Genomic DNA, 72,089 nt, shown 5'->3' with positions numbered 1-72,089 from the left:
GAAGTCCGAGTTATATGGCTCAAGTTTCTCTGGTGCAAAGCTCCGGATTTCCGAAGCTGGTCGGACGTCCGGCCCTCGGACGTCCGGAGGGAGCCGGAAGTCCGAGTTATATGGCTCAAGTTTCTCTGGTGCAAAGCTCCGGATTTCCGAAGCTGGTCGGACGTCCGGCCCTCGGACGTCCGGAGGGAGCCGGAATTCCGAGTTATATGGCTCTGATTTCTCTCGTAAAGGATTCTAGATTTCCAAAGCAGGTCGGACGTCCGGCCCTCGGACGTCCAGAGGAGGCCGGATGTCCGAGGCACTGGTCCTGTTATCTGATAATAGCAGAGCAGTGGAGATGTGGTATGAGCAGAGCAGTGGAGATGTAGTTTGAGCAAGTTCATCGCAAAACCTGTGATCCCCTCTTAATAGTGCGGGATCCCTAAGGACTCAAGAATCATAAAAGGGTACTGATGATCCATATTTGAGTGTATACTTTTATTCGCTGATCATCACTCCGCACAACTAACGTCAAAGGAATTGATACCTTTGAGTTAGCCCTTTCACTTGAGCTTGATGTTGTTGTTCCTTCTTGGCTCAAGTTGAAAGCAAGACATGATGAAGTCTTCAAGTAGCTCTCCCATACACAATGTGGAAAGCCTAGCTTATGTATTCATCTTCATTTGTCCACCATGTGAACATCCACAAGAATCAAGCATGTAGTGCTCAGGAATGCTTATCTTGATCTTGTCATTGTTAGCACATGAGCTTGTCCTTATCAACACATGATCATTAACAATAGTTTCAATGATATATTCGTGTTGATCCACTTGAACTTGCACACCACAATCTTGATGACGATCACCACTTGACGTCATCCTTCATGGGTTGTATGAGATCTTCCTTTCGACGCAAGCCCATGGAAGCACACCTAACCCGCACATAGGACTCTCACAAAGACCATGGGTTAGTACACAAACACGTAATGGACAATGCTTACCATACCATGGGATCACTTGATCCCTCTTGGTACATCTTATACGCTTTGTGTGTTGATCATCTTGATTTACTCTTTGTCTGAGATCTTGATCAACCTAGTGTCTCTATGACCATTCTTTGGATAATACCTTGAATACCATCTTGGTCATCATATAAACTCCTTGAACCCAACAAATGGACTTCAAGAAGTGCCTATGGACAAATCCTATATATATAAATTAAGGCAACCATTAGCCCATAGGAATTGTCATCAATTACCAAAACCACATATGGAGATATATGCTCTAACGATCTCCCCCATTTTGGTAATTGAAGACAACCACTCCAAGAGATTTTATATAAGGAAATAAGCATAACCAAGCGCACACATACAAGGTAATAATGCATGCGTGCAAGATGTAAATGCTTACGCAATAAAAGCAAAACCCTCTAAACATATCCAAAGTAAACTCTCTAAACTTCTCCCCCATTGGCATCGATTGCCAAAATGGACGAAAAGTTTAGAAAGCCAATATAGTAGGTGGTCCTCCAAAAAGTGTGTACTTCTCACCACATGAGTGCAGAGAAATACACAAATACAATGATAAGTAGTTGGAGGAAAACAAACTATATTGAGGACCCAAAGATTGCAAATAAAAGGATCGTATGCCACAAAGACATACAAAAATAGAGGCAAGCAATCAAAAGATTCCAGATGGAACAAACAATCATATGGTCCTTCGAACCACATGAATAGAAGATATTATGATAAAGGCAACAGATTGTTTTATCAAAAACTAGAGAAGCTCCCCATGATTTGTGCACTAATATGAGATTTTTGTATTTGATACAGGTGCACAAAATAGGATCGTTGCTCCCCCAAAATGAATAAAAACACACAGACGAGTGCAAGAAGATAGATGAGACAATAAGCATATCAATTGCACAAAACAAATGGTTGAGCAACATGTAAAAGAAGCAACTTAAGAATAGGCTCAACCAAAGTAATGTGTGTGAGTCATGGCATAGGACTTGAGAAAACTAAGATAAGGATGAGCATTACTCATCAACATAGTCTTGATGAAATGTGATACAAAGTGCAAGACATATCATTCCCACACACACGTACTAGAAAATGGGTTCACAAGCTTACTAATAAACAAAATAAGAACCAACGCTTGTGACAACCCATTGTGAAGCTAGGAAGTAAGAACCTTGTCAAGAGGAGGGATACTAATTGAAATGGCAAAACCCTCATCAAGACAAGCATGAGGAAAAATAATCTTCACGGCCAAAGAGTGCATCAAGATGTAGGAAAATAAGATACGCACTCAAAACAAATCCTTTCACGAAGCCACCAAAAACTGAAAAAGGAAATGCAACGATGGACGTGAAAGAAAAGAGGATATCAATTAGAGATGTAACTTCTCTCATGTGTAAAAGATTCTAAGTAGAAGACAATCATGATGATATATATCCACAAAGAAGGATGTACACACGAAATGGTTACAAGAAGGAACAAACTAGATATCCAAAAGGAATTCATAAATATATCAATGAGATCTTTTGCTTGGAAGCATAGCACATGGCCTAATATTTTCTTATTGTACAATATGAACTTCCAACATACGAACATCAAAGACATCCCAACTAGTAGTAAGACGTCATCGTTCGGATGCTTTGAGAAAGCAAACAAGTACTACAAGAACGAATCAAGAGATTCATGCCATGATGCAACCTGGAAAAGAAAAGATAGGTTGGGGCCTTTGCAAGAAAAGAATGCATGAAGTGGATACTTGTTACCGAGACAACATTGGATTGATGTAGTAGATAGTTGTTCTTTGATCATCCTAACTTGGCTCCAATAATCACATGGTCTCAACACCTTCCTTATAGGTGAGCCGAGCATCCAATGCATCTTCAATTGTTCCTGGAACAGCAAAAACAAACAAAATGGTGCCCAAACTCATTGGGACCAAAGAGTTAGAAAAACCAGCAATACATAGGACAAACTCCACATACATATGTGCATATAGATATGAATTTGAATTTCATGCACACTTTAGACAATTTATGACAAGGTGGAGTTTCCCCTATATATTGGGTCAAAGAAGGAAAGCAAGCAAAAGAAGTTGTATATAGTAGATATGCATGCTCAAGACTCTCAAGAATCAACTCAACACAAAGTTGATAAGTCACCAAAAGACAAGGTATCAAGTGATAATAAGATCCTAAATAAAAAAGAACTATCACTTGAAGGATATCAATTAAAAGATACCTCAAGGAATGAGATATCCATTGACACATGCCAAATAAAAGGAAACAAGAAACCAATTGAAGGAAAACAAACACGAGGTATCTAATTTCCAAAAGTGAGCTAGGTTCCAACAAACCAAGCCCTCGACAAATTTTCATGATGGCACAAAGCATCATAAAGAGCAAGACTTTCCTCCCATCAACACACACTTGATGGGGATCAAAAGATTTTATGATGGGTGAATAAAGAGAGTGTTCTAAAGAAAATAGGATAGCTCCCCCAAGGGACGTGCATTATATAGAATTTGCATTTAAATACAAAATGCACACGGTGGGATCATCACTTTCTCTATATCTATAAAAATACTAGACATGTTAAAATAGATCCATAAGAGGCAAGGAAGAAAAACGAAACACAAAATCCAATGTAAAGACGATTAGCAATTCCTATCACATGATGGGAAAACCAATTGTCAAGGACAAGAAGTATTTTGGAAGTGATACTCATTGGTAGATCGCAAATATATCCAAGATCATATTTACCCATAAAACGCAAGCAAATGACACTTGTAGAGCTAACATGCCACCTAGGAACAAGATAATTTACAATATCAACACTAAGTGGCAACACCTCAAATGTACACATTTTCTAGGTTTGTAATATGCACATAGCATATTACTCCCCCATAATGTGATAAACCAACAATATTAACAAGTGCCAAATTAAAACCGACAAGAGATACTTAATGGACCATATAGAATTTGAATTTCTCATGAGTAAGACATACCACATAGAAACTAGATAATCTTGAAATATCAAAACTAAGTGGTATTCTCCATGTATACACATTTATATGATTGTGAGGTGTGCAAAGCACATCATTCCCCCACAATGGGATAATCCATTAATCTCTCACAAGAGCCAACAAAAATAGAAACAAGATGCAAAAAGGCTCAATACAAGACTCACATGTACATGATATGCAAACCAACATACACATACTCGATTACTCAAGATAAGAAAGTTGGAAGCACAACATATACAAACGCATGCAAGGTACAAAACCACAACATGCAAAGGGGCAAGCACCTAACAATGTAAACAGTTTAAGTATAAGTTACCGTAAGGAGGCACATTGGATATAAGATAGAAACTCGATAATCCAAATGACTTGGCTTGAGATAATATGAATGATGAAGACCCCTTAATTATTCATTATGTATCCAAGTCTCTAATGTCCTCCATAATCACCTATTGATCAAGTTTGAGCTTGTTGGTCCCCAACTACGTTGGGTCCTAAGAGGTTAATCACAATAGGCTTGGCAACCCAAATGGTTCTTTTCTTGACACCATTTTGAGTACCAACAGACTTGGCAAACACATTGCCAACCTTATCCTTCCCAAGGGAATAGATATCATCAATAGTGATTGGGTTGGATAAGTTACCTCTTGTGCAAGACGAAGCGACGTGACCCTTCTGACGACATAAGTAGCAACATCTACCCTTTGCTTTCTTCCCAGTAGATTTCTCACCTCGGAAAGTGTTGGCTTGGGTTTTATTGGGAAGAGGCCTTCCTTCAACATGTAGCTGAGTGTGTGATTGAGTTTGTGGCCGCTTCCCTTGTTGCTTGTGACTTTGAGACTTCGTCTTCAGAGGGCAAGATCTAACATGGTGCCCTTTAACTTTGCACTTGAAGCAAATGATTTTGGCCGAATTCTTAACTCGTTCTAGGCCACTCTTGTTCTTGTTTGAGTTTACTCCAACATCATTTTTGTCATTTGGAAATGTTTGCTCACACAGGGCGTTGTTGAGTGTGGAGATCCCTTCATGACACTGTTCCAAGTCTTTCTTCAAAGAAGTGACTTGGGCCTTGAGCTCTTCGATTTCCTCTGCACGGTTAGTGTCAATGCAAGTACTAGAGGAAGTGTAAGCTTCATTGTTAGAGCAACAAGGCAAGGAAAGTAATTCATCACACGAGGTAGCAACATTATGAGTAGACGAATTACGAGGACTAGCACATGGAAATATAGTACTTTGATTAGAAGTGGCGCCATTGTCCACATGAGGCTCACTTGATGTTACCTTGGTGATGATAGCCTCATGAGCTAACTTTTGCACATTATGGGATGTTAGAAGATCGGCATGGGAGCTTGTGAGCATTACATGGTTTTCTTCCAACTCCCCATAATTTCTAGTTAGTAAATCAAGTTGAGCACGTAGCTCAACATTCTCCTTCAATGTTGATGCTTTAAAAGAGATAGGGTTAGATGCACAAGTATCATCAACAATATGAGAGGAGTAAGTAGCGATTAGAGACTTCTCATGAGGAGATTGAAGCTCCTCATAGATCTTAGAGGTTTTGATGAGCTCTCCCTTGACATTCTTGCATTCAAGGAGAAGGACCTCAAAATCCTTTTTAAGTTTATCATGAGCAACTGCAATCTCTCCTTTTGAAGATCTTAAGTCTCTACATGCTTGATGACTCTTCTCAAGCTCATGTTCAAGTTGTTCACTTTTAACTTGTTCATGATTAAGTGAAACATTACAATTTTCAAAGTAAGCAAGAACATCTTGGAATCTTCGAAGAGCGTTATTTTCAGCTTTATGAAGAATTTTACTGATCACATAGATATTTTCAGTCAAGTCATCATCATCATCCTCATCGCAAATATCATCGTTATTGCACAGGGAAGATGATACCTCATTATTACCTCTTGCCATGAGGCACATGTGAACTGGAGGAGTTGATGATGATTCTTTTGGTGAATCAGATTCTTCATTAGTGAAAAGTACTTCATATTTCTTGGTTTCCCCTAAATGATTAGTCATAGAACAACTAGGGAGAAACAAGATATTTTGATCAAGAGGACATGGGAAAGCAGGCATATGACCACATACATTTGTCGAGGGATCTTTAGGTGAAATGCATGACCTATCAGCACAATAATTTACACTATGTGTGGTGCTCGATATGCTCGTGTCCATGGAGGCTATGAAATTTTCATCAACATGTATTTCTTCACTCACCATATCGTTACCTTGTGAGATTGAAGATGATGAGGTGTGCAAGCAATCGGATATGGAAGTAGTGGTGGACTCTTTATGATCGAAAAGAGTGAAGAGCTCATGCACCAACTTCTTCATCATAATATCGTCTTCATCAAGATTGGACCCACCATATATATCTTCAAGTTTAGTCCAAACTTCATGAGCTGACTTGCAAGTCGAGATAGACTTAAACACTTCAGGACTTATGGTTCGATGAATGGCAAGAAAAGCCTCACAATCAAGATACATTTCATTAGTAGATGAAGATGCATCATCCTTTTTGTCGACAATCCCTACAAGAACAATTCGTAAAGTATTTGGGGCCATGGCTCGAAAGTGATGAAGCATATGAATTCTCCATAGGGTATAATTTGTGCCATCAAAGTCAAAGGTGTCATTGTGCACTAATTCAATAGTCGACATCGATACTCTCTAGGTCGTGAAACCTAATTAAAGAGAGACCTTGCTCTGATATCAATTGAAAAGACCTCAATGACGCCTAGAGGGGGAGGTGAATAGGCTATTTAAAAACTTCTTCGGATTTGGCTTGAACCTAACGCGGAAATAAACTAAGAGGGTACTTGTCAAGCACAAATCCTAAATGCACTAGACACTTCAAACGTGTATCAACAACACGATCTACCAAGATGGACACAATACAGTTACTAACAAGCACAAGTAAGTTACACAAACTTACTTGAGCTATATCACACGACAAGTAGGTGAACGACACAAGATACTAGATCACACTATATCACACGATATATCAAAAGCTGCAAGTGTGAACGTGTGGATATAAAGGGTATGCTTGAATGATTAATCTTGTACAAGAAATAGCCAACACAATATAATGAGCACAAACAATATGCAATGTATGTATGCTCAAGTAACACAAGTAAACCACAAGTCAGGAATTAGGGTTAAGGATAACCAAGGTCACTGAGACAAAGATGTATCCCGATGTTCACTTCCTTGGAGGGAAGCTAGTCACCTTAGAGAGGTGGATGTTACCACGAAGGCACACCAACGCCACGAAGGCTCACCCTATTCTCCCTTTGAGATAACACCACGAAGGCGTTTCTCAACCACTAGTGGTAAGCCTTTGAGGTGGCTTCCAAACCCTCACAAACTTTTCCGGGGGAAATCACACGGATTGATTCCTCTCCGAAGAACTCCTACCGCTTAGGAGTCTCCAACCTCCAAGAGTAACAAGATCACGGGGACTGCTCAAAACTTGCTCAAATCTCAAATAGCTTGGGTTGAGAGGAGGAGAGGGAGACGATCCATCTTTTGATTGGAACAACTCTCAAAGGGGCTCAGAAATGCTCTTGGGATCTAAGATTTGGTGTGAGCAAATGTGTGTGAGGTAGAAATGTGTTCTTATGAGGATAAGGCTGTGTTGGGCACTCTCTCACGAAGTGGGAGGGGGGGTATTTATAGTGGGGAGAGAAAAACAGCCGTTGGGGACACTTTAAGTCATAGAGGGGTCGGACATCCAGCAGTTCACGGATGTCCTGGCGTCCACAAGGGGTCGGACGTCCGACAGGGGTCGGACGTCCGAGGGCTGTAAATATATCTGGAACCACTGTGGAGTTGAACGGGCACCGGACGTCCGGGAAGGCCGGAAGTCCGAGTTATTCGACTCAAACTTCTCTGGTGCAAGATTCCGGATTTCCGAAAGGGGACGGACGTCCGGCCCTCGGACGTCCGGAGAGAGCCGGAAGTCCGAGTTATATGGCTCAAGTTTCTCTGGTGCAAAGCTCCGAATTTCGGAAGCTGGTCGGACGTCCGGCCCTCGGACGTCCGGAGGGAGCCGGAAGTCCGAGTTATATGGCTCAAGTTTCTCTGGTGCAAAGCTCCGGATTTTCGAAGCTGGTCGGACGTCCGGCCCTCGGACGTCCGGAGGGAGCCGGAAGTTCGAGTTATATGGCTCTGATTTCTCTGGTAAAGGATTTCGGATTTCCGAAGCAGGTCGGACGTCCGGCCCTCGGACGTCCGGAGGAGGCCGGATGTCCGAGGCACTCGTCCTGTTATCTGATAACAGCAGAGCAGTGGAGATGTGGTATGAGCAGAGCAGTGGAGATGTAGTTTGAGCAAGTTCATCGCAAAACCTGTGATCCCCTCTTAATAGTGCAGGATCCCTAAGGACTCAAGAATCATAAAAGGGTACTGATGATCCATATTTGAGTGTATACTTTTATTCGCTGATCATCACTCCACACAACTAACGTCAAAGGAACTGATACCTTTGAGTTAGCCCTTTCACTTGAGCTTGATGTTGTTGTTCCTTCTTGGCTCAAGTTGAAAGCAAGACATGATGAAGTCTTCAAGTAGCTCTCCCATACACAATGTGGAAAGCCTAGCTTATGTATTCATCTTCATTTGTCCACCATGTGAACATCCACAAGAATCAAGCATGTAGTGCTCAGGAATGCTTATCTTGATCTTGTCCTTGTTAGCACATGAGCTTGTCCTTATCAACACATGATCATTAACAATAATTTCAATGATATATTCGTGTTGATCCATTTGAACTTGCACACCACAATCTTGATGACGATCACCACTTGACGTCATCCTTCATGAGTTGTATGATATCTTCCTTTTGACGCAAGCCCATGGAAGCACACCTAACCCCCACATAGGACTCTCACAAAGACCATGGGTTAGTACACAAACACGTAATGGACAATGCTTACCATACCATGGGATCTCTTGATCCCTCTCGGTACATCTTATACGCTTTGTGTGTTGATCATCTTGATTTACTATTTGTCTGAGATCTTGATCAACCTAGTGTCTCTATGACCATTCTTTGGATAATACCTTGAATACCATCTTGGTCATCATATAAACTCCTTGAACCCAATAGATGGACTTCAAGAAGTGCCTATGGACAAATCCTATAAATATAACTTAAGGCAACCATTAGCCCATAGGAATTGTCATCAATTACCTAAACCACATATGGAGATATATGCGCTAACAACGACGAAAAACCAAGCGTCGAAAACGGAGCGTCACAAATGAACAACAACGACGTTTTGAACAAAATCGTCGTAAATTTTACGATGATTCATGGATCATCATAACCTTTACGATGATCCTAAATCGTCTTTGACAATGCAACCCAGTCCTACGTGGCAAAATTATGACGAAATCAAAACGTCATAGTTGAAATCAGCCCAACCCATTTCAATTGATCACATGGGCTGGTTTTATTTTTTTGGGCCTTTTCTTATTGGGCTTATTTTTGGGCCTTAGCCCATTTATAGCCACTTCTAGTTTTTCTTTTTTGAATTTTTTTGGGCCCTGGCCTTTTAGTGCCCAAATACATTTGGTCTAGTTTCAGTTTTGGCCTTTTTTCATTTTTGAATTCAGCAACTTTTTTTTCCAGAATTTGGTTTCATTTCTATTTATTGGGCCTTTTCAACCAATTATTTGTCCAATATTAAATGCAGCACTATTTCATATTCAAATCAAGAAAACTCCAAGTCGAATTAAAATCATCCATCATATAACATCACACAATACATCTCCAGGTTTACATAATACAATAACTCATTTGATTCACTGTTGACAATCAGATACCAGTTTTCAGAGCTGAAGCATCAACCTAGAAGAATCTCAAAAGAAAATACAGAAATTAGCACTCGATGTGAAGAAGTCATCCTCCTCTTGCTTGCCCACTCCTAGTTTTGCATCCCTGATACTAGCTTTTATGGGCTCTAGTATACCTGCATCCAAACAAAGTAATGTATTGTTGAGGCGCATGAACTAGATGGTAATGCTAAATTTTAAAACGTCTTTCGAAGAACAAAATATCATCTCAGGTGTAACAATAACAGTGAGCGGCTAGATGAGGTGCAAGCTAGCTGAAACACCAAGTACCAAAACTACTCGCTTGGATAATAAGTGACCACCAGGAACTACCCATACATATATTCAGCAAGTTTGCATTAGGTAGGCTAGTGTTAGCTAGCATGGTAAACAGAGAAACGAGCAAACTTTAAAAACAAACAGTGGCATGATGATTATGAAAGGACTCTAGCAGCCTAACCAGACAGCCATGTTACGATGGCCATAGACCCATACCATGACCGTGGCTCGAAGGCCAGGAGGATCATCAGAGCAACCGGGGACAGGAGGCACGGAGCAGAGGAGAGAGAGGATCTCACCGTGCCGATGCCAAACAGCGTCGCCGGCAGTAGCGGGGCAGTCCAATGGAAGATGCCGAAGCTGAGCCTACCTCCATGCACCTTGCGTGTAAGAGATGGTAAAGTAGTTTCAGATATCACATTATTGAATTGCTTGCAGTGTGGCATGAGCTAGCCAAAAGTATGTAAGGGACTAAAAAGTTTTAGAAGTCTAGAATCATATATGCCCCTAGCATGCATCTCTCAAATAGTTAATTAATCAGACTTGCACTGTTGTACTAACAAGCATGAGTGTTTAATTTGTACTCAAAACTAAACCTAGAGGATATATATGATAAATCTCACTCACAGCTAGCCAAATCAACAACTAGAAATTGGTGGTGTGTTATTTAGAAGGTCAACAATGAAGACATGTTTGTGTCTTTCAAAAGAAACATGTGTGTGGTGTTTTTCCCAACAAGATATAATTAAGCGGTCCAAGTAAATATACTGAAGCAATAATTATCTGAAAAAATGATGTTTTCCTGCTACACTTAGCCTCATTGTACAAAAAACAAATGTGACTGAGAGAAGTAGGAGCAGTAGGCTGTGATCCTATATGAATGATCTCAACTTCAAATATGGCAGCACAGACCATCCATCCATCCATCATAAACACTAGAATGTGAAGGCAACATGAAACTAGTGATACGAAACCATGCAGAAAACTCTACAATGTAATACTGTTGTAACTAGTGATACTAGTGATCATAGGCTTCCGTTCGAACCGACAGTGAAGATGAAATGTTAATGAAATGGTACGAACACATTATATGACACCAAACCAGCAAGCCACACAAACATACCAATGGAACCGCAACATGTCCAAGGCAGCGACATCCATCCTCTTCTGGGACCTGTTGATGTTCTCCTAAATGTAGCTTCTTCTCATCTTAACCGGCGGCAGCACCCACTTCGTAATCCTGCACAGGCAGCTCAGCAGCAGTCAGAGGACACCAACAGCAGCAGGAAAATCTGCTACGGACGCGCCTCGGCGGCACCAAATCGCTCGCTCACCCCGTGACTTGTTCCAACATCTTGGGTGGGCGCTCGTGCCGGACTTTGTTGATGAACATGCCGTATAAATCCTCCGCCGGTCCATCTGCCAAGACAACAAACATGTACAAGAAATGGATAGCACTGCTCTTTTTTCAGTACAATTCAGTAGAATGCTTATCTTTTAAGAACAAAATCTAGCCAACCATATGGGAACATGAGAACTTCTGAATTATGATACCCATTTTTCAACGAAAAAACAGTTGGGAACATAGACAAGTTAACACTGGGAACCAGAGTATTTGAGCTATAGATCTGGAAATCACATTTCAGAAAGTAGCCAGTAACAGTTTCACTCCATAGTTGCTGATTTGATTGCTGATACTACGCGATACAGATTTACAAATTGGATGCACATTCAGTAAGGCCCTTAATTTTTTGTATGTAAGGAAATGTTGTAGTGGTGGCTCCAATAGTATAATCAATATGAACCAATTCAAGTAAATGATGATTTGAACCCAGGTAGTGGGCCCATGCAATATGTAAGTTAACTACATGAAAAGTGCAAGAACAGTAAAAGATTAATCCTGAAGTACATGAGTTGGATTGTTGGATAAAATTGTGGAAGTTTACAAGGTTGCAAGTTTCTGGATAATCTAAATGTAGGAGAGAACTGTGTACAAGTGAAAGGTACTGGAAGATACATGAACCAAAAACAGTTACTAGAAGATTAACAGAGAAGTCTGCAGCTACAGAAGGCAGGATTGTCAGAAACGCCAAATTCCATCATGCATGAACCTTGCAGCGAAACTGCCTACCTTCAGGAGAGGAACACCGGTAGAAAATAACACACATAGAAGTCACTCTTCAGGACAGAGCCAACCTACGTCTTTATCAGAAAAAATGGTACTCAACCGTCGAAGTGATTATTTGGTTTTCTACCCACCTTTACATCAATTAATCTGCTGGAAACCAACAACAAAGTTCAGATGGCCTTTACCCCTGTAAAGTCTCCATGATGAGACTCACTTATCCTTGTAGTACATTTTAGGGATCGGTCGGTCCCTATATTATATCCATCGATACCCCCATTCTAACTAGTCTCACAAATCTCGATCTTAGCTGAGATTAGTGGGAACAACCCAGTTCCCTCCAGGAAAACAAACAATCAAACCTTCAGTGTGCTACTCCATACACATTTTCATGGGTTGCTCCACACACATTACTATGTCCCAAGCAACGGAGTAAACAGAGTTAAGCAAGGTACATCGAATCGGACATCGACTAGAGAATACTACAAATTAAAGAATACGGACTTGCCATCGGTTAAAAAAGTTGTTGTATGCATTTTAATTTAGCAGCAACGACAACAAATTCGGGGGGAGAGAAAGAAAAATCCCACCATGGCAGGGGAGGAAGGGGCGTGTAGAAGAGGGGAGGGACCTGGCGGAGATGTAGGCGAGGAGGGCGTCGGTGACGAAGGTGTCGGCGCAGAAGGACTAGAGGGTGCCGGCGGAGCGGTTGACGGTGGCACGGGCCATGGCCTCGGTCTCCTCGTTCTCGAGGATGTCGCCGTGGTGGGTCATGTCGAGGTGGCGCCACAGCGCGGCGTCGCCGTCGGCGAGCCGGCGCCACGCGCGGCACGCCCGGCCGGCCCCCGCCAGGATGTCGGCCACCACTACAAGGAATATGCTAATACACGACGCTGTTTTTTCGTTGCTACATCGTCACGGTTTTTAATTTACGACGATCTCACGACGAAAAACCAAGCGTCGAAAACGGAGCATCACAAATGAACATCAGCGACGTTTTGATCAAAATCGTCGTAACTTTTACGATGATTCCTGGATCGTCGTAACCTTTACGACGATCCTAAATCGTCGTTGGCAATCAAACCCAGTCCTACGTGGCAGTCCTACGTGGCAAAATTCCGATGAAATCAAAACGTCATGGTTGAAATCAGCCCAACCCATTTCAATGGATCACATGGGCTAGTTTTATTTTTTGGGGCTTTTTCTTATTGGGCCTTAGCCTATTTACACCCACTTTAGTAAAAAAATTTGATTTTTTGTCATTATAATTTAGGCCCTGGCCTTTTAGTGCCCGAATACATTTGGTCCAGTTCAGTTTTGGCCTTTTTTTGGTTTCATTTTATTTGTTGGGACTTTTCAGCCCAATTATTTGTCCACTATTAAATCGAACAATATTTCATATTCAAATCAAGAAAATCCAAGTCAAATTAAAAGCATCCATCATATAACATCACATAATACATCTCCCAGGTTTACATAACACAATAAGTCATCTCTTGAATACATTTCCTTACACAGGAATATAGCAAGAACAAATGGAATTACATAATACAACAATGGCACATCTGCACAATAGAATGGCACATCAGCACCCAAGCCTTCTTCTTGTCGCTCAGGCACTGCTGCAACTTCTCCCAGGCGGAGCTGATCCAACCCAGCCCCAGCCCCGACGGTGCTGATCCAGCACATCACTAGCCCCAGCCCAAGGTGCACCAGCCCCAGCCCGAGGCAGTCGCATAGGCATGGCCCTTCTCCTACAAATGCAATTCAAAAGCACACTCTTAGGAACTTTTCCGAAAATAAGCAGTTAACTGAAAATAGCAGTAAAATACAGTAGCAGTAACCATGATCAATGTGGCATTGTCAATGTGTTACAATGCCACGAGGAGCAAAACATTAAGAATTATGAGTGCATAATATACTAGTTCTTTTTTCAAGTAGCAGGTTTATGGATTGCATTTCTGGGAAAAGCATGAAAGGTCAGTAGATGAGCTGCCAGGTTCAAGAACCTGGTGGTAATTCAGTTGTTGGTTTACTAAAGCTTATATATTTTCCAAGTAGAAGGGTCGCTCTTCTTCTGCAGTTTTGCTAATGCGTTCAGTTAGTTATGTGATTGTCACACGGGACAAGAGGAACCCACACCCAAAATTCTTAAATTATAGTTCCCAAAAATGAGAATAACATAGTATCTACTACATGTAGAATGAACCAAATAGTATTGACTCTATGACAATTCATGGCTGCCTTTGGAATGACCCAGATGGCACCCTAAGCCACTGTAGCTGTGAATCCAAGCACTGTAGGCCGCTGGATGGAAGCCAGTGAATGGCCGGATAGTATTTCAATGCCTGATTCAAACTGATACGCTATATAGTGATACGCTATATAGTAGTATAGAAAACATACTACTGTACAACAGAACAAAAAGGATGCTCGTAATCAGACAAGAAGCTCATCCCATAACTAACTGAATCAAGCTCTTCAGATTGGCTTTACTCTCATCTAATGGATGGATTTGTATACACCAACACCATGAGGTTTCCTCAATTATTCTACTCATTCGAATCACTGAAAAAATCATGAATTTGTACAACACTTACTAGAATATGGGATCTGTCATCAGCAAAAGAGAGAGATGCATATTCCGGGGAGGAGAAGAAAGACCTTGTCGCTCTCGAGGTGAGGGGGTGCAGCTAATGTGGGGTTGGAGGTCCATGGTGTATTGGACCATGGAGCCGAACAGCCGGTGGTCCTTATTCTCCACCTCGTCAGGTCTGCAAAATCATCAATTGGTTTCTATATTTTTGACATTTTGTAAAATGCAAAACTAAGTCTATTGAGTTTAGATGTTGACGGATGATTTTTTAAACAAATACCTGGCAGTAAGCACTCCAAAATTTCTCTTAAGCATACACTACTTGGACCTTATTATACGGTCCAGATTCAGTCAAATAATTAAATCATCATATGCTTGTTTGTTCTAGGGCCAGAAAACATATGCTGATATGCACAAGAAAGCACATGAAAACATACACCAACTGTTGTCTACAGTTTCATAACCAAATCAGAAAAGATAAATCAGATTTGGTCCATCATTTTTGTTTCAAGAGTTATGTGTTGGTTTTATAATTTTTCCTAGAACACGTGTAATGCCGAATTAAGGACTTACTGCACTACTACACCTAAGCCATATGAACTTCAGTATAGTGAACTTAAATGTATGTCTGTAGTCAAGCATAGCAGACTGTAAACTTTCCGTTCGCTTTCTATGATAACATTGATTGCATTCTGTGGGACAATCGACTTCATGGTCTTGGTTTCTTCGACTGGTAGGTAGCATGTGTAATGTCTCCCCTCATGGTCATTCATTGGTTCAGACTCCTGGCCATTCTCCTGCAGAAGAACAGTAAGTATCTTTCGTTAACAATTACAATTAGCTAGATGAAGTAGGTTTGTCGAACAGCAACCTCTGCAGCAAGGATTTTAGGTAAAAGAAAGACCCAAATTCAGGATTTCTAACGACAAGACAATGGCATGGGATACACATGACTTAGTAGAAACATGTGAATACAGTAACATATTCCCCCGTTTGAGAAACAGAGGATATGCAGTTCCTCTTGCCATTCCCCACTCTTTTGGGATCTTAGCTAGTTACATACATTTAACATGTCATGGACTGATTATTATTTCTTGGTAGTATATCATCTTATTTGGCTTGAATTCTTACTCGCTAAACCCAGGAGTTCAGAACTGAAGAAAACCAACCCATACCAAAATCACTGCTAATTGTTTTGTACTCAGAAAAGATTATTCAAAACTGTCACATCAAAACATGAGAAACTTAAGTCATGTGTTTCAAGGGAAAAGTTAAGCAGATACTATCATTAGTTCATGACTCTTATCACTATTATAATTAAAGTTTTACTATGCTAAGTGAGGAACACCACTGCATCCAGCACCACCCCACTAGAAAATATCACAGCTCCCAGATGGTTATACATCAGCAAAGTTGGCTACATTTACCAGTCCTCTAGTTCATGAAGTGACATGTGGGGTTGCCATGTGCAGTCAATAACTATGTTAATGTGTAGAACCATATAGGACAGTCAACAATTTCTGCAGATAAAATTACAAAACTCAAAAAACATCTACCATAAAGCAAATGTTACACTTTGCCATTTCTTCAGAAAATATAAACATCTCCCTACTAAGCACAAGGATGAATGAGTTTCAACATAAAGTAATCAAATAAGGCAACAATTCCTCAGTATCCGGATTGACGCAGTATAAACTCGCTGATGGAAAGTAGCATTGATACGGCCATGAGATACGCACCTTCATGAAGATGGCGTTGCCGGAGGGGATGGACTTGAACATGTCTCCACCAACGTGCTTAACTCCTGCATTTTTAAATTTGCACAATCAGGTTCATTTTTCTGAAGCCGAGATGGCAAGCAACACAAGTGTGCTGTGAACTGAAACCTCACTGTCAAACTCATCTACTGTTGATGTTGACACTCTGAACTCTCAATAGGTAAAACTTCTGAACCCAAGATAGTAAGGAATGCATTAATTAGTTTAGCACAAGTGCGCTGCAAATTCAACTATCATCTACTGTCATTTCAATTCTAGCATGTTAGGTAGGGACAAGAACTGCCCAGAAATCCAGCACGTCTGCCTGCTGCCCAAGTCCGATTTGAAGAGGTAAAAAATTCTCAAGCTAGGATGGGCAAGAGTGCATTATCAAACTCGTCTGCTGCTGATGTAGATGTTGTTGAAAACAACATCCATTTGCATTAGATTTACTCTGTGTGTGTGTGTGTGTGTGTGGTGGTGATGGATCCATCCATGGGTGCAGCTCGATCGTGTCCCACTCACTCCCCTATCTACTAGAAACACAATCTCGTGGCATTGTCACTGTCAGTTGTGGTGCTCTGCTCTATTCGTGGAGATTTGTTTGCTGGTTAATGAGTCAATTTCAAGTTTCAACCACTGGATCGATATCGGTGACAGAAATATCCTACGAGCAATCCGTACGTATGAGGTCGGTATCCCTGAGGGTAGATGGGATTGGGGGACATGGTCAATTGAAGGTCTCACCGGTGATGGGGGGCGCGGCGGCGACGACGTTGGGCAGGTGGAAGTTGACGCCTTCGCGGATGGTTGGCACAGGGCGCTGTTAGGATGTGCTTCAGGTAATGAAGAAGCCTTCGCGGATGGTTGGCACAGGGCACTGTCGACTAGGACTCAACAGTAACGCTGACCACTTGGATGTCCTGAAATAAAAAAACCTGCCACAATTGCAGCTGTTAGGATGTGCTTTAGGTAATGAAGAAGCAGGGAGCATGATGGGTTAACATGCATGAGTGGCAAACCTGAACATCCGACAGAAAACACCCATTCTAGCTTCCCTAGACCACATACAACTTGTCTTGAACCACCTCCGCCGCATGCTGCATGTGTATTTAGCACTTCAGTAGTCGTCACATAATAAACAACACGCATTGTAAGGCAATTGCACGGCACGACAAAGCACTGAAACCGCACATCCGGCCATAGGATCCTTAGCGTACATGCATTAATCAGTACAATGTTTTTGCATTAAAGTAGCAAAGCCCTTTTACACTAGCGACTAGCTTATTTTACACTTGATTATAAATAATCTCAAGCACAGTACAACATACACAGTAGCTGAATGTTATCAAAATCCTAGTTTATCTCTTTATAATACCTCCTAAATCCTAGTTTATCTAGTTTGTAATTGTCAATTATGACTAGTTCAATTACCAAGCATTATCTTGGACACCCACAGATCTCGTTGTCATATCACAATATGAAGAACGCAATGCCTGTCCGAAATGCTGCTGATTTACCAAGACTAGCTACGTACGAATATATGATGCCGCCTTCTCAAAACAAACACACATATGCTTAATTGCAGCCATGGCAAGACAAAAAGTAGCAAGATTCGTTAATTAATTAGCGCAAAGATGATTCTACCTCTACTTCCCATTAATTAGTGCAAAGATTCTTACATGTTAAATTTCAGCAAAACATGAAGTCTTGCTTTGAATTCTACAGCTCGAAACGCATGCATATAAGTCTTGAATGATAAGCTGAACGTCTAAACTCCATAGCAAAACAGGAAGTCTTGCTCTGAATTCCACAGCTGAAGTGCCATTCAAAAATTGCCACTCTACTGGAAACTCTTTGTGAACATTTTGCTTCCTTAACATGCTTGCAGTGGGTAAACCACCTACAGTTTTCTCAAAGGTGCAAAGTCCCCATCATTTTTATCCTTGTTTACTAAATGATACTTCAGGAGTATAGAAGAGCCATGGTGCAGCCGACAGGACTTTGTTCAGGCAGTAGAAGCAAAGAATGACTTCCTTTTTCATTTAGTTTGCAAAATCCTGCTAGTGCTACTACTCTTGCCCTGGCAATAATGTGGGACATGATTATTTGGATAATGTTTTAAACTCTTAAGCTTGGTCATGTACTCATGTGGTCAAAATTCAGAATGGTGATTGAACTTAACTGAATTTTTCAGTAAAGTTTCTGTGAAGACAATTTAACTGAATTTTCAACACATATCCAGATGAATTTTATACAACATGACCATTTTAACACTAGGAGTATTTAAAAATGAGCAACTGGTGCATCTGCAGTCAAGTTTCTTCAGTCTAGTGAAAAATAAGGTGGTGCAGGAGAATTTGTCAACACAATTTCTTCAGTCTAGTCACACAGTACCCTTTTAACTTACATCATAAAAGTTCTACTGGCTACCCAACACTACCAGAATCAATCTCAATATATCAACACTGGTATATGGTAGGAGTAGTACTCGTAGCGCTAACAAAGAACCAAAGGAACGTGTAATCGATCAATCGATAGTAGTAGTAGTATGTGCAATACAGCTACGAATCTAACTAGCATCAGTAGATGCGAAAATCTCTAGCAAGATCTACATACATAGTAATGGTGGTCAATCGAATCGAATCCAAGCGAGAGGAGAGGAGATAAGAGACCAGACCGGATCGGATCCCCAAACGAGCACCAAGGAATTGAATCCATGGCGGAATTAGAACCAGACCTTGCACGAGGTAGAAGACGCACACCTGTAGGAAGGGTCAAAATCAGCGGCCGTGAGTGCCTCAGGGATTCCAGGGATCGGAGGGGATCTCGGGTTGAAGGGGGGAAAGGGAGGAGAAGGAGCGCTTACGGCATTGCGGAGCTCGGGTCCGAGCGCGAAGCTGCAGGAGACCCGCTTGAGCATCTCGTAGGCGAAGGCCCAGTGCATCTCACGCGGGATCTGGCGCCTGATCGGCCCCGCCGCCACCTTGAGCCTGACCAGCGCCGCCACCTCCTCCGGCCGCGACAGCAACCCCATCGCCGCTCGGACCGAAAATCCAAAAATCACAAACCAAATCCCCCACCCCTCCCCTCCCCCTCCTCCACTCGGCGTGCTCTGAGCCGTGCATGAGCGCCATGAGCTCGTCGGTGTCGAGGCTGGCCCGCAACACTCCCTCCGCAGTGGCCACCATGCCACCGGCGTCGTTGCCCTCCTGGGCGACGGCCTCCACACAGACAAAGCGGTCACTCTACGGGGCGAGACTCCTGTCCGCGTCGCCATCGCGGCTACCCTGGGTCAGATCACGACGGCGGCTAGGGTTGGACGATCCGTATCGGGTAGGATCGGGGGAGAGAGGGAGGCGTCGGCTAGGGTTAGCGCAGAGAGAGGAAGAGGAGGGCACGATGGGTTGGGTGAGGTTTGCTGCAGGTGGATGGATGTACGGGTGGATGGATGGTCGGATGTTTGCCACGTCAGCGATCCATGTCAAAACTCATTCCACCAATCAGATTTAAGCTTGTGTAATTTTCTCTTTTCCTTTTGTTTCTGTTATATTTTCATCCTATTATTCGGGGTAAACATACATTTTTTCAAAATTAATCAATATTATGCATATGTGTCTACTTTGGGATGACAAACAATGTGATTTGGGATATTTTCATTTTCTTATAATTTGTGCGAAAACAGATTGTGTGAAAACAGAATTTGTATGAAAACAATGTGATTTGGGATATTTTCACAAACTAGGATGAGGTGGGATAGAATGGACCCACGAGTGACATGTCAACATAGTTAGAACATGTTACAATGTTTTTATAATCCTCGTAAAAGTTATGACGATCTCATCTTATGCGGTTATGACGTTTTTGACTCACATCGTCGTAATTTATATGTAGATGTGATCCCCTCAAATGGCTTACGACAATCTCGGATGAAATCGTCATAGATTTATGACGAATTCATCAACGACATTTTAAAAAACATCATGTATGAGCATATTTCTTGTAGTGTGTAAAGCACACCCGGGTCTGAAAAGTTCACACCCATTGACTAAAACATCTCTCACAAGCGAACATGATTAAACCCCAAAACTTATTGGGTGTGAATCACATAGTGATGTGAACTAGATTATTGACTCTAGTGCAAGTCAGAGACTATTGGAAATATGCCCTAGAGGCAATAATAAATTAATTATTATTATATTCCTTGTTCATGATAATCGTTTATTATCCATGCTAGAATTGTATTGATTGGAAACTCAAATACATGTGTGGATACATAGACAACACGCTGTCCCTAGTGAGCCTGTGAAGGACTAGCTCATTGATCAAAGATGGTCAAGGTTTCCTGGCCATAGACATGAGATGTCATTTGATAACGGGATCACATCATTAGGAGAATGATGCGATGGACAAGACCCAAACTATGAATGTAGAATAAGATCGTGTTAGTTTATTGCAACTGTTTTCTGCATGTCAAAGTATCTATTCCTATGACCATGAGATCATGCAACTCCCAAACACCGGAGGAATACCTTGTGTGTATCAAATGTCACAACATAAATTGGTGACTATAAAGGTGCTCTACAGGTATCTCCGAAGGTGTCTGTTGGGTTAGCATGGATCAAGACTGCGATTTGTCACTCCGTATGACGGAGGCGGAGAGGTATCTCTAGGGCCCACTCGGTAATACAACATCATAACAAGCCTTGCAAGCAATGTGACTAAAAACTTAGTCACGGGATTTTGTCTTACGGAACGAGTAAAGAGACTTGTCGATAGTGAGATTGAGCTAGGTATGGAGGTATACCGATGATCGAATCTCAAGCAAGTAACATACCGATGGACAAAGGGAATAGTATACAGGATAGACTAAATACTTGACATAGAGGTTCAGCCGATAAAGATCTTTTTAGAATATGTAGGAGCCACTATGGGAATCCAGGTCCCGCTATTGGTTAGTGACCGGAGAGTGTCTCAGGCCATGTCTACATAGTTCTCGAACCCGCAAGGTCTGCACACTTAAGCTTTGATGACGTTTCGGTATAGTTGAGTTATGTATGTTGGTGACCGAAGGTTGTTCGGAGTCCCAGATGATATCTTGGACGTCACGAGGTGTTCCTAAATGGTTTGGAGACGAAGATTGATGTATAGGAAAGAGGTATCCGGGTTCTGAAAAAGTTTTGGGCACTATCAATAAAGTACCGGGAGTGAAGAATGTGTTCTAGGGGTTCACTAGGATGGGCCACCCACCCCGGGGGGGCACATAGGCCTAAGAGGTGGCACACCAGCCCCTGGTGGGCTGACCGGCCAGCCCCTATGGGCTTATGCGCCCAAAGTGAGGAGGTCGAGAGGAGTTCAAATAGGAGAAGGACTCCTCCTAGCGTCGCTGATACGTCTCCAACGTATCTAGTTTTCCAAACTCTTTTGCCCTTGTTTTGGACTATAATTTGCATGATTTGAATGGAACTAACCTGGACTGACGCTGTTTTCAGCAGAATTGCCTTGGTGTTATTTTTGTGCAGAAATCAAAGTTCTCCAAACGTCCTGAAAATTTACGGGGAGCAGTTTTGGAAAATATCAAAAATACCTGCGCCAAGTTCCACCTCAGGGGGTGGGCCAGTGGGTCACAAGCCCCTGCTCCGCCATCACCCCCCTGGTGGCGGTGGGCAGGCTTGTGGGGCCCACAGGCACCTGCCGCCCCCAACTCCAACTCTATAAGTTGTCTTTCGTCCGAGAAAAAATAAAAAGAGAAGTTTTCGTCGCGTTTTCGATACGGAGGCGCCACCACCCCTTGTTCTTCATCTGGAGGGCAGATCTGGAGTCCGTCTTGGGCTCCGAAGAAGGGAAATCGTCGCCATCGTCATCATCAACCTTCTTCCCTCTCCAATTCCATCAAGCTCTTCGTCGTTCGTGAGTAATCTATTGGTAGGCTCGCTGGGCGGTGATGAGTAGGATAATATCTATCATGTAATCGAGTTAGTTTTGATGGGGATTGATCCCTAGTATGCACTATGTTCTGAGATTTGATGTTGCTACTACTTTGCCATGCTTAATGCTTGTCACTAGGGCCCGAGTGCCATGATTTCAGATCTAAAATTATTATGTTGTCACCAATATATGTGTGTTTTAGATCCGATCTTGCAAGTTGTAGTTACCTACTATGTGTTTTATCCGGCAACCCCGGAGTGAAAATAACCGGAACCACTCCCAATGATGATCATAGTTTGAGGAGTTCATGTGTTCACCAAGTGCTAATGCGTTGGTCCGGTTCTTTATTAAAATGAGAACCTTAATATCCCGTAGTTTCCTTTTGGACCTCGCTGCCACGGGAGGGATGGACAATAGATGTCATGCAAGTTCTTTTCCCTAAGCACGTATGACGACACACGGAATGCATGCCTACATCACATTGACGAACGGGAGCTAGCCACATATTTCTCCGTGTTATAGCTGTTGCTTGATGAATATCATCCAAACAAATCATCGACCAATTGCCTACGAGTTTGTCCTAGTGTTGCTACTGTTGTTACTTGTCTTGCTCTGCTGCTGCTGCTACTACTGTTGCTACTCTTATTACTTGTCTTGCTCTGCTGCTGCTGCTACTACTATTGCTACTGCTGTTACTTGTTTTGCTCTGCTGCTACTGTTGCTACTACTGTCGCTTGCTACTGTTGCTACTTGCTACTGCTGTCACTACTATTGTTCCTTGCCACTGCTATTGCTCTTTACACTGCTACTACCTGCTACACTGTTGATTCACCGGCCGTTGACGGGAACTGACAACTTCCGTCGACGCGGCAACGAAGGCGCCATTGATACAATCGTTAGGAATAGTCTGCCGTCAATAGATCGTTTCTAACACCATTGTTATCATACTACTTTGCTGTGACTATTGTGCTTGCACATACTAATCTTTTAGGTGTGGTTGAATCCGACAAATTCAGCTGCTAATACTTGAGAGTATACTCTCACCTCCTGACGTGCAAACCAACAAATTGGGTCGAATACTCTACCCTCGAAAACTGCTGCGAACCCACGCGCTGATGGGCCATCAACAACATTCTTCCAGTTTCATTGCCGGGGAGTGCTATCAGCATTCTTCTGGTGCTGTTGCAGGAGAAGGTTAGTTGTTATAAGCATTCGTCTAGCTAACGCCAGAGATTGCAGGATCAGCCCTTTTCTGGAGCTATTGCCACGGAAGCACAGCTGACGTCAGCATTTTTCTGGCGCCGTTGCCGGGGAGGTATTGCTATATTCTCTGAGTCACTTGGGATTTATATCTGCTGATCACTATGAAGAATCTGAAGGATCTGAAGACCAAAGTCTTGCCCTCAACTACGAGGGGAGGTAAGGAATTGCCATCTAGCTCTGCACTTGATTCACCTTCAGTTATGAGTAAGTTTGCGACTTCACCTCCTCCTAGAAATCTTGATATGTCGCCTGTGCTTGATGATGCTTTTGATACTACTGCTAGAGATGCTATGCTTGATACTATGCCTGATGATGCTATGCTTGATACTACTGCTAGAGATGCAATGCTTGATACTATGCCTGATGATGCTATGCTTGATACTGCTAGAGATGCTATGCTTGATACTGCTTTGCCTGATGATGCTAGAGATGCTATTTTGCCTGATGATGCTATGCTTGATACTGCTAGAGATACTCCTTTGCCTGATGTTCCACTAGGAGTGTTCCTTGATGCTCATATTGCTAGAGTTACTCCCAATGCTCGTGATGCTGCTGAAACTGCCAATACTATTGAGATAGAACCTGCTTTTGCTCCTGCTAGATCTAGCTCTCCTAGATATGAATTGCCTGATATACCTGAGGGTTACGTTATGAAGGGAGAGATAGCTGAGGATTTTCTTGCGTGTAAGGATGCCTATGACGCTGAGAAATTAATTCTCAAGTGGAAGGAAAAATCTCAGGAAGTTAGGATGAAAATGATCCAAAGTTTGCTACTTCGCCTATCTTTGTCACTGATAAGGATTATGAATTCTCTGTCAACCCTGAGATAATCTCTCTAGTCAAATCTGATCCTTTTCACGGTTATGAGTCTGAGACGGTCATAGCCCATCTTGCCAAACTATCCGAAATAGCCAACCTTTTCACTAATGAGGAGAAGATCCGCCACTACTATATCCTTAAGTTGTTTCCTTTCTCTCTAAAGGATGATGCTAAAGCCTGGTTCACCTCTCTTGCTACTGGATGTGTGCGTAGTCCCCAGGAGATGGTCTATTACTTCTGTGAGAAATATTTCCGTGCCCATAAGAAGCAAGTTGCCTTGCAGGAAATATACAACTTTGCTCAACTCCAAGAAGAGAGTCTTCCACAAGCTTGGGGGAGGCTCGTCCAGCTACAAAATGCTTTGCCTGATCACCCTCTTAAGAAGAACGAGATACTTGATATCCTCTATAACGAACTTACCGATGCCTCTAGAGACTACCTAGATAGTTGTGCCGGTTGTGTTTTTAGGGAACGAACTATAGAACAAGCTGAGACCCTACCGAATAACCTCTTGATCAACGATAATGCTTGGACTATTCCCGAACCACCTCCTAAGACAACTCCTAAGAAAAGAGGTATTCTATTCCTAAGTCGCGAAGATATGCAAGAAGCTAAGAAATCTATGCAAGAGAAAGGCATTAGATCTGAAGATGTAAAAAATCTACCACCTATCGAAGAGATCCACGGTCTCGATAACCTGATACAGGTAGTAGAAGTTAATTCTCTGCGTAGGTTTGACGAGAGTGATATTCCTTTTGATAAACCTGCTAGCCTATGCTTTGATGAATTTGACAACTTTGTTGCCAAACAACAGAGTTTCAATGATTATGTTAGCACACATTTGGAACAAAGTACTCGTATGCTTAGCCATTTAAGTGCTTGTGTAGACAGAAATGTAATGCTCTGAAGCTTCTGAGTAAACATGCCTCTATGATTACTACTCAGGTAGAACAAGTACTTAAAGCTCAGAATGACCTGCTCAATGAATTAAATGACAACTCTGTCAGAGTCATTACTAGAGGAGGCAAAATGACTCAGGAACCTTTGTATCCTGAAGGTCATCCTAAGAGAATTGATCAATATTCTCAAGGAATCAATGCTGATACACCTAGTCATCCTAACGAGAAGAAGAAGGATGATAGAAACCTACACGCCAGTTCACCAAATACTATCACACCTGAAGAACCTAATGATATTTCTGCGTCTGATGTAGAAACACAATCTGGTGATGAACATGAACTTGGTGACAATGTGGATAGTGATGTTCATAATAATGCTCAACCTAGCAATGATGAGGATGTGGAGATTGAACCTACGGTTAATCCTGATAATCCACAACCTAAGAGATACGACAAGAATGACTTTACTGCTAGGAAGCATGGTAAAGAAAGAGAGCCATGGGTTCAGAGACCTATGCCCTTTCCTCCTAAGCCATCCAAGAAAAAGGATGATGAGGATTTTGAGCGCTTCGTTGAGATGATAAGACCCGTCTTTCTGCAGATGCGGTCAACTGATATGCTCAAGATGTCTCCGTATGCCAAGTACATGAAAGATATCGTGACTAATAAATGGAAGATACCAGATCTTGAGATCTCCACCATGCTTGCCAACTACACTTTTAAAGGTGGAACTCCTAAGAAACTTGGTGATCCCAGAGTGGCCACTATACCTTGCTCCATTAAAGGAAACTACATAAGAACTGCCTTATGTGACCTTGGAGCCGGTGTTAGTGTTATGCCGCTCTCTCTTTATAGTAGACTTGAGTTGGATAAGTTGACACCCACTGAAATTTCTCTGCAAATGGCCGACAAATCAACTGCTTTCCCTATCGGCGTTTGCGAGGATGTGCCTGTTATGGTTGCTAATACCACTATCTTAACAGACTTTGTTATCTTGGATATTCCCGAGGACGATGCCATGGCTATCATCCTCGGAAGACCCTTTTTAAACACTGCAGGGGTTGTTATAGATTGCAACAAAGGCAATGTCACTTTCCATGTCAACGGTAATGAGCACACCGTGCACTTCCCGAAGAAACGATATCCAGTACATTGCATCAATGCTATTGAAAAGACTTCATCGATTCTCATTGGGAGCTTTGAATGCCCTATTCCTCGTGTCAATATGAAGTATGATTTGCTTGTCGGGGAGATCCATATCCCCATTGAGGTGACTTAGTGGCTATTCGAAAATTCTCTGTTCTCTCTTGCAATTCAAGAAGGTTTTGCCATAAGGACTTGATCAATCCCATTGACGGATTTCTTTCGATGACCATGAGACGGATGAATCGAAGAGTCACATACCTCTGTTTTGAGTTTTCCTTTTCTGTTTCTTAGAAGAAAAATGATGGAATTAGTTTAGCTTTTCCTGTTTCTGTTTTAGCGTCCCAGAGAAAAATACCTCGAAAATAAAAGTTCTCCGATGGTCCTGAAAATTTAGTATGATTTTTTCTGGAATTTTTGAAAATTTTTGGGCCTGAGAGCTGGTCAAGGGGGCTGACCAGTAGGCCACAAGCCCCCCACCGCCACCTACCCCCCTGGTGGCGGGGTGCAAGCTTGTGGGGCCCACAGGCACCCCCTCCACTCACTCCAGCTCTCAGCCTCTTCTTCCACCTCCAGAAAAAATTATTTTGCAGCTCAAACCTGTGTTCTTGCTCATTTGGCTGTGATTTTCGATCTCCTTGCTCAAAGCACCATTCTCCGAACTGTTTTGGGGAAATTACTCCTTGGTAAGTGACTCCTCCATTGGTCCAATTAGTTTTTGCTCTAGTGTTTTATCCTTCGCGAATTCTTGCTACCTTGGTGACCCTGTTCTTGAGCTAGAAAAGTTGATTTTAGCCGGTCCCAAGTAGTTTTAGCGCGTGATACGGTCTCTAGGCACTAAGTAGGAGTAGTTGCTACAAGTTGGGTTGATCCTTGTTCACTTTTCTTTCGAAGTCTCTAAAAATTTCAAAAAAAATCAGAGCTAGAAAAAGGAAGAGATGAGGAGGTTCTTGAGAGGCTCTTCAAGCCGTAACCCCAAGGAGGACGAGAAGAATCACCCCAAGTACGCAGTCCCTCGAGTCACAGAAGTTCGAGCGTGCGAATGGCCAAGTGATGAATTTTTGCGCGCCGCCGGACTTTATGAAGACTTTTATTACTTGATGGAGAACGCAGGTCTTACTGCATTCGTTGAAGATAAGTGCCCACAATATCTCCTCCTCACCAATATTTTCGTTCAAAGCTTCAACTTTTATCCAAGGAAGAATCCTCCCATGGTTGAGTTCATGATATACGATGTTCCCCAGTGCATGACGCTGCAGGACTTTTGCAATGTATGCAAATTACCTTATGTTGGGGATATCCGTGACCCTCGTCCACGGGACTTGGAGGATTTCATTAGTTCTATTGCTGTAGGAGAGGAGAGAGGAGTGTCTCGTGCTAGAATTGCTAGCATACATTTTCCTGTGCTTCGGTACTTCTCACTATTTGCGGGAAAATGTTTGATTGGCCGTGGGGAGGCTGGATCACTTAGTTCTCTAGACCTTGTGGTTTTGCGCGAAGGCCTTTATTACGATAAGACTTATAGCTTTGGCGCTATAGTAGCTCAATGGTTGAACCTGAACCATTCTAAGGATGTTGTCTATGGAGGTATCTATGCAACCCGTCTGGCCAGACACTTTGAGATACCCATTAGACTGGGAGAGGAAGGAGAGATGCTCCTCCCTGAGAGATATCTGGATTATGATAGCATGGTTCGCCATGATTTTCTAGATAGAGATGCTAGTAGACGGATGATTTATAACCTGGTGTTTAGTCAGGGTACTCGAGAGACTACTACTTTGCCTGCTCCTTCTTTGTTTGATCTTCATGCAGGCAGGTACACTATTATGCCCGCAGACATCTACGCATATTGGGGCTTGGCCCAACCATAGGCGGCCGTGCCCGAGCCGCCAGTCGAGTACCAGACGCCAGTCTATCAGTGGGAGCCAGAGGAGCTCGCACAACAGTGGCATCCACAGTCTGCTCCAGAGTATCCTGGAGCTGGTTATTTCCCACCATGGGAGTAGACCAAGCTAGGCCAAAAGCCTAAGCTTGGGGGAGTACGTCTTCTCACCGACTTTACATTCATGCTTATGCTTTCACTTTGTTAGCCGGTGTTTACACTTTGCCGCTGTATTATCCATGCTAGTTTCTTTTTGTTTTCTTGTTTTGTGTCCTTTTGAGAAAACCCAAAAAGATTTTTCTTTCTTCTTTTGCTTGTTGGGAGCTTTCCCGTGTAAATAGCTTTCTTTTTCTTTGTGTCAAGGTAGAAGATATTGGTTACAATGTTTATTGGTTCTTGCATGCTTACCTGTTTAGCTTTCAAAGAGCCATATTATTTTGTCTCCTCCTTAGTGTTTGCCTGCAGATTCAGCTTAGTCCAATGCGCTTATTATCGTTTTCATCGTTCGATCGTGCAAATGAAAGGCAACAATGATGATATATGATGAAGTGACTGAGACTAAAAAGCTGGTATGAACTCTATCTATTTTGTTTTTGTAAATATGACTAGCTTGTCGGCCCAGATTTAGCTTTGTTGTGAGAGAACCATGTTTGCAATGACAACTTAGAGATCATAGTTTCTGATGCCATGCTTATTTAGCTGAGAGCTTATAATGGTTTGTCTTGATTGCCAACATAGATATTGAGATGACTATGATGTAGTATGATAGGATGGTATTCTCCTTTGAATGTTTCAAGTGGCTTGACTTGGTGCATGTTCATGCATGTAGTTGAAACAAAATCAACATAGCCTCTATGATGTTTGTGTTCATGGTGATTTATATCCTGTTCATGCTTGCATTCAATGTTAGTCAAACTCATTGCATCTTGATGACTGTTGTCGCTCTCTAGTTGGTCGCTTCCCAGTTTTTTGCTAGCCTTCACTTGTACTAAGCGGGAATACTGCTTGTGCATCCACTTCCATAAACCCAAAAGTTTTTCCATGAGAGTCCACCATACCTACCTATTTGCGGTATCTACCTGCCGTTCCAAGTAAATTTGCATGTGCCATTCTCTAAACCTTCAAGAAATAAATCTGTTTTGCATGCCCGAACCGCTCATAAGGTGACAAAGGGCTATTGGTATCTTCCATGCTAGGAGTGTTATCCTCGACATGTGTTTATTCACAGTCCTTCACGAGAAAGGGGTCGGTATTTGGGATGCCCAGTTCCATGCTTAAATCGAAAACTTAACTGTAAAACAAGACTCCCCCCGGATTGATGTTAGTATGGACGGTACCCGAGGATTCGACTAGCCGTGGAGTGTGATTGATTGGTGGTGGGGGAGTTAAAACTTTACTTTTCTGTTTGGGAACCGCCTATAGCATGAGTAGCATGGAAGATATTGAGAACTCTTGGTCATTGCGTTGACAATGAAAGCATGCCACCCAAAATTATTACTCTGTTTTCAAAGCTTGAGCTCTGGCACCTCTGCAAATCAATGCTTCCCTCTTCGAAGGGCTTGTCTATTTATTTTCCTGTTGAGTCATCCTCCTCTTATATAAGCACCAATTAGAGAGCACCTCTGTCATTTCTATGCTTTGCTTTTGATTGATATTGAGTATGACTATGACTGGATCTTCGTTGCTATGAATTACAATGTTTAGTCAGCCCTTGATCTTTGAAAGTGCTCTGCATTTATGTTTTGCGGTCTCAGAAAGAGCTAGCGAGATACCACCTATTCATATTGCTTCATGCTTGCTTTGATTGAAGTGTTGGTATTTGAAACTCATTATTATTTGCTCGTTAACAGATTATGCCATTGATATTAGTTTACCGTGAGACCTTTGTGTCATTTGCTTATGTGGTTAACTTGTGATCTTGCTGAAATTCTGGTTATGAGTTAGACATAGTTGCAACAACAAGATCAAACAGAGTTTTTCAAAGTTTTTCTTTCTCTCTCTGTTTGTCAACTGAGTTGCTTGAGGACAAGCAAGGTTTTAAGCTTGGGGGAGTTGATACGTCTCCAACGTATCTACTTTTCCAAACTCTTTTGCCCTTGTTTTGGACTATAATTTGCATGATTTGAATGGAACTAACCTGGACTAACGGTGTTTTCAGCAGAATTGCCTTGGTGTTATTTTTGTGCAGAAATCAAAGTTCTCCAAACGTCTTGAAAACTTACGGGGAGCAGTTTTGGAAAATATCAAAAATACCTGCGCCAAGTTCCACCTCAGGGGGTGGGCCAATGGGCCACCAGCCCCTGCTCCACCACCACCCCCTGGTGGCGGTGGGCAGGCTTGTGGGGCCCACAGGCACCTGCCGCCCCCAACTCCAGCTCTATAAGTTGTCTTTCGTCCCAGAAAAAATAAAAAGAGAAGTTTTCATCACGTTTTCGATACGGAGGCGCCACCACCTCCTGTTCTTCATCTGGAGGGAAGATCTGGAGTCCGTCTTGGGCTCCGGAGAAGGGAAATCATCGCCATCGTCATCATCAACCTTCTCCCCTCTCCAATTCCAGGAAGCTCTTCGTCGTTCGTGAGTAATCTATTTGTAGGCTCGCTGTCGGTGATGAGTAGGATGAGATCTATCATGTAATCGAGTTAGTTTCGATGGGGATTGATCCCTAGTATCCACTATGTTCTGAGATTTGATGTTGCTACTACTTTGCCATGCTTAATGCTTGTCACTAGGGCCCGAGTGCCATGATTTCAGATCTGAAATTATTATGTTGTCACCAATATATGTGTGTTTTAGATCCGATCTTGCAAGTTGTAGTTACCTACTATGTGTTATGATCCGGCAACCCCGGAGTGACAATAACCGAAACCACTCCTGGTGATGATCATAGTTTGAGGAGTTCATGTGTTCACCAAGTGCTAATGCGTTGGTCCGGTTCTTTATTAAAAGGAGAACCTTAATATCCCGTAGTTTCCTTTTGGACCCCGCTGCCACGGGAGGGATGGACAATAGATGTCATGCAAGTTCTTTTCCCTAAGGACGTATGACGACACACGGAATGCATGCCTACATCACATTGACGAATGGGAGCTAGCCACATATCTCTCCGTGTTATAGCTGTTGCATGATGAATATCATCGAAACAAATCACCGACCCATTGCCTACGAGTTTGTCCTACTGTTGCTACTGTTGTTACTTGTCTTGCTCTGCTGCTGCTGCTACTACTGTTGCTACTCTTATTACTTGTCTTGCTCTGCTGCTGCTGCTACTACTATTGCTACTGCTGTTACTTGTTTTGCTCTGCTGCTACTGTTGCTACTACTGTCGCTTGCTACTGTGGCTACTTGCTACTGCTGTCACTACTATTGTTCCTTGCCACTGCTATTGCTCTTTACACTGCTACTACCTGCTACACTGTTGATTCACAGGCCATTGACGGGAACTAACAACTTCTGTCGACGCGGCAATGAAGGCGCCATTGATACAATCGTTAGGAATAGTCTGCCGTCAAGAGATCGTTTCTAACACCGTTGTTATCATACTACTTTGCTGTGACTATTGTGCTTGCAGATACTAATCTTTCAGGTGTGGTTGAATCCGACAAATTCAGCTGCTAATACTTGAGAGTATACTCTCACCTCCTGACGTGCAAACCAACAAATTGGGTCGAATACTCTACCCTCGAAAACTGCTGCGAACTCACGCGTTGGTGGTCCATCAACAACATTCTTCCAGTTTCATTGCCGGGGAGTGCTATTAGCATTCTTCTGGTGTCGTTGCAGGAGAAGGTTAGTTGTTATAAGCATTCGTCTAGTTAACGCCAGAGATTGCAGGATCAGCCCTTTTCTGGAGCCATTGCCAGGGAAGCACAGCTAACATCAGTCGCCGGCCCCAATTTTGTCATGGCGCGCTCCCTGACCCAAATTTGGTCATGGCGCGCGGCCAGGCGCCAATTAGGTCATGGAGCCACCCCTTCCCCCACTCCTATATATAGTGGAGAGGATATTAGCAGCCTTCCGTGAAAAGGTTATGGTGGGCAGCCGCCCCAATTAGGTCACGGCGCAGCTTTCTCTCCCTCCTCTAGTTCGTTCCACCTCTCGATCGGTTCGGGACTACATAGGCGAAGCCCTACCAGATCAGCTCCACCACCATCGCTGCCACGCCATTGTGTTGGCGGAGAACTCATCTATCTCTTCACCCTTGCTTGTTGGATCAAGGAGGTGGAGATCGTCATCGAGTTCTACATGTGCTGAACACGGAGGTGTCGTCCGTACGACACTAGATCAGGATGGATCGTGATGGGATCGCGAGACAGATTGTGATGAGATCGTGGGACGGACTGCGATTTGGATCGTGAAAATGTTCGACTACATCAGCCGCTTTATATACGCTTTCGCTTAGCGATCTACAAGGGTTGGTGGATTCGATCTCTCCTCTCGTAGATGGTCATCACCATGGATAGATCTTATGTGTGCATAGAAAAAATTTGTTTAACATTTCCAGCATCTGAGAAAACCACTTTTGAAGATATCAAGAGTGAGACATGTCGAGGACTTGGATATGTTAATGGCAGTGCTCAAACCAACTTGAATATTCAAGCTCGTTTTGATATTGGATCTCTTGGACCACATTATTTTGAGTTAATCCCAATATATGAGGAAAGAGGATGGAACATGATTCTTGAGAGGACCAAGTCTCGGACAACATGGTAAGTGATAGATTTATATGTTAATATCACGCCAAATAAAGACATGTTGACCCAAGTCAGCGGTGGAAGCAACATAGAAATAATTGAAAGGCAATCACAAAGGTATGAAAGTGCAATGCATTCATCATTGCATCAAACACTCATTAGTGGTTTTTCAAATTCTAGTTCACGTGGTCCTAATTTTGAGATGGCACATGCTCCATCTTATACTCATGGTATTGTGACAAATGATTTGACAACAAGTACTGTCAGTGACCCATATGATCAAGAAGACACAGAGCCAGAGGAGGATTTGATGGGAGATGATGATGACGATGAACATGATTCTCATGCTGCATCTAGCCAGAGTTCAGATGAAGATCCAGAACCAAGAGTTGTCCATCATGTTAATGCATTTCCATTCATGCGTACTTGTGGACAGAATGGCGTGAGAGCCTTTAGTGACATATCTATATTAACGGAGACGACAACGGATGAAAGTTTTTTTGGATGTAAGAATCACTTTCAAAGCCCATTATTAGAGGTGCAGATTGTTGATTCAAAAGGGCACCTCAAAATTGCAATTAGAGAATTTCACATAAACAAGAACCTGGAAGAGAAGTATAGCACAAGTCGTCAATCTAAACTTGTAGCACAGTGTATTGATGACAGTTGCATGTGGAGGTTGTATGCAACACCAACATAAATTGGTTCTGCATCTCTCATTGGTACACTAGCCATAAGGTATGTTATTAAACCTTTGACAGAGTATACATATGCATTCATTAAATACATAAGAGTTGCTCTCTTTTGGGGGGCTTGGTGGGTGCGCAATATAGGAAACCTCATCATCGGATGGAATATCTTCAATCTTCAGTGGTAACCTAGCCTCAGCGAGCATGCTTTGTAGCCTAGGCTCCAAGTTCAGATCTAACAAATTTCCTACACAGGACCTCAATACAGATTTCCCTATCTTTTTGCATCCACTAGTAATAGCACATTTGATCCCCCATGCAACATTATTTATCTCACGTAACCCCTACAAGTGACAAAACAAATATTTGATGACACTTTATTACTATATAATGCAAATAATACAATGAAAATGCATCACGCACTTACAATTCGAGCCAGTGGCGGACCACTAGGCATGTAGCCAATCCATTCGATGCTATCTCGAGGATATGTAATAGGTTTATCTAGGCCACCCGAGCACCGAGAATTGAAAAATACTGTGTACATACCATTTTGTTGGAACCAATTTCTGTAATCGGGTAAAGTACCTACATCGAAGGGAATATCCTCTAGCAACACGCTTGCTTAAACGCGATCATATTCTTGAACATAATTGGCATGGACTTCCTCCCAATTTTATGATTTTCCTGCAGAATGCTTAATTTTTCATAGTCTCCGAACCTCTACTTTGCAACGTGGAAGAGAAGTTGGAATGTCATGTCTTAATCCAAATTGCCGCATCACCCTATCTGTATAGTGGAACTCCACATTCCAAAAAAGCATAAGCGATACTCTATCAAACTACCAATCAGAATCATCATGGACTTCGATGGGCATGTGCTCGATCGAGAAGATCATCATACGGTTGCCAATTAACTGCACCTTCTTGAATAAAATCAATCTGATTCCGATAATATATATATATATATATATATATTTGATTTGCAAGTTAATAAAATTATTTGAGGTAGCACAAATGATGTGTAACAAATTTAGTAAGTAGAATAAAATACCAGCATTATGAGGGACATCAAACGCATGTGCTCCACACCACTTTGCTCCAAAAATAGGGTTATAATTCAAATGTACTTCTTGTTCATATTCCTATTCTTCCCGTTCATGTCCTTCTTTGGGCTTCTCAAAAATAACTTTAGGGCGACCAAGTGGCAAACGGGACCAAGACCATAATTGTAGCAGCAATAAAGGCCCTCAAATTTCTAGTCTCTCCTTCTCATCACACATGCTCAATTGTCTATACAACAGAGCAAGAGGAGCTGCTCCCCAATTATACTATGTTGGCTATCCTAAATTCTACATAAACTGGAGATACATAGCTGGCACTCCATCTCCATATGTATCAATAACGACTATAGAGGCAAGGATTTCAAGAACAATTGCTCGAGCATGCCAATTAATCTCCCTATCCATTGGATTGTGTGGCAACACATGGAAGCGTTCCCGCAGTTGACCGAAATTCACATAGTATTGTCCATCCCTAATAACAATATTATCATCACCTTTTCGCCTTTTCTTTTGTTTCATGTGTTGTTCATCCAGAGGAATCCCAAGCAACCTCTCAACTAATTCTGACCATGGTGCATCAACAATACCTGTTGGATATGCCCTAGAGGCAATGATAAATAGTTATTATTATATTTCCTGTTTAAAGATGATCGTTTATTATCCATGCTATAATTGTATTGAATGAAAACATAGATACATGTGTGGATACATAGACAAAACAATGTCCCTAGCAAGCCTCTAGTTGGCTAGCCAGTTGATCAATGATAGTCAAGGTTTTCTGGCTATGTGGCAGTGTTGTCACTTGATAACTGGATCACATCATTAGGAGAATCATGTGATGGACTAGACCCAAACTATGAACGTAGCATATTGATCGTGTCGTTTTATTGCTATTGTTTTCCGCGTGTCAAGTATTTGTTCCTATGACCATGAGATCATATAACTCACTGGCACCGGAGGAATGCCTTATGTGCATCAAATGTCACAACGTAACTGGGTGACTATAAAGGTGCTCTATAGGTATCTCCAAAGGTGTCTGTTGAGTTAGTATGGATCAAGACTGGGATTTATCACTCCGTGAGACGGAGAGGTATCTCGGGGCCCACTCGACAATACAACATCACACACAAGCCTTGCAAGCAATGTGACTAAGTGTAAGTCACAGGATCTTGTATTACAGAACGAGTAAAGAGACTTGCCGGTAACGAGATTGAAATAGGTATGCGGATACCGAAGATCAAATCTCGGGCAAGTAACATACCGAAGGACAAAGGGAATGACATACGGGATTATATGAATCCTTGACACTGAGGTTCAACCGATAAAATCTTCAGAAAATATGTAGGATCCAATATGGGCATCAAGGTCCCGCTATTGGATATTGACCGAGGAGTGCCTCGGGGCATGTCTACATAGTTCTCGAACCCGCAGGGTCAGTAGACTTAAGGTTCGATGATGTTTTAGTATAGTTGAGTTATATGTGTGGTTACCTAATGTTGTTCGGAGTCCCGAATGAGATCACGTACGTCACGAGGGTTTCCGGAATGGCCTAGAAACGAAGATTGGTATATAGAATGGTTTCATTCCGTTACCGGAAAGTTTTTGGGCATTACCGGCATTGTACCGGGAGTGACGAATGGGTCCCGAAAGTTCACCGGGAGGGGGGCAACCCACCTGGAGGGAGCCCAATGGCTTTAGGGTGGCGCACCAGCCCCTAGTGGTCTGGTGGGACAGCCCAAGAAGGCCTTGGCGCCAAGAGAAGAAAAACCAAAGAGAAAGGAAAAAAGGGGAGGTGGGAAGGAAGAGAAGGACTCCACTTTCCAATCCTAGTTGGAGTAGGATTCCTCCTCTCCTCCTGGCCGGCGCACCCTTGAGGGCTTGGCCCTCAAGGTAAGCCTCCTCCCCTCCCTCCTATATATAGTGGTGATTTAGGGCTGATTTGAGACAACTTTTGCCACGTGCAACTCAACCCTAGACCGCATAGTTTTACCTCTAGATCGGATTTCTGCGGAGCTCGGGCGGAGCGCTGCAGGAGTAGATCATCACCACCACCGGCGCGCCGTCATGTTGTCGGAGAACTCATCTACTTCTCCATCTTGCTTGCTGGATCAAGAAGGCCGAGATCATCGTCGAGTTGTATGTGTGCTGAACGCGGAGGTGCCGTCCGTTCGGCGGTAGATCGGAACGGATCGTGGGACAGATCGCGGGACGGTTCATGGGGTGGTTCGACGGAGATGAAGACGTTCCACTACATCAACCGCGTTTCTTAACGCTTCCGGTTTTGCGATCTACAAGGGTACGCAGATCCAAATCTCTTCTCGTAGATGGACATCACCATGATAGGTCTTCGTGTGCGTAGGAAATTTTTTGTTTCCCATGCAACATTCCCCAACAGTGGCATCATGAGCTAGGTTCATGCGTAGATGTTATCTCGAGTAGAACACAAAGGGTTTTGTGGATGGTGATGTTCGATTTTCTGCCCTCCTTAGTATTTTGTTGATTCGGCGGTATTGTTGGATTGAAGCGGCCCGGACTGACATTATTCGTACGCTTACAAAAGACTAGTTTCATCGATTGACATGCAACCTCGTTGCATAAAGATGACTGGCGGGTGTCGGTTTCTTCAACTTTAGTTGAATTGGTTTTGACCGAGGCGGTCCTTGGAGAGGTTAAATAGCAATTTGCACATCTCCGTTGTGGTTTTTGCATCAGTAAGATGCGATCATACTAGATACCCATAGCAGCCACGTAAAACATACAACAACAAATTAGAGGACGTCTAACTTGTTTTTGCAGGGTATGCTTGTGATATGATATGGCCAATGACGTGATGTGATATATTGGATGTATGAGATGATCATGTTGTAATAGTTAATATCGACTTGCACGTCGATGGTATGGCAACCGGCAGGAGCCATAGGGTTGTCTTTAAACTAACGTTTGTGTTTGCAGATGCGTTTACTATATTGCTAGGACGTAGCTTTAGTAGTAATAGCATAAGTAGCATGAAAAACTCGATGGCGACACGTTGATGGAGATCATGGTGTGGCGCCGGTGACAAGAAGATTGAGATGGTGCTTTGGTGATGGAGATCAAGAAGCACATGATGATGGCCATATTATGTCACTTATGAATTGCATGTGATGTCAATCCTTTTATGCACCTTATTTTGCTTAGAAGGATGGTAGAATTATAAGGTGATCTCTCACTAAAATTTCAAGACAAAATTGTGTACTCCCCGAATGTGCACCGTTGCTACAGTTCGTCGTTTCTAGACACCACGTGATGATCGGGTGTGATAGACTCAATGTTCACATACAAGAGGTGCAAAACAGTTGCACACACGGAACACTCGGGTTAAGCTTGACGAGCCTAGCATGTGGAGACATGGCCTTGGAACACATGAGACCGAAAGGTAGAGCATGAATCATATAGTTGATATGATTAGCATAGAGATAATTACCACTAAAACTATTCTCAACTCACGTGATGATCGGACTTGAGTTAGTGAATTTGGATCATGTACTACTCAAATGACTAGAGAGATGTACTTTTTGAGTGGGAGTTTAGCAAGTAATTTGATTATTAAACTCTAATTATCTTGAACATAGTCTAAGTCCACTTTGAAATATTTGTGTTGTAGATCAATGGCTCACGCGACAGTCACCCTGAATTTTAATACGTTCCTAGAGAAAGCTAAGTTGAAAGATGATGGAAGCAACTTTGTAGACTGGGCTCATAATCTTAAGTTGCTCCTGCAAGATGGGAAGAAGGATTATGTCCTTAATGCTGCGCTAGGAGATGAACCACCCGCTACGGCTGATCAAGATGTTAAGCACACTTGGTTAACACGTAAGGAGGATTACTTAGTAGTTCAATGTGCAGTCTTGTATGGCTTAGAGCCGGGACTTCAACGTCGCTTTGAGCGTCATGGAGCATTTGAGATGTTCCAGGAGATGAAGTTTATCTTTCAAAAGAACGCTCGGATCGAGAGGTATGAGACCTCCGATAAATTCTATGCTTGCAAGATGGAGGAGAATTCTTCTGTCGGTGAACATGTGCTCAAAATGTCTGGGTACTCAAATCGTCTAGCTAAGCTGGGGATTGAACTCCCACAAGAGTCTATCACTGACAGAATTCTTCAATCACTGCCACCAAGCTACAAGATCTTTGTGTTGAACTATAACATGCAAGGAGGGAACAAGTCACCCGACGAGTTATTCGCGATGCTGAAAGTCGCAGAGTCAGAACTCCGTAAAGAGCATCAAGTGTTGATGGTGAATAAGACCACTAGTTTCAAGAGAAACGACAAAGGAAAGAAGGGTAATTCCAAGAAGAGCGGCAAGCCTGTTGCCAATCCGACGAAGAAACCCAAAGCTGGACCTAAGCCTGAAACAGAGTGTTATTATTGCAAGGGTATGGGTCACTGGAAGCGCAACTGCCCCAAGTATTTGGCTGATAATAAGGCGGCCAAGGAAAAATTATGTATATTCGATATACATGTTATTGATGTGTACTTAACCAGCTGTCGTAGTAGTGCTTGGGTATTCGACACCGGTTCTGTTTCTCATATTTGCAACTCGAAACAGGAACTGCGGAATAAGCGAAGGCTGGCGAAGGATGAAGTGACGATGTGTGTGGGAAATGGTTCCAAGGTTGATGCAATCGCCGTCGGCACAGTTTCACTTCAGTTACCATCATGATTAGCTATGAACTTAAATAATTGTTACTTAGTGCCTTCGTTAAGCATGAACAATATATCTGGATTTTGTTTATTGTGAGACAGTTACTCGTTTAAGTCAGACAATAATGATTGTTCTATTTCTATGAGTAATATCTTTTACGGTCATGCACCCAATGTGAGAGGATTGTTCATATTGAATCTTGATAGAGATAATACACATATACATAACATTGAGACCAAAAGAGTTAGAGTTAACAATGATAGCGCCATGATTTTTTGGCACTGTCGCTTAGGTCATATTGGTGTAAAGCGCATGAAGAAACTCCATTCCGATGGACTTTTGGAGTCACTTGACATTGATTCACTTGACATGTGCGAACCATGCCTCATGGGCAAGATGACTAAGACTCCGTTCTCCGAAACAATGGAGCGTGCAAGTGACTTGTTGGAAATCATACATACCGATGTATGCGGTCCGATGAGTGTGGAGGCGCGCGGCGGATATCGTTATTTTCCCACCTTCACTAACGATTTGAGTAGATATGGTTATGTCTACTTGATGAAGCACAAGTCTGAAACGTTTGAGAAGTTCAAGCAATTTCAGAGTGAAGTTGAAAATCATCGTAACAAGAAGATCAAGTTCCTACGGTCTGATCGTGGGGGTGAATATCTGAGTTTCGAGTTTGGTGATCACTTAAGACAATGTGGAATTGTTTCATAGCTAACACCGCTTGGAACACCACAGCGTAATGGTGTGTCCGAACGTCGTAATCGTACTTTATTAGAGATGGTGCGATCTATGATGTCTCTTACCGATTTGTCGTTAGCGCTTTGGGGTTATGCATTAGAGACAGTTGCGTTCACTTTAAATAGGGCACCATCAAAATCCGTTGAGACAACACCATACGAACTATGGTATGGCAAAAGACCAAAATTGTCGTTTCTTAAAGTTTGGGGATGTGATGCTTATGTCAAAAAGCTTCAGCTTGAAAAGCTGGAACCCAAAGTGGAAAAGTGCGTCTTCATAGGTTACCCAAAAGAGACAGTTGGTTATACCTTCTATCTCAAATTCGAGGACAAAGTGTTTGTTGCTAAAAACGGAACTTTTCTTGAGAAGGAGTTTCTCTCGAAAGAATTGAGTGGGAGGAAGATAGAACTTGATGAGTTTGTCGAACCTCTAATCCCTCTAGATGGTGGCGCAGGGCAAGGGGAAACCCTTGTCATCGCGATGCCGGTTGAGGAGGAAGTTGATGATGATGATCATGAAACTTCGGATCAAGTTGCAATCGGACCTCGCAGGTCGACAAGATCACGTACTACTCCTGGGTGGTATGGTAATCCTGTCTTATCCATTATGTTGTTAGATAACAATGAACCTGCGAATTATGAAGAAGCAATGGTGGGGAAGGATTCCAACAAATGGTTGGAGGCCATGAAGTCCGAGATAGGATCCATGTACGAGAACAAAGTGTGGACTTTGGAAGTACTACCTGAAGGCCGCAAGGCTATTCAGAACAAATGGATCTTTAAGAAGAAGACGGACGCAGACGGTAATGTGACCGTTTATAAAGCTCGACTTGTGGCAAAGGGTTTTTCACAAGTTCAAGGAGTTGACTACGATGAAACATTCTCACCCGTAGCGATGCTTAAGTCCGTCCGAATCATGTTAGCAATAACTTCCTTTTACGATTATGAAATTTGGCAGATGGATGTCAAAACGGCGTTCCTTAACGGTTTTCTTAAGGAAGAGTTGTATATGATGCAACCCGAAGGTTTTGTCGATCCAAAGAATGCTAATAAAGTATGCAAGCTCCAGCGATCCATTTATGGACTGGTGCAAGCATCTCGAAGTTGGAATAAGCGCGTTGATGAGGTGATCAAAGCATTTGGGTTTATACAAGTGGTTGCAGAATCTTGTATTTATAAGAAAGTGAGTGGGAGCTCTGTGGCATTTCTAATATTATATGTGGATGAGATATTGCTGATTGGAAACAACGTGGAGCTTTTGGAGAGCATAAAGGATTACTTGAATAAAAGTTTCTCTATGAACGACCTAGGAGAAGTTGCTTACATTCTAGGCATTAAGATCTATAGGGATAGATCGAGACGCCTGATAGGACTTTCAAAAAGCACATACCTTTATAAAGTTTTGAAGAAGTTCAAAATGGATCGGTCCAAGAAAGGGTTCTTGCCAGTATTACAAGGTATAAAATTGAGTAAGACTCAGTGCCCAGCAACTGCGGAAGATAGAGAACAAATGAGTTTCGTCCCCTACGCTTCAGCCATAGATTCTATCATGTATGCAATGATGTGCACTAGACCAGACGTCAGCTTGGCCATAAGTATGGAAGGAAGGTTTTAGAGTAATCCAGGAGTGGATCACTGGACGGCGGTCAAGAATATTCTGAGTACCTGAAAAGGACTAAGGAAATGTTTCTCGTTTATGGAGGTGACAAAGAGGTCGTTGTAAAAGGTTACGTCGACGCAAGTTTTGACACATATCCGGATGACTCTAAGTTGCAAACCGGATACGTATTTATTCTTAATGGGGGTGCAATAAGCTGGTGCAGTTCCGAGTAGAGCGTCGTAGCAGATTCTACATGTGAAGCGGAGTACATGGCTGCCTCGGAGGCAGCAAAGGAGGGTGTCTGGATGAAGCAGTTCATGACAGATCTTGGAGTTGTGCCGAGCGCACTAAATCGATTAACTCTATTATGTGACAACACTGGTGCCATAGCCTTAGCAAAGGAACCAAGGTTTCACAAGAAGACCAGACACATCAAACGATGCATCAACCTCATCTGCGACTACGTCGAAGGAGAGGACGTGAATATTTGCAAAGTGCACAAAGATCTGAATGTAGCAGACCCGCTGACTAAACCTCTTCCACGGGCAAAACATGATCAACACCAGAACTGTATGGGTGTTTGATTTATTACAATGTAAATCGCATGGCGATGGGAGGACTAGATTATTGACTCTAGTGAAAGTGGGAGACTGTTGGAAATCTGCCCTAGAGGCAATGACAAATAGTTATTATTATATTTATTGTTTAATGATAATCATTTATTATCCATGCTATAATTGTATTGAATGAAAACATAGATACATGTGTGGATACATAGAAAAAACAATGTCCCTAGCAAGCCTCTAGTTGGCTAGCCAGTTGATCAATGATAGTCAAGGTTTTCTGGCTATGTGGAAGTGTTGTCACTTGATAACTAGATCACGTCATTAGGAGAATCATGTGATGGACTAGACCCAAACTATGAACGTAGCATATTGATCGTGTCGTTTTATTGCTATTGTTTTCTGTGTGTCAAGTATTTGTTCCTATGACCATGAGATCATATAACTCACTGGCACCGGAGTAATACCTTATGTGCATCAAATGTCACAACGTAACTGGGTGACTATAAAGGTGCTCTACAGGTATCTCCAAAGGTGTCCGTTGAGTTAGTATGGATCAAGACTGGGATTTGTCACTCCTTGTGACGGAGAGGTATCTTGGGGCCCACTCGGCAATACAACATCACACACAGGCCTTGCAAGCAATGTGACTAAGTGTAAGTCACGGGATCTTGTATTACAGAACGAGTAAATAGACTTGCCGCTAACGAGATTGAAATAGGTATGCGGATACCGACGATCAAATCTCGGGCAAGTAACATACCGAAGAACAAAGGGAATGACATACATGATTATATGAATCCTTGACACTTAGGTTCAACCGATAAAATATGTAGGATCCAATATGGGCATCCAGGTCCCACTATTGGATATTGACCAAGGAGTGCCTCGGGGCATGTCTACATAGTTCTCGAACCCGCATGGTCAGCACACTTAAGGTTCGATGATGTTTTAGTATAGTTGAGTTATATGTGTGGTTACCTAATGTTGTTCGGAGTCCGAGATGAGATCACGGATGTCACGAGGGTTTCCGTAATGGTCCAGAAATGAAGATTGATATATATGATGGTTTCATTTGGTTACCGGAAAGTTTTTGGGCATTACCGGCATTGTACCGGGAGTGACGAATGGGTTCCGGAAGTTCTCTGGGAGGGGGGCAACCCACCCGGAGGGAGCCCAATGTCTTTAGGGTGGCGCACCAGCCCTTAGTGGGCTGGTGGGACAGCCCAAGAAGGCCTTGGCGCCAAGAGAAGAGAAACCAAAGAGAAAGGAAAAAAAAAGGAAGTGGGAAGGAAGAGAAGGACTCCACTTTCCAATCCTAATTGGAGTAGGATTCCTCCTCTCCTCCTGGCCGGCGCACCCTTGAGGGCTTGGCCCTCAAGGCAAGCCTCCTCCCCCTCCCTCCTATATAAAGTGGTGATTTAGGGCTAATTTGATACAACTTTTGTCACGTGCAACTCAACCCTAGACCACATAGTTTTACCTCTAGATCGGATTTCTGCGGAGCTCGGATGGAGCCCTGCAGGAGTAGATCATCACCACCACCGGCGCGCCGTCACCCTGCCGGAGAACTCATCTACTTCTCCGTCTTGCTTGCTGAATCAAGAAGGCCGAGATCATCGTCGAGTTGTACGTGTGCTGAACGCGGAGGTGCCGTCCGTTCGGCGCTAGATAGGAACGGATCGCGGGACGGTTTGTGGGACGTATCGTGGGGCAGATCTAGGGACGTGAAGACATTCCACTACATCAACCGCATTTCTTAACGCTTCCTGCTGTGCGATCTACAAGGGTACGTAGATCCAAATCTCCTCTCGTAGAGGACATCACCATGATAGGTCTTCGTGTGCGTTGGAATTTTTTTGTTTCCCATGCAACGTTCCCCAACAATACCAACAAGTGGTTTACCATGAATAGGAAGCCTCACAAATAGCTCACGTCTTGTAGCATAATAGTCATTTCTCCTACAGGTAAGTGAAAACTATTTATCTCAGGCCGCCAACGCTCAACCAATGCTGATATCAAGTATGTGTCGACAATGATTTCCTCATCTTTGCAATTTGATAAAAACCAAGGTTCTCTAAAGCCGGGCTACATAGAGGATCAAATGGGATCCCAACACAGTGACAACGTATGTTTAAGCAAATTTTAGGCTGCATAAATATATACAAAAATCAGTTTAAGCCATCCCCTAAGTGTAATAGATCACATGCTAAATCAACAAATACTCACATTTTCCCAAGCTTTGGATATTTTATGTTGGCTCTGAGGCATCCATAATAAATCACTGAAACACCGACTTGTATTCATTTGAGTACCTTGTTACAAGATAAAGGAAAAACTAAGCCAAGTACCAGGTTACACACTTACACGCATTAAAATTCAGGAATAGACATTATTTTGTCTTCATGGAGTATCAATACAAATCTATTTATCAGAAGAAGAGCCAAATACCATGCAATAAACAAAAGATATTTGCTAGCATCTATTGTACTCTGCTATTCAATTGGAGATAAGGAAGAACATACAGTTTCAGAGAAAAATTACAGAGCCTACCATGGTGTGCTGCGGCGGGTGATGATTGACATTGCAACAATGATGGGACGACGAACGGAACAAATTTGGTGACTGCGGTGGAGAGACAAGAGAAGGGTTGTCAACTCTGTCGGCCTCTCCGCAATGGCGAAACCTAGTTTGATCGTGAGAAGGCGGACAAGGGGATGAGGCAGAGGTGGAAGGCTACCATGAGGTGCGGTGCGAGGGGATGATGCAGAGGCAGCCTTGAGGAGGTGGGCAAGAGATGAGGTGGAGGGCGGAGTCGACCATGGACAGGTGGTCAAGGGGATAAGAGGTGGAGGGCGGCGGCGGCCGTCAAGAGGTGGCCGACAGGATGATAGTCCAAAACCAAAGTCAATTGGATGTTGGATTGGTGGTGAGGCCCAACCCCATTGTGGACGTGAATGGTGCTAGCATCCATATGTGGACATTTTTTATACTAGCAAAAGAGCCCGTGCGTTGCAACGCGAGAAGAAAATCTTACAAGTCCTAATTTGTATTTTCACTTGAATGGCACATATTATGACTGAAATTTGTTTGCAGATCAAAAAGAGAGCAATTTTCTTTAGTACCAACTTCCACTTTGTACATTTTTTCAATACATTATAGCTTTCCATCTTTAACTCGAGCACCAGAGTAAATTATAGCTTTCCATGTTTAACTGAAGCACCAGAGTATACACACAAAAGCTTTGGTTTGTATCCCGCATAAAACCCTTTTTAACCTACACAAGACAAATCTAGTCAGTATGTGCCTCATCCTTTTGCACATATCGTCTAAATGTCGTTCAAAGAAACAGCTAGCACGGACCTGAAAGAGATAGAAACATACATTTTTCTGAATATTACTACACTACGTACTCCTGGGTACCATTTTCTTTCTCAATCATCATGATTACCTCGCAAGATCACTAATTTGTGTTGCTGAAATTTCATTGCAATAGAGAGGGGATACGAGAAGAGAACTACCAAATAAAGAGATGAAGAAGACAATATGAATTTGTAATAGATCGGTAATTGGTTTGAACTATAAAACAAATGTTGAGCTCCTTTGAATTCTGAAGTAGAGAGCAAACTTATTGTATTAGCTACACCTAGCTAGCTGCGCATTGATGCATCATAGTAAGAATGCCATGGTTATGAACGTTGCCAAAAAACACAAACTAACTATTGTTTGTGCCTATTGTTTCTCAAAGACATACCAAACCATGCAAAATCTGTTCAATGAAATCAGCTATTAGTTTTATGTAAAAGTCTGATTATAGTTGAGGAACTGAGCACCAATACTTATCATCTACTACAGACTGGTAACCAAGAAAAAAGAAGAGCTTGAAATTCAAATCATTTGAGTACCTCCGTGGCAATCTTGATAAGCTTGTCATTTGTGTGAATTGCATCATTATACATGTAATATCAAGTGGATTTTCTTGGGCCTCTCACTTTCTCTCCAATCCATGAATGATATATGTGATTACGTGAATTAGATCGAGACTGTACACTGTGTGGTTGTCCCTAAAAGCAACTAGCGCCATGTATTTTGAGATCCTTTGCCATGGCCTGATCTTGCCATTCACTCCTGGAGTGCGCGGACGTGGTGGCTCCATTCGTCGCTCGTGCTCCGGATCCGAACAACAGCCTCGCCTTCGACCTGATACGGACGCCCACAGGCTCCACCGCTTACGCCATGGCCCAGAGGTGTGGCCGCACCGCCCATCCTCGCTGCTTCCTCTGCTCACTGCTCGTGTTAACCAAAATTTACTGCCAAACAGAATTAGATGCATGAGAAGATAGATGAAAAGATAGATGTTTAATTGAAATGGACCAAGTTAGCTAGCTAGCTAAATGAAAAGATAGATGCATGAGAAACTAGCTCCATTGCCAAACAGAATTAAATAATGAGAGTGGAGGATTTTATTGCTTATTGTTTAACAAATTAAACTTTGATCGGTTGATTAAATACTGAGAAACTATAAACTGAATTTCACCAAGCAAGCTATGTAAATATGGCATCAAGTAGGCTGTCTTGAAAATCACAATCCACTAAGCTCACCTCATGACTGAGGGTGTAAGATTGAAAATAACAAGAGAAACATCATCATACACTACAGAGCAACAGTAGAGTGAGATGATTTTTAGAGCCACCAGTCCCCCTAGCAAGGCAAGCTCAAAGGCGAAGCCCCATCCGAGGAATGCGACGTTGTAGGGCACCATCGCTTGATCCGGAAGACCAAGGATCTAATGTTTCCTCTGGACCAAACAGGACGGAAGACGAAACTGCAGCACGAAGTTTCAACCTGTAGCCACGGTGAGGCATCACAATCTTTGGTATTGACCGAAACCGGAGCCCGACATGACACTGGCACCATCGCTCCCCCAACCCTATAGCCTGCTAGAACAATAGCAATAACGTTGATACAACACATAAGAACCTCAATCCCTTAAGAGCAGTCTGCTTGCCAGAACAACTAATTAATTAACCTCTAGAAGCACAACAAGCACGCTCACACACAAGGTAAGAAGTACAAACCTTGAGAGCGGTCTGCTTGCACAAAATATCATTGGACTTGAACATGACTGCACAAATCCAAATCATCACGAAGAAAGCTACACAATATAAACTTCATTGGAATTAGGAACTTGCCATCATCTTGTGACCAGCTACTCTCCGCAATATTTGGGCAGAGCACAACAAAATAAATCGAATCAAACTCGCGTCACAAATTCACTCGTATAGCCTAATGACGGATACCCTCACGCTACATAGAGAAGAAAGAGGTAGGTGTTGCACGCGGATTCGCGTACCTTAGAGGTGTTGGCGGATGAAGACGCCGAGAAGGAGCAGGGAGAAAGGCAACGCATGCTCCACCCACCTGGCCAGGCGCTGCACGGCGTAGCCCGGGTACGACTAGTCCCCCTCTCCCGCTCCTGCCGCCCGCGCCGGCCTCGTTACCCTGCGCTGCGGAGGCCTCCTCGTCCAGGGGCTTCTGCCCTCCCGTGTCCCCCCCCCCCCCCCCCGACGCCATGCGAGTAGTCGGGCCTGGCAATCTGAATCAACACCTCCCCGTTGGCCCCCGCAGCAGACTCCCCGCGCACGGGCCCGCGGGACCCCGAGGAGTACTTTTTTAGCGAGCTCCAAGCGCAGACACAAACAGCCGGAGCATAGAATGCGCCATCCCTCGTTGCGAGAACCACCGCCGTCCCCACGCCCAAGAGCACGAACGACGCGCGCGGAGGAGCGTCGTGCCGCTGCTACCACCGCACGAGCCCTCGCTCGCAGCTGAGCGGCTCCAGCATGCTAGAGGCGAGCGCCGTGCCGCTGTTGCCGCCGCACGAGCCCTCGCTCGCAGCTGAGCGGCTCCAGCACGTCAGAGGCAAGCGCCGCGCCGCTCTTGCCGCCGCACGAGCCCACGCTCGGAGCTGAGCGGCTCCGGCACGCTAGAGGCTCCGCCACCGCCAGATCTGCAGGGGGGCTTTGCCCGATGGACGCAAACGGGCGTCATTGAGGGAAGGAGGAGAAGGGGGTGGCCGCTACCCTGGTTTTTTTTTTACAAAAACACAAAACGTTTTTTCCCACTAAGTGACGAAATACGGGTTGATTTTGATAAACCGAAGGGTATTTTAGCAAAAAAGCCACGACGTACGACTAGAAGCAGTATTTGCTTTATTACTATTAGGTATAGGTATAGGAAATATTAGATATTTATATACTAGCGTCCGTCCATGGCCGTCGTAACGCTCAACGTTCTTACTATTTTTAAAATTTACAATTATTCTTTCCTCGTTTCATAATTCCGTGATTATTAATTACTAGCAAAAATGCCCGTGCGTTGCAACGGGAGAAAAAATCGACCCTATTTTCAAAGAGGTGCCACATCTGGAGTTCATGTGAGCCATACACGACACTCTTTGTTATATGTCGAAAACGTAACAAAAGAGTTGGTAGTGATCCACAAATAGGGTCAGCTAGATCCATAATGAGAACGGTGCTAGCATCCATATGTGGACATTTTTTAAGTAGCATGTTGACTTTGGTAGTGATCCAAAGAGGGCAGTGGCGGCCGTCGAGAGGTGGCCGACATGATCATAGTCCAAAACCAAATTCAATCGGATGTTGGATTGGGGGTGGGGCCCAACCCCATTGTGGACGTGAATGGTGCTAGCCTCAATATGTGGACATTTTTTATACTAGCAAAAGAGCACGTGCGTTGCAACGGAAGAAGAAAATCTTACACGTCCTAATTTGTATTTTCACTTGAATGGCACATATTATGATTGAAATTTGTTTGCAGATGAAAAAGAGAGCAATTTGATTTAGTACCAACTTCCACATTGTACATTTTTTCAATACATTATACCTTTTCATCTTTAACTCGAGCACGAGAGTAAATTATAGCTTTGCATGTTTAACTAAAGCACCAAAGTGTATGCACGAAAGCTTTGGTTTGTATCCCACATAAGACCTTTTTTAACCTACACAAGAGAAATCTAGTCCGTATGTGCCTCATCCTTTTGCACATATCGTCAAAATGTCGTTCAAAGAAATAGCTAGCACGGACCTGAAAGAGATAGAAACATACATTTTTCTGAATATTACTACACTACATACTTCTGGGTACCATTTTCTTTCTCAATCATCATGATTACCTGGCAAGATCACTAATTTGTGTTGCTGAAATTTCATCGTAGTAGAGAGGGGTTCGAGAAGGGAACTGCCAAATAAAGAGAGGAAGAAGACAATATGAATTTGTAATAGATCGGTAATTGGTTTGAACTATAAAACAAATGTTGAGCTCTGAATTCTGAAGTAGAGAGCAAACTTATTGTATTAGCTACACCTAGCTAGCTGTGCATTGATGCATCATAGTAAGAATGCCATGGTGATGAACGTTACCAAAAAACACAAACTAACTATTGTTTGTGCCTATTGTTTCTCAAAGACATACCAAACCATGCAAAATCTGTTCAATGAAATCAGCTATTACTTTTATGTAAAAGTCTAATTATAGTTGAGGAACTGAGCATCAATACTTATCATCTACTACAGACTGGTAACCAAGAAAAAAGAAGAGCTTGAAATTCAAATCATTTGAGTACCTCCCTGGCAATCTTGATAAGCTTGTCATTTGTGTGAATTGCAACATTATACATGTAATATCAAGTGGATTATCTTGGGCCTCTCACTGTCTCTCCAATCCATGAATGATATATGTGGTTACGTGAATTAGATCGAGACAGTATACCGTGTGGTTGTCCCTAAAAGCAACTAGCGCCATGTCTTTTGAGATCCTTTGCCATGGCCTGATCTTGCCATTCACTCCTGGAGTGCGCGGACGTGATAGCTCCATTCGTCGCTCGTGCTCCGGATCCGGACAGCAGCCTCGCCTTCGACGTGATACGGACGCCCACAGGCTCCGCCGCTTACGCCATGGCCCAGAGGTGTGGCCGCACCGCCCACCCTCGCTGCTTCCTCCGCTCACTGCTCGTGTTAACCAATATTTACTCCCAAATAGAATTAGATGCATGAGAGGATAGATGAAAATATAGATGTTTAATTGAAATGGACCAAGTTAGCTAGCTAGCTAAATGAAAAGATAGATGCATGAGAAGCTAGCTCCATTGCCAAACAGAATTAAATAATGAGAGTGGAGGATTTTATTGCTTATTGTTTAATAAATGAAACTATGATCGGTTGCTTAAATAATGAGAAACTATAAACAGAATTTCACCAAGCAAGCTATGTAAATATGGCACCAAGTAGGCTGTCTTGAAAATCACAATCCACTAAGCTCAACTCATGACTGAGAGTGTAAGATTGAAAATAACAAGAGAAACATCATCATACACTACAAAGCAACAGTTGAGTGAGATGATTTTCAGAGCCACCAGTCCCCCTAGCAAGGCAAGCTCAAAGGCGAAGCCCCATCCGGGGAATGCGACGTTGCAGGCCACCATCGCTTGATCCGGAAAACCCAAGATCCAAAGTTTCCTCCGGACCAAACTCAAGGGAAGACGAAACTGCAGCACGAAGTTTCAACCTGTAGCCACGGTGAGGCATCGCAGTCTTTGGTATTGACCGAAACCGGACCCCGACATGACTGGCACCATCGCTCCCCCAACCCTGTAGCCTGCTAGAACAATAGCAATAACATTGATACACCACATAAGAACCTCAAGCCCTTGAGAGCAGTCTGCTTGCCAGAACAACTAATTAATTAACCTCTAGAAGCACAACAAGCACGCTGACACACAAGGTAAGAAGTACAAACCTTGAGAGCGGTGTGCTTGCACAAGATATCGTTGGACTTGAACATGACTGCACAAATCCAAATCATCACGAAGAAACCTACACAATATAAACTTTATTGGAATTAGGAACTTGCCATCATCTTCTGACCAGCTACTCTCCGCAATATTTGGGCAGAGCACAACAAAATAAATCGAATCAAACTCGCGTCACAAATTCACTCGTATAGCGTGATGAGGGATACCCTCACGCTACATAGAGAAGAAAGAGGTAGGTGTTGCACGCGGATTCGCGTACCTTACAGGTGTTGGCGGATGAAGACGCTGTGCAGGAGCAGGGAGAAAGGCAACGCGTGGTCCACCCACCTGGCCAGGCGCTGCACGGCGTAGCCCAGGTACGACTAGTCCCCCTCCCCCGCTCCTGCCGCCCGCGCCGACCTCGTTGCCCTGCGCTGCGGAGGCCTCCTCGTCCATAGGCTTCTGCCCTCCCGTCCCCCCCCCCCGACGCCACGCGAGTAGTCGGGCCTGGCAATCTGAATCGACACCTCCTCGTTGGCCCCCGCAGCAGGCTCCCCGCGCAGGGGCCCGCGGGACGCCCGAGGAGTACTTTTTGGGCGAGCTCCACTCGCAGACACAAACAGCTCGAGCACAGGATGCGCCATCCCTCGTTGCGAGAACCACCGCCCTCCCCACGTCCAAGAGCATGAACGACGCGCGCAGAGGAGCGCCGCATGAGCCCTCGCTCGCAGTTGAGCGGCTCCAGCACGCCAAAGGCGAGCGTCGCGCCGCTGTTGCCGTCGCACGAGCCCACGCGCGCAGCTGAGCGGCTCGAGCACGCTAGAGGCTCCGCCTGCGCTAGATCTACACGGGGGCTTTTCCCGATGGACACAAACGGGCGGCGTTGAGCGAAGGAGGAGAAGGGGGCGGCTGCTACCTAGGGTTTTTTTACAAAAAAAAACATTTTTTTCCAGTAAATGACGGAATACGGGTTGATTTTGATAAACCGAAGGGTATTTTAGCAAAAAAGCCACGACGTACGACTAGAAGCAGTATTTGCTTTATTACTATTAGGTATAGGTATAAGAAATACTAGATATTTATATACTAGTGTCCGTCCATGGCCGTCGTAACATTTAGCGTTCTTACTATTTTTCAAATTTATAATTATTCTTTCCTCGTTTCATAATTCCGTGTTTATTAATTACTTGCAAAAATGCCCGCGCGTTGCAACGGAGAACAAATCAACTCTATTTTCAAAGAGGTGCCACATCTGAAGTTCATGTGAGCCATACACAACACTATTTGTTATATCTTGAACTCCAGAAATTATGGATCTAGCAGTACTCTTTTGTTACATGTGAGCCATACACGACACTCTTTGTTATATCTTGAAATTATGAATCTAGCGGTACTGTGGGTCAGCAAATATCACGGAAAGCAAATTTATTGGTAAACAAAATAAAATACCAATAATTAAATTCATGTTCTAGCAGTACTGATCTACAAATTATCTAAACTAATAAAATTTGTTGGCAGTGATCCACAAATCATTTGATTACTTTGCTCTCGCAGGATTGATTCACAAATTCATTTGCTGACCAATCCCCACAATTACAAGCTCAAGTGCCAACACTCATGTAATCCTGTAGCTTTGCATCAAGACGCCTCTCATGCCAACTACAACTGCAAATTTTACAGAGTTGGAAGTGCATCGTTGAGGCTTACTCACGTCATTGGAAAAAGACATAGGATCCCAGATCTTGATGATGGATGGCTGGCACCGAGGACGCGTGGACGCCCTTAGGAAACGCAGCAACATAATAGCTCCACCGTGTTGGGGGTCGGTCCTTGGTACCTGGTGGCTGGCACGACATGAAGAAAGCAGGGAGGAGAGGGAGCTTCGAAAGGGCGACGACGACCCTAGATCCGTCGCGTTGGCAGGGCCATCGACCTTGACGAACCAGAAGTGATGGAGCAGCAGCATTCAGATTCGACAAACGACCCCATTCCCCGGCAAGCCTTCACGCGCGACGTGCCCGAGCTGCCATGCCCTCCCTCGATCCCGCCTGGATCAAGAGAGCCAACGCCCCACCCCGGGCTGACCTCACCACCTCGACAACGGCGACCCCCGACGGAACGACCTCCCAGCGCCGCCGTGTCGACGCGCCGCCGCCGGGAGGATCTCCTCCGCCGCCAACTGCCCTGCCCGCCATCCCATCTCCCTTCTTCGCGCAACGCTTGACCCCTGTGTGCAAATTGAGTAGCCACCGGATTGCGGGTAGGAGCAGGGGAGACGGCAGGATGGGTTCCGACGGTCAGACGGACGACAGAAGCACTCCGTGGTTTAGTATTAAATTAAAAAAAATAGGAAAAGAATGCTCATAAAAAATTCAGACCAAGCGTACAGGAGACCTGCTATATGCCGCGTTCTGCAACATATTTCCGACCAAACGCACATGGCGACTCTTTCCTAGGTCGGCCCAATATTGAGTGTCTATACCGCGGTATCAAAAATGCAAAAATATCAAGTGCTTGATCGGAGTTGAACTTCAAAACGTCCTGCATTCGTTCACGTGTTGCTAGCCACTACACCGACTAAGTTTTGGTGACACAAAGTTAGCTTTCGTATTTACGAAACCATAAAACCGAACATGTGATGTACGAAATCAAACAGGCACTGTAGCTGCTGTTTTTTCTGGAACATTTTTCGAAAATGCCAATAATAATAATGGTTTGAAATGTTTGTTGGAAAACACGAACATTTTTAAAATATGAAAATATTTTCAAATATAGAATGATTTTTAAAATAAAATAGGAGAACATTTTTTGAAATTACAAACAATGTTTTGAAAATGCAAACATTTTTTGAAACCACCAACAAATTATAAAATTATGATTTTTTTGAATTGTGAATAAATTTAGGAAGCGCGAACATTTTTCAAATCGTTAATTTTTTTGAAACATGAACAAATTTCAAATTCATGAAAAAAATATAAATTGTGAACAAAATTTGAAACTGCAAAGAGTTTTTCAATTGCGATTTTTTTAAACACGAACAAATTACAAATTTGTGAACATTTTTTCAGTTGTGAATAAATTTTGAAACGGCATACATTTCTTGAATTATGAACAAATTTGGAAACATGAACAAAATTTTAATTTGTGAACAAAATTATAAAATTGTGAACATTTTTTGAATTGTGAATAAAATTTTAAATCGTAAATATTTTTCGAATTGTGAATAAATTTTGAAACATGACCAAATTTAAAATTCGTGAACAAAATTATAAAATTGTGAACATTTTTCGAATTTTGAAACCATTGATTTTTTTCCAAATTGTGAAAAATAAAATAAAATTGTGAACATTTTTTGAATTGTGTAAATTTTTTGAAACCATAATCATTTTTCAAATTGTAAAAAAAATTAAAATTGTGAACATTTTTCACATTATGAGCAAATTTTATTTTTTTATAAAAATCAAACAAAATTTAAAACTGTGAACATTTATTATAGAATAAAATTGACAAAAAAGACATAAAAAGAAAAAGGAAAAAAAGAAAGAAAGAAATACAAAACAGGAGAGAAAAGAAAGAAGAAAGAAGAGAAATAAATATTAAAAAACCAAATGAAAGCCGAATAATCGATTCAAGGAACCTTCTAGAAACTTCCCAAAACCAGAAGAACCGTTTGGAGCTCTTTCCAAAATTAGGGGATTTGGAACGCTTAAATAGGTCGGTCCGTTACATTGCTGAAGCGCCGGCAGTTTAACGCAACGAGCAACAAATTGGGGTTCCCTTCAACAGGGCCTCCACCTCATAGGGGCCCCTGATTTTTAGAACATTGACACAAATTCCACGTATTCCTAGGTAAAAAGTTTAGTGGCAACACCACCATTGGAAAGAATGAGCACCTCTCATGCACAAAAAGAGCAAGTTGAAGGACTGATTTCGCAGAGGACCAAAAACCTCAAATTCCTCTCGTGCTGATCCCGGCATGGAAACATAAGTTATCCGAAACGCTCGGGAATTGCCACAACCGGAAATCCCGCCTTTTATGTGTCCAAAGATTCTTTCGCAGAACAATCAATCTTTTTCCGGTTTATCGGTTTTATAATGAAGAGGAGAGGGCCTTGTGACTTTGCCAACGGGGTCGGAGCATACACGAGCAAGCAAACCCCAGGAAAGAGGCCAGATCGTCATAGAGCAGTTGGCTATTAGTATAAGACTGCTCGCCTGAGAGAAGCAGCCTCTCTCGGGAAACATCACAAATTTATCAATTATGAGTTGGGCGCTTTAACCATTCAGCCCGAAATGCTATGGTTCTTCTATATGATTTTTGAATTTATTCAGAAGTAATTCATGGAGATCATGCTCCCTTTTCTTATTTATCCAAAAAATACTAAAAAACTGTTCTAAAATGCAGCCGGATAAATCCAATCTATTTCTGAAATAGACTGGGAAGAAGCTGGTCCATTTGCAGGCATATAGTCTAGTTTTTTTTAACTTTTTTGGACATTCCTAATAATCAATTCTGCTGGGACCCCTAAGGTGGGCCTCTGCATTGAAAGTATGACTAGAAGGAAGGAAGGAACCGTTAAGAGCAAGGACAATAGTAGAGCCGGCCGTCAGCTGTAAGCTCATGTCATGTCACCCATAATCTTTCTTATAGCTAACATGTACAATAGTTGATTAGAAGAGTATACTATTTATTTATTATATTACCCACCTTTCATTCTGTGCCTAAGAGCACGTGCTAGAGCTGGATCTTAACTGATAGTCCGTTTACCTTGTCTCTTCTCTTCTTTCTTCTTCAACTAAGCAAAAATATACTACTTTATTATTTAGAACCAGCTGACTTAGCTTTATTGTAACCGTTCTAAATCAGTTAGTCTCTCTTGCCTCAAAAAAGAAAAACTTTCCGTCTCTCGAGCACATGAGCCGCTCGATCGATGCTGCATTTATGTATCTTCTGCGTTTGTGTCTCTTTACCGGCAACGCCGATGGATCCTTCGCCGTGGAGGGCATCTCCTGTGCCCGAGCAAGAAGGCAGGAGCAATTTGAGTTCGGCAAATGACGGAACTCTTTTTTCATCACGACGGACCCGCTGGCTTTGACCGCAATTTCAACTAATTATATTATTTTTTAGTTTTAGTTTTGACTTCTGATTTTGTGCTTTACTTACGGACGTCGCTAGGTAGCGGCACCGCACCAGAGGCTTCCCGTGCGGCGCCCGCTAATAGTAACGCTAATGCATGTACTGTTGGCTAATCATCCTTTCACGTCGCATAATGAGCTGCATGTTGGGCTAATCAAGCTGAAGCACACACAAAGCATCTTGTTCGATGGCCCACCACACTTGTATTCTGATGTATGTATTGCTATGGTGACGTTAATTTTTCGTCACTTCATCATGCATGCATGCATCAAGATTCTCTTTAATATTTGAAATTTAAAAAGTTTTATGTACAAAACCATTAATTCGATCGGTGAACCGTTTTTACCGTCGATTTTCTCGCGACGAGCTCTTCAAAACTAGATCCCATATCTATATGTTTCAACAACATTTTTCACGTCGTACTTGCCACATTGTTTAACCCACTTGCCATATTATTAATCATTTACTTACCTGAGAGAAATAAGTTAATTACCATATTTCAATGTTGTTTCGTACAATGCTTGTTGGTGTTTTTAAATCCTGTTGCCACAAAAAAATTGTGTTTGTCATTTTTAGTGCTACCTAGTTGCCATGTAGTCTTATAAAGCTTCCTAATGCTTATAAATCCACTGGCCACAATCCTTTTTATATGCTTGTCATTTTAATGCTACCTAGTTGCCATGTTGTCATATAAAGCTTTTCATTGCTTATAAAATCCACTTGTCACAACCGCTTTGTTGTAATTGTCATTTTAATGTTTACTAGCAGGCAGATGGCGCGGCGGCACGCCGCGCCCATGTAAATGCCCATCTCTGGTTTTGCTATGATTTATTTAATTATTTCTTTTCTACTCAAAAAGTAAGTAAAATTAGTATGGCATAAATTCTAGCAGTGACCAGACAATAATTGATCTTTATCAAGAACATGCTTTGCATGTGGTGTAAGATGACTTGTTTGTATTAGAACAAATATAGCTTGGAAAACAGGCACGGTGCAGGATCAAATTTTGACAAATGACTAAATATTTTGCCAGCTACACAGACAAATTTTGCCATTTGTATTATAAATAAAGGAATGGTAGAGTATTATAAATAAAGGAACGACACCTATATCAGAAGCACTCAAAGAATAAGGAGAAAAACAAAACTTGAGACTACAACACCATAATGGCATTCTACAGGGTATCATTTCGTACCAATATTACTCAATTACATAACAACAATCTTTGTTTTCATTTAAGCCAGATAGGTTTTGACAGAACTTGTTTTCAGCACAACGATTCACCTGTACCAATAGATATCTCATAGGAAACATGTCATGCTAAGAAAGATAAAGACCCTACTCGAGCAAATAATCTAGTTTGTAGTTACACAATCTAAGTGGGCACCAAAGCAAAAAAGATCAAATTGTCATTAATCCTTTGGATTGGCTTCTTTTTAGAGGCAATTTTGATATTATTATGTACACATTGTATCTTCCAATTACAATGATGCACAAATATTAGAATTCAGTTTGAGTTTCTAAATAAGCACTCTCCTATTGTTAGTTGTGGAAATTTCATTTGTTCATCGGAGGGACATAAATTACCTTTGAAAGGAGAAGGTGACGAAGTAGAGAAAGACCCGGACAGGGTGTTGCCATTACTCATGACTTAGGTGGCGACCACGCAGATAAATACCGGTGAAGCAGCAAAAGTTGGAGAAGAGTTGGGCTAGGCGCCACGCCTCATATCTGCACACATCTATCATTTCTCATCCAAATTTGGCATGTTTTTAGCAAATATAAGATATGTCTTAAAAAATATCGTCACTGGTTTTATGTTAATTCTTGTGGGCAAAGTATCGCATATCTACCAATTAGAGAGGTGCCTTTTTTCTAGAAGAAACTAAAATAAGATGAATGCTTTGTAATGCAGAACTACATTTTGCTTAATAGCACGTGTTAGTATTGCATGAATGCACATATTAGAGAAGAAGAACCGAGCTAGAAAATAATCCTATACTCTTGTCTAATGTAAAGTAGTATAATCTAAAAATAAAATTGACAAAGAAAGACAAACCCTAAGGATATGCACATTGAAATAGATCTAAAAATAATAAATATTAAAGAAAGACAAACCCTAACGATGTGCACATTAAAATTGCATACATGTACCAAAAATTGCTACACGAAAATAAATGTAAAGAATTAATTAAGTGGGAAGATTGATTTTGCATAGAAACCACTGTGGTCTTGACTTTGCTAAACAATGTTATATTCTGTTGTAACATCCACTCAACTAAAATAATAATCATATGAATGTCAAAAGAAGCACAAATTTGCAGAATATACTACCATCATTTTTTTCCTTCTTTGTTCCCCTGTCAATCTTGTGTGCTTGAAGTCAAGTTCATTGCAAGATAGCAACTATGTTTCTCGATAAATTCCCAGTGCAGTAGTCTGCGAGTAACAGGCTTGAGTGGTACCGCGTCACCTTATTTGTGCAAAAAAATGCACCCGACCTAAATGCACAAAAAAATGCATCGGGCCTAAATGCAGCTATGTCCAATTGTTTAACATGCATAGCTGCAACAGAAATATGAAGCCGCATTTTCTTGGATAATTATGTGATAAGTTTTATCTCTACAAACACAAAATGAAAAGTGGAAGACTAATTAGACCTCTTTATTTTCAGTAGATAAATGTAGATGCATGATCAAGATCCCATGCGTTCAGAAGACCCTTTAAATCGTCAAGTATAAGCATTAAGCCATATGCAATCATCAGATACATGTAAGCCAAAACAGAGAACGTAGAAAATGGTTTTCCAAATGAAAGTTCATACTACTTGTGTGAAGGTACCAAGAATCATGGAAAAATACATCATGATCCTAAGTACAATTGCAGCCTCACATGATACATCAGTTTTGTTACAAAAACAATAGTTTTTTCATTAAATTCTAGAAGAAATTGTTTAACATAATATCCTAAACTACTTAGACCAAAAGCATATTTGGTGTATCATGGAAGTTCAACACATCTATATATGCTTTCACAACAATATGAACTGAACATTTACCTCTTAGGATCTCAAGAGCAGCATCATTCTTTTGGGAAAGTATCTCGGGCAACCTTCAATACAACAAATATACCATTTCAGAATGGCTTCCTGTTTCAAACGGTATAAATCATATGACAACTGAAAGTAAACAGAAAGCAAGGAAGCAGGTGGATTTCAAATTAGTAAAAGTTCGAATACAATATCAGTAATGGATTAGTGGCCGCCACCGTCTTTCTAAGTCTAAATGTGCTATAGTGGTTGCCACCGTCTTTCTGTGTCCCAAGCTCTATTTTACAGATTTATACCTTTTCGTCCGTCATATCATACTTCTCAAATATAAAACTACCATGAGCCCAAGGAGTGCACGGAACCTTGGCTGAAATTTGTTCCTATTTAGTCGCTAACTCAATTTCCAAGAACTACGCTAGCAAGCATATCACTACAATACCAGTGTTCTAGGCTGAAGCATTGGTCAATTAACACCATCAAATCTTCTTCAAGCAAAAAAACTGAAAAAAAATACTATGCCACCTGCTATGCTGTCCTTGACAAAAAAACGTTCACTTACACAGTTGCCATGTCCATATGTAGGACCAATTTGAACAATGAATCTTTGGTTTAAAGCATCGAGGATAGATTGGACGGGTTGTTGACGAAGAGGTGAAAGAGGCCCAAATGTAAAAGAGTGATGCAATGGAGCACCCACATAATGGGTACACATGGATGATCCCATTGAAAAGACCTCGATGACGCCTAGAGGGGGGGGTGAATAGGCTATTTAAAAACTTGTTCAGATTTGGCTTGACCCTAATGCGGAAATAAACTAAGAGGGTACTTGTCAAGCACAAATCCTAAATGCACAAGGCACTGCAACGTGTATCAACAACACGATCTACCAAGATGGACACAATGCAGTTACTAACAAGCACAAGTAAGTTACACAAACTTACTTGAGCTATGTCACACGACAAGTAGGTAAATAACACAAGATACTAGATCACACTATATCACACGATATATCAAGGGTTGCAAGTATGTGCGTGTGGATATAGAGGGTATGCTTGAATGATTAATCTTGTACAAGAAATGGCCAACACAATATAATGAGCACAAGCAATATGCAATGTATGTATGCTCAAATAACACAAGTAAACCACAAGTAAGGAGTTAGGGTTAGGGATAACCAAGGTCACTGAGACGAAGATGTATCCCGATGTTCACTTCCTTGGAGGGAAGCTAGTCATCGTTAGAGAGGTGGATGTTACCATGAAGGCACACCAACTCCACGAAGGCTCACCCTATTCTCCCTTTGAGATAACACCACGAAGGCGTTTCTCAACCACTAGTGGTAAGCCTTTGAGGTGGCTTCCAAACCCTCACAAACTTTTCCGGGGGAAATCACACGGATTGATTCCTCTCCGAAGAACTCCTACCGCCTAGGAGTCTCCAACCTCCAAGAGTAACAAGATCACGGGGAATGCTCAAAACTTGCTCAAATCACAAATAGCTTGGGTTGAGAGAAGGAGAGGGAGAAGATCTATCTTTTGATTGGAACAACTCTCAAAGGGGCTCACAAATGCTCTTGGGATCTAAGATTTGGAGTGAGCAGATGTGTGTGAGGTGGAAATGTGTTCTTATGAGGATAAGGCTGTATTAGGCAACGCTCTCACGAAGTGGGAGGGGGGTATTTATAGTGTGGAGAGAAAAAGAGCCATTGGGGACACTTTAAGTCACACAGGGTCCGGACGTCCGACACTTGTCGGATGTCCGGGCGTCCGTGAGGGGTCGGACGTCCGAGACTTTTAGGCATGACTGGAACTCTTCTGAATTCATCAGCGGCCGGACGTCCGACAGGGGTCGGTCGTCCGAGGCATGTAGATGTGCCTGAACATATTTGAATTCATCAGCATACGGACGTCCGGAGTGGCCCGGAAGTCCGTGTTATACAGCCCAACTTCTACTGGTGCTAGGTTCCGGATTTCCGACGGGCGTCGGACGTCCGGTGCTCGGTCGTCCGAAGGGAGCCGGATTTCCGAGATATAGAACTCAACTTCTACTGGTGCAGGCTTCCAGATTTCCGGGACTTGGCCGGACATCCGGGCCTCGGACGTCCGGAGGGAGCCGGAAGTCCGAGTTATAGAGCACATGTTCTTCTGGTGCAGGGCTCCGGATTTCCGAAGCCTGTCGGTCGTCCGAGCCTTGACCGGCCCTCGGACGTCCGGAGGGAGCCGGAAGTCCGAGTTATATGGCTGAAGTTTCTCTGGTGCATAGTTCCGGAATTCCGAAGCTGGTCGGCCATCCGGGCCTCGGTCGTCCGGAGAGAACCGGAAGTCCGAGTTATATGGGTCTGATTTCTCTGGTATAGGATTCCGGATTTCTGAGGTAGTCGGTCGTCCGGCCCTCGGACGTCCGGAGGAAGCCGGATGTCCGAGGCAATGGTTCTGTTTATAGATAACTGCAAAGTAGTGGAGATGTGGTCTGAGCAGAAAGTGAAGTTGTAGTTTGAGCAAGTTCATCGCAAAACCTGTGATCCCCTCTTAATAGTGCGGGATCCCTAAGGACTCAAGAATCATAAAAGAGTACTGATGATCCATACTTGAGTGTATACTTTTATTCGCTGATCATCACTCCACACCACTAACGTCAAAGGAACTGATACCTTCGAGTTAGCCCTTTCACCTGAGCTTGATGTTGTGTTTCCTTCTTGGCTCAAGTTGAAAGCAGGACATGATGAAGTCTTCAAGTAGCTTTCCCATACACAATGTGGAAAGCCTAGCTTATGTATTTATCTTCATTTGTCCACCATGTGAACATCCACAAGAATCAAGCATGTAGTGCTCAAGAATGCTTATCTTGATCTTGTCCTTGTTAGCACATGAGATTGTCCTTATCAACACATGATCATTGACAATAGTTTCAATGATATATTCGTGCTGATCCACTTGAACTTGCACACCACATTCTTGATGACGATCACCACTTGACGTCATCCTTCATGGGTTGTATGAGATCTTCCTTTTGATGCAAGCCCAATGGAAACACACCTAACCCCCACATAGGAGTCTCACAAAGACCATGGGTTAGTACACAAACACGTAATGGACAATGCTTACCATACCATGAGATCACTTGATCCCTCTCGGTACATCTTATACGCTTTGTGTGTTGATCATCTTGATTTACTCTTTGTCTGAGATCTTGATCAACCTAGTGTTTCTATGACCATTCTTTGGATAATAGTTTGAATAACATCTTGGTCAACATATAAACTCCTTGAACCCAACAGATGGACTTCAAGAAGTGCCTATGGACAAATCCTATAAATATAACTTAAGGCTACCATTAGTCCATAGGAATTGTCATTAATTACCAAAACCACATATGGAGATATATTATGCTCTATCAATCTCCCCCATTTTGGTAATTGAATACAACCACTTCAAGAGAGTTTATATAAGGAAATAAGCATAACCAAGCGTACACATACAAGGTAATAGTGCATGTGAGCAAGATGTAAATGCTTACGCAATAAAAGAAAAACCCTCTAAACATATCCAAAGTAAACTCTCTAAACTTCTCCCCCATTGGCGTCAATTGCCAAAATGGACGAAAAGTTTAGAAAGCAAATATATTAGGTGGTCCTCCAAAAACTGTGTACTGCTCAGCAAATGAGTGCAGAAAAATACACAAATACAATGATAAGTAGTTGGAGGAAAACAAACTATATTAAGGACCCAAAGATTGCAAAAAGAATCGTATGCCACAAAGACATACAAAGATAGAGGCAAGCAATCAAAAGATCCCAGATGGAACAAACAATCATATGGTCCTTTGAACCACATGAATAAAAGATATTATGATAAAGGCAACATAGTGCTTTATCAAAAACTAGAGAAGCTCCCCATGATTTGTGCACTAATATGAGATTTTTGTATTTGACACAGGTGCACAAAGTAGGATCGTTGCTCCCCCAGAATTAATAGACACACACAACGAGTGCAAGACGATAGATGAGACAATAGGCATATCAATTGCACAAAACTAATGGTTGAGCAACATGTAAAGGAAGCAACTTAAGAATAAGCTCAACCAAAGTAATGTGTGTGAGTCATGGCAAAGCACTTGAGAAGACTTAAGATAAGGATGAGCATTGCTCATCAACATAGTCTTGATGAATATGAGATACAAAGTGCAAGACATATCATTCCCACACACACATACTAGAAAATGGGTTCACAAGCTTACTAATAAACAAAATAAGAACCAATGCTTGTGACAACCCATTGTGAAGATAGGAAGTAAGAATCTTGTCAAGAGGAGGGATACTAATTGAAAATGGCAAAACCCTCATCAAGACAAGCATGAGGAAAAATAATCTTCATAGCCAAAGAGTGCACAAAGATGTAGGAAAATAAGATACGCACTAAAAAAAAATCCTTTCACGTTGCCACCAAAACCTAAAAAGGAAATGCAGCGGTGGACGTGAAAGAAAAGAGGATATCAATTAGAGATGTAACTTCTCTCATGTGAACAAGATTCTAAGTAGAAGACAATTATGATGATATATATATCCACAAATAAGGATGTACACACGAAATGGTTACAAGAAGGAAGAACACTAGATATCCAAAAAGGGAAGTCATAAATATATCAATGAGATCTTTTGCTTGGAAGCATAGCACATGGCCTAATATTTTCTTATTGTATAATATGAACTTCCGACATACGAACATCAAAGACATCCCAACTAGCAGTAAGACATCATCGTTCGGATGCTTTGAGAAAGCAAACAAGTACTACGAGAACAAATCAAGAGATTCATGCCATGATGCAACCTGGAAAAGAAAAGACAGGTTGGGTCCTTTGCAAGAAAAGAATGCATGAAGTGGATACTTGTTACCGAGACAACATTGGATTGATGTAGTAGATAGTTGTTCTTTGATAATCCTAACTTGGCTCCAATAATCACATGGTCTCAACATCTTCCTTATAGGTGAGCCGAGCATCCAATGCATCTCCAGTTGTTCCTGGAACAACAAAACAAACAAAATGGTGCCCAAACTCATTGGGACCAAAGAGTTAGAAAACCAGCAATACATAGGACAAACTCCACACACATATGTGCATATAGATATGAATTTGAATTTCATGCACACTTTAGCCAATTTATGACAGGGTGGAGTTTCCCTTATATATTGGGTCAAAGGAGGAAAGCAAGCAAAAGAAGTTGTATATAGTAGCTAGATATGCATGCTCAAGACTCTCAAGAATCAACTCAACACAAAGTTGATAAGTCATCAAAAGACAAGATATCAAGTGACAATAAGATCCTAAAACAAAAGAACTATCACTTGAAAGATATCAATTAAAAGATACATCAGGGAATGAGATATCCATTGACACATGTCAAATAGAAGGCAACAAGAAACCATTTGAAGGAAAACAAACAGAGGTATCTAGTTTCTAAGAGAGAGCTAGGTTCCAACAAACAAAGCCCTCTACAAATTTTCATGATGGCACAAAGCATCATAAAGAGCAAGACTTGCCTCCCATCAACACACACACTTGATGGGGATAAAATGATTTTATGATGGGTGAATAAAGAGAGTGTTTTTAAAGGGAATAGGATAGCTCCCCCAAGGGCCGTGCATTATATAGAATTTGCATTTGAATACAAAACGCACACGGTGGGATCATCACTTTCTCTATATCTATAACCACACTAGACATGTTAAAAATAGATTCATAAGAGGCAAGAAAGACAAACGAAACACAAAATCCAATGTAAAGATGATTATCAATTCCAATCATATGATGGGAATACCAATTGTCAAGGACAAGAAGTATTTTTGAAATGATACTCATTGGTAGATCACAAATATATCCAAGATCATCTTTACCCATAAAACGCAAGCAAATGACACTTGTAGAGCTAACATGCCACCTAGGAACAAGATAATTTACAATATCAATACTAAGTGGCAATACGTCAAATGTACACATTTTCTAGGTTTGTAATGTGCACATAGCATATTACTCCCGCATAATGTGATAAACCAATAACATTAACAAGTGGAAAATTAAAACCAACAAGAGATGCTTCATGGACCATATAGAATTTGAATTTCTCATGAGTAAGACATACCACATAGACACCAGATAATCTTGAAGCATCAAAACTAAGTGGTATTCCCCATGTATACACATTTATAGGATTGTGAGGTGTGCAAAGCACATCACTCCCCCACAATGAGATAATCCATTAATCTCTCACAAGAGCCAACAAAAATACACACAAGATGCAAATAGGCTCAATACAAGACTCACATGTACATGATGTGCAAACCGACATACACATACTTGATTACTCAAGATAAGCAAGTTGGAGGCACAACATATACAAACGCATGCAAGGTACAAAACCACAACATGCAAAGGGGCAAGCACCTAACAATGTAAACAGTTTAAGTATAAGGTACCGTAAGGAGGCACATTGGATATAAGATAGAAACTCGATAATCCAAATGACTTGGCTTGAGATAATAAGAATGATGAAGGCCCCTTAATTCTTCATTATGTATCCAAGTCTCTAATGTCCTCCATGGTCACCTATTGATCAAGTTTGAGCTTGTTGGTCCCCAACTACGTTGGGTCCTAAGAGGTTAATTACAATAGGCTTGGCAACCCAAATGGTTCCTTTCTTGACACCATTTTGAGTACCAACAAACTTGGCAAACACATTGCCAACCTTATCCTTTCCAAGGGAATAGATATCATCAATAGTGATTGGGTTGGATAAGTTACCTCTTGTGCAAGACGAAGCGACGTGACCCTTCTCACGACATAAGTAGCAACGTCTACCCTTTGCTTTCTTCCCAGTTGATTTCTCACCTCGGGGAGTGTTGGCCTGGGTCTTATTGGGAAGAGGCCTTCCTTCAACTTGTAGTTGAATATGTGATTGAGTTTGTGGCCGCTTCCCTTGTTGCTTGTGACTTTGAGACTTCGTCTTCAGAGGGCAAGATCTAACATGGTGCCCTTTAACTTTGCACTTGAAGCAAATGATTTTGGCCGAATTCTTGACTTGTTCTAGGCCCCTCTTGTTCTTGTTTGAGTTTACTCCAAACTCATTTTCGTCATTCGGAGATGTTTGCTCACACAGGACGTTGTTGAGTGTGGGCATCCCTTCATGACACTGTTCCAAGTCTTTCTTCAAAGAAGTGACTTGGGCCTTGAGCTCTTTGATTTCCTCTGCACGGTTAGTATCAATGCAAGTACTAGAGGAAGTGTAAGCCTCAATGTTAGAGCAACAAGGCAAGGAAAGTAATTCATCACACGAGGTAGCAACATTATGAGTAGACGAATTACGAGGACTAGCACATGAAAATATAGTACTTTGACTAGAAGTAGTGCCATTGTCCACATGAGGCTCGCTTGATGTTACCTTGGTGATGATAGCGTCATAAGCTAACTTTTGCACATTATGGGACGTTAGAAGATCGGCATGAGAGCTTGTGAGCATTACATGGTTTTCTTCCAACTTCCCATAATTGCTAGTTAGTAAATCAAGTTGAGCACGTAGCTCAACATTCTCCTTCAATGTTGATACTTCAAATGAGGTAGAGTTAGATGTACAAGTATCATCAACAATATGAGAGGAGTAAGTAGCAAATAGAGACTTCTCATGAGTAGATTGAAGCTCCTCATAGATCTTAGAGGTTTTGATGAGCTCTCCCTTGACATTATTGCATTCAAGGAGAAGGACCTCAAAATCCTTTTTAAGTTTATCATGAGCAACTTCAATCTCTCCTTTTGAAGATCTTAAGTCTCTACATGCTTGATGACTCTTCTCAAGTTCATGTTCAAGTTGTTCACTTTTAGCTTGTTCATGATTAAGTGAATCATTACAATTTTCAAAGTAAGCAAGAACATCTTGGAATCTTTGAAGAGCGTTATTTTTAGCTTTATGAAGAATTTTACTGATCACATAGATATTTTCAGTCAACTCATCATCATCATCCTCATCGCAAATATCATCGTTATTGCACAGGGAAGATGATACCTCATTATTACCTCTTGCCATGAGGCACATGTGAACTGGAGGAGTTGATGATGATTCTTTTGGTGAATCAGATTCTTCATTAGTCAAAAGTACTTCATATTTCTTGATATCCCCTAAATGATTAGTCATAGGGCAACTAGGGAGAAACAAGATATTTTGATCAAGAGGACACGAGGAAGCAGGCATATCACCACAGACATTTGTCAAGGAATCTTTAGGTGAAATGCATGACCTATCAGCACAATAATTTACACTATGTGTGGTGCTAGATATGCTCGTGTCCATAGAGGCTATGACATTTTCATCAACATATATTTCTTCAGTCACGATGTCATTACCTTGTGAGATTGAAGATGCTGAGGTGTGCAAGCAATCGGATATGGAAGTAGTGGTGGACTCTTTAAGATCGAAAAGAGTGAAGAGTTCATGCACCAACTCCTTCATCATAATACCGTCTTCATCAAGATTGGACCCACCATATATATCTTCAAGTTTAGTCCAAACTTCATGAGCTGACTTGCAAGTCGAGATAGACTTAAACACTTCAGGACTTATGGTTCGATGAATGGCAAGAAAGGCCTCACAATCAAGATACATTTCATTAGTAGATGAAGATGCATCATCCTTTTTGTCGGCAATCCCTACAAGAACAATTCGTAAAGTATTTGGGCCCATGGCCCGAAAGTGATGAAGCATACGAATTCTCCATATGGTATAATTTGTGCCATCAAAGTCAAAGATGCCATTGTGCACTAATCCAATAGTCGACATCGATACTCTCTAGGTCGTGAAACCTAATTAAAGAGAGACCTAGCTCTCATACCAATTGAAAAGACCTCGATGACACCTAGAGGGGGGGTGAATAGGCTATTTAAAAACTTGTTCAGATTTGGCTTGACCCTAATGCGGAAATAAACTAAGAGGGTACTTGTCAAGCACAAATCCTAAATGCACAAGGCACTGCAACGTGTATCAACAACACGATCTACCAAGATGGACACAATGCAGTTACTAACAAGCACAAGTAAGTTTCACAAACTTACTTGAGCTATGTCACACGACAAGTAGGTAAATAACACAAGATACTAGATCACACTATATCACACGATATATCAAGGGTTGCAAGTATGTGCGTGTGGATATAGAGGGTATGCTTGAATGATTAATATTGTACAAGAAATGGCCAACACAATATAATGAGCACAAGCAATATGCAATGTATGTATGCTCAAATAACACAAGTAAACCACAAGTAAGGAGTTAGGGTTAGGGATAACCAAGGTCACTGAGACGAAGATGTATCCCGATGTTCACTTCCTTGGAGGGAAGCTAGTCACCATTAGAGAGGTGGATGTTACCACGAAGGCACACCAACGCCACGAAGGCTCACCCTATTCTCCCTTTGAGATAACACCACGAAGGCGTTTCTCAACCACTAGTGGTAAGCCTTTGAGGTGGCTTCCAAACCCTCACAAACTTTTTTGGGCGAAATCACACGGATTGATTCCTCTCCGAAGAACTCCTACCGCCTAGGAGTCTCCAACCTCCAAGAGTAACAAGATCACGGGGAATGCTCAAAACTTGCTCAAATCACAAATAGCTTGGGTTGAGAGAAGGAGAGGGAGAAGATCTATCTTTTGATTGGAACAACTCTCAAAGGGGCTCACAAATGCTCTTGGGATCTAAGATTTGGAGTGAGCAAATGTGTGTGAGGTGGAAATGTGTTCTTATGAGGATAAGCCTATATTAGGCAACGCTCTCACGAAGTGGGAGGGGGGTATTTATAGTGTGGAGAGAAAAAGAGCCGTTGGGGACACTTTAAGTCACACAGGGTCCGGACGTCCGACGGTTGTCGGAAGTCCGGGCGTCCGTGAGGGGCCGGACGTTCGACCGGGGTCGGACGTCCGAGACTTTTAGGCATGACTGGAACTCTTCTGAATTCATCAGCGGCCGGACGTCCGACAGGGGTCGGTCGTCCGAGGCCTGTAGATGTGCCTGAACATATTTGAATTCATCAGCATACGGACGTCCGGAGTGGCCCGGAAGTCCGTGTTATACAGCCCAACTTCTACTGGTGGTAGGTTCCGTATTTCCGACGGGTGTCGGACGTCCGACGCTCGGTCGTCCGGAGGGAGCCGGATTTGCGAGATATAGAACTCAACTTCTACTGGTGCAGGCTTCCGGATTTCCGGGACTTGGCCGAACATCCGGGCCTCGGACGTCCGGAGGGAGCCGGAAGTCCGAGTTATAGAGCACATGTTCTTCTGGTGCAGGGCTCCGGATTTCCGAAGCCTGTCGGTCGTCCGAGCCTTGACCGGCCCTCGGACGTCCGTCTTCCGAAGCCTGTCGGTCGTCCGAGTCTTGACCGGCCCTCGGACGTCCGGAGGGAGCCGGAAGTCCGAGTTATATGGCTGAAGTTTCTCTGGTGCATAGTTCCGGAATTCTGAAGCTGGTCGGCTATCCGGGCCTCGGTCGTCCGGAGAGAACCGGAAGTCCGAGTTATATGGCTCTGATTTCTCTGGTATAGGATTCCGGATTTCGAGGTAGTCGGTCGTCCGGCCCTCGGACGTCCGGAGGAAGCCGGATGTCCAAGGCACTGGTTCTGTTTATAGATAACTGCAAAGTAGTGGAGATGTGGTCTGAGCAGAAAGTGAAGTTGTAGTTTGAGCAAGTTCATCGCAAAACCTGTGATCCCCTCTTAATAGTGCGGGATCCCTAAGGACTCAAGAATCATAAAAGAGTACTGACGATCCATACTTGAGTGTATACTTTTATTCGCTGATCATCACTCCGCACCACTAACGTCAAAGGAACTGATACCTTTGAGTTAGCCCTTTCACCTGAGCTTGATGTTGTTGTTCCTTCTTGGCTCAAGTTGAAAGCAGGACATGATGAAGTCTTCAAGTAGCTTTCCCATACACAATGTGGAAAGCCTAGCTTATGTATTTATCTTCATTTGTCCACCATGTGAACATCCACAAGAATCAAGCATGTAGTGCTCAAGAATGCTTATCTTGATCTTGTCCTTGTTAGCACATGAGATTGTCCTTATCAACACATGATCATTGACAATAGTTTCAATGATATATTCGTGCTGATCCACTTGAACTTGCACACCACATTCTTGATGACGATCACCACTTGACGTCATCCTTCATGGGTTGTATGAGATCTTCCTTTTGACGCAAGCCCAATGGAAACACACCTAACCCCCACATAGGAGTCTCACAAAGACCATGGGTTAGTACACAAACACGTAATGGACAATGCTTACCATACCATGAGATCACTTGATCCCTCTCGGTACATCTTATACGCTTTGTGTGTTGATCATCTTGATTTACTCCTTGTCTGAGATCTTGATCAACCTAGTGTTTCTATGACCATTCTTTGGATAATAGTTTGAATAACATCTTGGTCAACATATAAACTCCTTGAACCCAACAGATGGACTTCAAGAAGTGCCTATGGACAAATCCTATAAATATGACTTAAGGCAACCATTAGTCCATAGGAATTGTCATCAATTACCAAAACCACATATGGAGATATATTATGCTCTATCACCCATCTGCTTTGCCAAGAAATCGTCAAAAAATCTTCTTCTAAAATAAATATCAACACAGTATTCTCTTCTACCACCATACTCAAATAATTTTTTTATGCCACCATTTATATATAGGCTTAACGCAGCAGATCCTGTAATTTATAACAAAGTATTATAGCATTTATTTATTACCAAAAAGCATGGTCATTTATCTCGATTCATAAAAATCAAAACTTTTGATCGGGACAAACAAACTATGAATATTTACATTTGTTTTTCTCATCAACCCGTTAAGCACTTTTATCATGTTGGTATACTGCAAGATCTGGAAAAAAAATTAAAGGACAGGGGGCTCAGCTTGCTGCATCGTCCTCAATGATGAGCAGAGATGGGCAGACGACACAGTGGCAATGCTACCGCTTGACAGCGTTGGTGCTTGCTCCCTTCCACCGTCCGCCTTCACCAACCATTCTTCCACAACCTAGCCCCATCGACCCCACTTCCAGGCCAGTGCCATGGCCCATGGCATAGTTCCTCTCCCCACTCCCGATCTCCTCTTTAGGGGGTGTCCATCCACGTTTGCAGCTCCTCACACGATGGCAGCGGAGTAGTATGCAGCCGATGACAACTGAAGACGGGCAGCAGGCAGCAGCTGAAGGTGGTCATGCGCAACTCGAGGGGGAAGGAGGGGTGGGAAGAAGAATGAAGTGACCTGAGGGAGCGGGCTAGGGCGCTAGAACTAGAAGCGGGGGCGGGGGCGCCGACGGCGGATGGGCGCGACGGAAGGTTGACGACGGCAGGCCGCAAGCGACGGGTGGGCGATGAACACCGGCGCCGGATGGGCGCGACGGACGGTGCCTGTAGGACGGCGACGAACGGACGAACGGCGACGGGAAGCAGT

The 72,089-nt window shown here is 42.5% G+C and overlaps 2 protein-coding genes across 4 annotated transcripts; both read right to left on the bottom strand.

Annotated features, from left to right (window-relative positions):
• Window positions 1-46,364: 46,364 nt before the first annotated feature.
• Window positions 46,365-51,110, bottom strand: LOC123447019. Of its 3 annotated transcripts, none has more exons than XM_045123572.1 (3): window positions 47,672-47,994; window positions 47,439-47,533; window positions 46,365-46,902 (listed from the first exon to the last, which is right to left on the bottom strand). In XM_045123572.1, exons 1-3 carry the CDS (start codon window positions 47,735-47,737, stop codon window positions 46,581-46,583), a joined length of 483 nt encoding a protein of 160 aa, XP_044979507.1. In that variant the 5' UTR covers window positions 47,738-47,994; the 3' UTR covers window positions 46,365-46,580. The 3 variants fall into 3 exon arrangements, with proteins under 3 accessions (XP_044979507.1, XP_044979508.1, XP_044979509.1); XM_045123573.1 differs by having other exon boundaries at window positions 47,439-47,530; window positions 47,672-47,993; XM_045123574.1 differs by lacking the exons at window positions 47,439-47,533; window positions 47,672-47,994 and adding an exon at window positions 50,987-51,110.
• Window positions 51,111-51,174: 64 nt separating this feature from the next.
• Window positions 51,175-53,600, bottom strand: LOC123450753. Its single transcript, XM_045127856.1, has 5 exons — window positions 53,424-53,600; window positions 53,243-53,338; window positions 51,686-52,206; window positions 51,411-51,541; window positions 51,175-51,269 (listed from the first exon to the last, which is right to left on the bottom strand). Exons 1-5 carry the CDS (start codon window positions 53,598-53,600, stop codon window positions 51,175-51,177), a joined length of 1,020 nt encoding a protein of 339 aa, XP_044983791.1.
• Window positions 53,601-72,089: the final 18,489 nt, after the last annotated feature.

Source organism: Hordeum vulgare, chromosome 4H (assembly GCF_904849725.1).
Source record: "Hordeum vulgare subsp. vulgare chromosome 4H, MorexV3_pseudomolecules_assembly, whole genome shotgun sequence".
Classification (NCBI taxonomy): Eukaryota; Viridiplantae; Streptophyta; class Magnoliopsida; order Poales; family Poaceae; genus Hordeum; species Hordeum vulgare.
The sequence above is the reverse complement of the archived record's forward strand: the minus strand, read 5'-3'. Positions and strand labels throughout refer to the sequence as shown.

Excerpts from the sequence above, each read along its gene's own strand:
- LOC123447019 (XM_045123572.1), bottom strand. The coding sequence starts at position 47,737 with ATGATTTGGATTTGTGCAGTCATGTTCAAGTCCAATGATATTTTGTGC. Across the intron at positions 47,534-47,671 it reads GCAAGCAGACCGCTCTCAAG|CAGGCTATAGGGTTGGGGGA; the intron begins GTTTGTACTTCT and ends CTATTGTTCTAG. Across the intron at positions 46,903-47,438 it reads ATGCCTCACCGTGGCTACAG|TAAATTTTGGTTAACACGAG; the intron begins GTTGAAACTTCG and ends TCTGTTTGGCAG.
- LOC123450753 (XM_045127856.1), bottom strand. The coding sequence starts at position 53,600 with ATGGCGGGCAGGGCAGTTGGCGGCGGAGGAGATCCTCCCGGCGGCGGC. Across the intron at positions 51,542-51,685 it reads CATCCGCCAACACCTGTAAG|CTGGTCAGAAGATGATGGCA; the intron begins GTACGCGAATCC and ends TGCGGAGAGTAG. Across the intron at positions 51,270-51,410 it reads GCAAGCACACCGCTCTCAAG|GCTACAGGGTTGGGGGAGCG; the intron begins GTTTGTACTTCT and ends TTGTTCTAGCAG.